The following is a 72089-nucleotide window of genomic DNA, read 5'->3' on the forward strand; positions in this document are numbered from 1 at the left end:
TGAGATTCGTGAGAATTCATGTTAATCTTGGAGTGCTCATCGTATGAATATAAGTGGAGTTTAAACTATTTTAAAACAAATAGAGTTCCCACCTTTGCATGAGAAACCATGAGTAAAGATTATAATGATTCGTGAGAATTCATGTTAATCTTGGATCTTTGAAGGAGGTGTTAGGTGTTTTGTGCCCAAGGATTAACCTGGAAGGCTCACACTATAATGTGCAAGGAGACAAAGTGAAAAACTTGATTTTGGAACAAAAGATACTTAAACATTTTGACATAACCCTCCTCATTTTTTTTCATGTAGCTAGACTTGCAATTTTATGAGCAAGAAAAAAAATATTATTAAGTCTCGGTGCATTTGTTCGAATTCTGAGTGAGAGAAAGAATTTCAGAGCAAATGCAAATTCCTCTGCCTAACCTTGATGGGAATATCTCTTCTCGAGGTACTGGTATTCAGTATATTTTACAGCATCCCAGGCAACAAATTCTGCAAATGTCTAGACCTGTAGATGCATGTGTTGGCTGCAGAAAAGTTGTTCGATTTATTAATATGAACTAAGATAATTTTTATTGCAATTATGATGTAATACAGGAACAAATGATCGAAAGCGGAAGAGCCTCGAGGATCAACCAACTGAGTAGGATGTTTCCACTTCTCGTGGTAAATTGTCTTCTATGCAAATTCCTTTGCCTAACCTTGATGGGAATATCTCTTCTCCAGGCACTGGTATTCAGTCTACTTTGCAGGCTAGGTAATTAAATAAATGCAGAGAAGGAGACGATGTGTTCTTACATTGCAAATCATTTCCTGGAAGTTTGGACATATATTAAATAAATGCCCGATAACTGCTTTTGGTCAGTTACAATGAGATGCATATCAAAGTTTCTTTGAGATAATGCATATCAAAGTTTCTTTGAGATATTTATAGTTTTATCTTTGAGTGTGGGTATGCTTGATTGCTGGCTGTCTAGGTGGTGAGTTGAATATCTGTAATTAGGGGTTTTATTTCACCGAAATGGATTATTTTGATGATTTGGGGTTATGTGTCATCTCCAGACATGTGGTTCTCTCTCCGGAAACTACCAAATTGCTTCCCAAGAACCGACTTCTCAATGAAGTAAGCACCGCATTTTTGTTCTTAAATGTTATGTTTAATGCAAATGCATCTGTTTTGCCAACTTCCCAATGTGGTAATCAGCAGCTAATTTGTTTTCAAATGCCATTTTTAATGCAAATTTATCTGTTTTGCCAACTTCCCAATGTGGTAATCAACACCTAATTTGTTTTCAAATGCCATTTTTAATGCAATAATCTGTTGGTTTGTTTTATTTTATATTTTTATTATTATTATAAACATATTAATAATTTTAACCAAATTGATATTATTTTTGGTCCAGAACAAATGGTGAGCCATTGGAGTTTAGCAGTCTCGTGGATGGGTGCACTATGCCGCCATTCATCGTCCTGAGCCACACATCATGGTATTCAAAAGACCTTTGAATTACCAGCAAAACGAGCAACAACACGCTAGGGCTCAATCTCAACTTATGGGTCTGAAAGCCTAGTGAGTTTATCAACACTATCAAACCGTGTTAGTGATGCTTGTCATGAATTGACATGTATTCTTAGTCGTAGAATAGGCCTCAAGCCAGGGGCAGACCCTGCATCCAATTTTGAGCTTTTCATTCTTTGTTGGGCAAGCCTTCGTTTTTAGACCTGCTTGAAGGGAGTTGCATTGGAAGATCCACAAAATTAATTCAAACACAAACAATGAAAAACAAATAACTCAAAACTCTCTTAAAATTTTCCAGAGGTGCAAATATCTTGATATATAAACAATGCCTAAGAGGCTGGAAGAATCGAGTTTGACTTATATATATAATTTTGTAGAGATAGAGCAAGAAATATAATTTTGCTCAGGTACATGTTTTGAATCTTTTTTATCTTAATAAAAAGTAAAAACATTGCCAAAATAAATGGGTATGTTATGCACACTATAAAAATCATGAGACATAAATAAAGAAAAGATATCTCAATGCATTTTTTAGAGATTAAAATGTTTGAAATTGCATTAATGTTTGTTCACACTAATTGTCCGCAAACGAAGAAAAAGAAAAAGAAAATATTCATACGAAAAAAGGTTACTGAAAGTATGAAAATGCATGATTGAATTTGCTAAGCAGCTTCTGCTCCTTTTAACGGAGACAGGGAGCACATACATCCTTGACAGAGGCCATGTATACTAATTGTTTATGTAATATGGACCTCATTGTAATGACATGGAGGAGCGTATTGCCCAAGGAAAGTATGGAAAAGAAGACCAATCCTTGCACATCGATGGTGTCACATGGTTTTTTTCCCAGGACAACGCAGTCTCAAAGGCTCCCATGGATGAGGGTTAGGTTAGATATTCACGATTTTAGGGTTTTACTAATAAAAATCATGTAACAAACCCTTCTTAATCTTAATTAAAATTTCAATGAATGAAAAACTGACTTCAAAATTAAGTAACCCCTCACTAAAAATTTGGCAAGGAAAAATACATATTTCTTTGACTAAAATATGATAGTGCTCATCGTATGAGCAAAAGTGGAGTTTAAACCATTTTAAAACAAATAGAGTTCCCACCTTTGCATGAGAAGCCATGATTAAAGATTATAATGATTCGTGAGAATGCATGTTAATCCTGGATCTTTGGAGGTGTTCGGTGTTCTGTGCCCAAGGATTAACCTGTAAGGCTCACACTATAATGTCCAAGGAGACAGTGAAAAACTTGATTCTGGGACAAAAGATACTTAAACATTTTGACATAACCCTCATTTTTAATGCGATAATCTGTTTGTTTGTTTTATTTTATATTTTTATTATTATAACATATTAATAATTTTAACCAAATTTATATTCTTTTTGGTCCAGAACGAATGGCAAGCCATTGGAGTTCAACAGTCTCGTGGATGGGTGCACTATGCCATTCATTGTCTTGAGCATCATGTTATTAAGAAGACCTTTGAATTACCAGCAACAACAGGCTGGCGCTCAATCTCAACTTATGGGTCTGATAGAAACCGTGTTAGTGATGCCTATCATGAATTAACATGTATTCTTAGTCGTAGAATAGGCCTTAAGCCAGTGGCAGACCCTGCATCCAATTTTGAGCTTTTCATTCTATGTTGGACATGCCTTTGTTTTTAGACCTGCTTGAAGGGAGTTGCATTGGAAGATCGACAAAATTAATTCAAACACAAACAATGAAAAACAAATAACTCAAAACTCTCTTAAAATTTTCCAGAGGTGAAAATATCTGGATATATAAAGAATGCCTTAGAGGCTGGAAGAAATATATAATTTTGCAGAGACAGCAATAAATAGAATTTTGCTCAGGTACATGTTTTGAATCTTTTCTATCTTAGAAAAAGTAAAAACATTGCCAAAATAAATGGGTATGTTATGCACACTATAAAAATCATGAGACATAAATGTTTGCCCTGGATGAAATGATATCTCAATGCATTTTTTAGAGATTAAAATATTTGAAATTGCAGTAATGTTTGTTCACACTAATTGTCCGCAAACGAAGAAAAAGGAAAAAAAAATTATTCATTCGAAAAAAGGTTACTGAAAGTATGAAAATGCATGATTGAATTGGCTAAGCAGCTTCTAGTCCTTTTCACAAAGACACGGAGCACATACATCCTTGACAGAGGCCACGTATACTAACTTTTTATGTAATATGGACCTCATTGTAATGACATGGAGGAGCGTATTTCCCAAGGCACATATGGCAAAGAAGACCAATCCTTGCACACTGATGGCGTCACATAGCTTTTTTCCTAGGACAATGCAATCTCAAAGGCTCCCATGGATGAGGGTTAGGTTAGATATTCACAATTTTAGGGTTTTACTAATAAAAATCATGTAACAAACCCTTATTAATATTAATTAAATTTTTAATGAATGAAAAACTGAATTCAAAATTAAGTAACCCCTCACTAAATATTTGGCAAGGAAAAATACATATTTCTTTGAATAAAATATGATAGTGCTCATTGTATCAATAAAAAGTGGAGTTTAAACCATTTTAAAACAAATAGAGTTCCCACCTTTGCATGAGAAACCATGAGTAAAGATTATAATGATTCGTGAGAATGCATGTTAATCTTGGATCTTTGAAGGAGGTGTTAGCTATTCTGTGCCCAACGATTAACATGGAAGGCTCACACTAGAATGTGCAAGGATACAATGTGAAAAACTTGGTTTTGGAACAAAAGATACTTAAACATTTTGACATAACCCTCATTTTTTTTCATGCAGCGAGACTTGGAATTTTATGAGCAAGAAAAAATATATTATTAAGTCTCGCTACGTTTGTTCGAATTCTGAGTCAGAGAAGGAATTTCAGACCAATGCAAATTCCTCTGCCTAACCTTGATGGGAATATCTCTTCTCCAGGTATTGATATTCAGTGTATTTTACGCCGTCCCATGCAACAAATTCTGCAAATGTCTAGACCTGTAGATTCATGTGTTGGTTGCAGAAAAGTTGTTCAATTTATTAATGTGGACTAAGATATTTTTTATTGCAATTATGATGCAATACAGGAACAAATGATCGAAAGCGGAAGAGCCCCAAGGATCAACCAACAGAGCAGGATGTTTCCACTTCTGGTGGTAAATTGTCTTCTATGCAAATTCCTTTGCCTAACCTTGATGGGAATATCTCATCTCCAGGTACTGTATTCTGTCTACTTTGCAGGCTAGGTAATTAAATAAATGCAGAGAAGGAGACGATGTGTCCACGTTGTTCTTACATTGCAAATCATTTCCTGGAAGTTTGGGCATATATTAAATAAATGCCCGATAACTGCTTTTGGTCAGTTACAATCAGATGCATATCAAAGTTTCTTTGAGATAATGCATATGAAAGTTTCTTTGAGATATTTATAGTTTTATCTTTGAGTATGGGTATGCTTGATTGCTGGCTGTCTAGGTGGTGAGTTGAATATCTGTAATTAGGGTTTTATTTCACCCAAATGGATTATTTTGATGATTGAGCATTATGTGTCATCTCCAGACGTGTGGTTCTCCCTCTGGAAACTGCCAAATTGCTTCCCAAGAACCGACTTCTCAATGAAGTAAGCACCGCATTTTTGTTCTCAAATGTTATTTTATGTGGTAATCAGCAGCTAATTTGTTTTCAAATGCCATTTTTAATGCAAATGCATCTGTTTTTCCAACTTCCCAATGTGGTAATCAGCACCTAATTTGTTTTCAAATGTCATTTTTAATGCGATAATCTATTTTTTTGTTTTGTTTTTTATTTTTATTATTAGAAACATATTAATAATTTTAACCAAATTGATATTGTTTTTGGTCCACAACGAATGGTGAGCCATTGTAGTTCAGCAGTCTCGAGGATGGGTGCACTATGCCATTCATCGTGCTGAGCCACACATCATGTTATTCAGAAGACCTTTGAATTACCAGCAAAACCAGCAGCAACAGGCTGGGGCTCAATCTCAACTTATGGGTCTGAAAGCCCAGTGAGTTTATCAACACTATCAAATAGTTTTAGTGATGCTAGTCATGAATTAACATGTATTCTTAGTTGTAGAATAGGCCTTAAGCTAGGGGCAGACCCTGCATCCAATTTTGAGCTTTTCATTCTTTGTTGGACAAGCCTTTGTTTTTAGACTTGCTTGAAGGGAGTTGCATTGGAAAATAGACAAAATTAATTGAAACACAAACAATGAAAAACAAATAACTCAAAACTTGCTTAAAATTTTCCAGAGGTGCAAATATCCAGATATATAAAGAATGCCTCAGAGGCTGGAAGAATTGAGTTTGACTGATATATATAATTTTGCAGAGATAGAGCAAGAAATAGAATTTTTCTCAGGTACATGTTTTGAATCTTTTGTATCTTAAAAAAGGTAAAAACATTGCCAAAATAAATGGGTATGTTATGCACACTATAAAAATCATGAGACATAAATGTTTGCCCTGGATAAAGAAATGATATCTCAATGCGTTTTTTAGAGATTAAAATGTTTGAAATTGCAGTAATGTTTGTTCACACTGATTGTCCGCAAATGAAGAAAAAGGAAAAAAAAATTATTCATTCAAAAAAAGGTGACTGAAAGTATGAAAATGCATGATTGAATTTGCTAAGTAGCTTCTACTCCTTTTCACAGAGACAGGGAGCACATACATCCTTGATAGAGGCCACGTATACTAATTGTTTATGTAATATGGACCTCATTGTAATGACATGGAGGAGCGTATTGCCCAAGGCACGTATGGCAAAGAAGACCAATCCTTGCACATCGATGGCGTCACATACGTGGTGAGTTGAATATCTGTAATTAGGGTTTTATTTCACCCAAATGGATTATTTTGATGATTTGGCGTGATGTATCATCCCCAGACATGTGGTTCTCCCTCCGGAAACTGCCAAATTTCTTTCCAAGAACCGACTTCTCAATGAGGTAAGCACTGCATTTTTGTTCTCAAATGCTATTTTTAATGCAAAAGCATCTGTTTTGCCAACTTTCCAATGTGGTGATCAACACTTAATTTGTTTTCAAATGCCATTTTTAATGCGATAATCTGTTTGTTTGTTTTATATTTTATTTTTTTTATTATAAACATATAATAATTTTAACCAAATTGATATTCTTTTTGGTCGAGAACGAATGGCGAGTCATTGGAGTTCAGCAGTCTCGTGGGTGGGTGCACTATGCCATTCATCGTCCTGAGCCACACATCATGTTATTCGAAGACCTTTGAATTACCAGCAAAACCAGAAGCAACAGGCTGGGGTGCAATCTCAACCTATGGGTGTGAAAGCCTACTGAGTTTTATTGTGGGCAAGGCGGGGGCTCAATCTCAACCTATGGGTCTGAAAGCCCAGTGAGTTTTATTGTGCGCAAAGCGGACTGGCCTGCCCCGATGTGCCCAATTTTGAATGATTGATTGGATTTTATTATATAAATAATTGAGAGAAATGAAGAATAATAATTTGTATAATTTTGATTGAGGATTTATTTTATTTTAGGCAATTTATTGACTAGGTTTAGTTTGAATGATGATTTGTATAATTTTGATTTAAGGATTTTTTTTTTTGGGCAATTTATTGACTAGGTTTAGTTTGAATGATTGAATTATTATAATATTTATTATTTTGAACCAAAATACAATTCTTTCAATTTAACATTTGTATCGGCCTCCCTTTGCACATTTTGGGCCAATTGCTAGTTATATTAGGTTACTTGAAAAATCGGTCTCCTACAATGTATTTTAGGTATTAGAAGAGGGAAATGGTTATTTCCCCATTGATTGAGGAATCATTTAGGCAATTTCAATCTTGTAGAAAAGATCTGTGTTGGTTCAGCTTGGGCCCGAAACTTTTTTGTTGTCATAATTAATGAATGCATTAGGTTGACCATAACAAAATATCCATTTTCAGAATACACATTATCATCCACCCTTGCGATCAACAATGTCCGTTCACATGTCGCTATTCTTCCCCACTCTATGCCTTACGGCGTTTCCTTTGCAACATAAGGTGCAAATGCTAGTATTAGCTTTCTTTTTCACTAATGAATCACACCAGGACAACACTACGACTGAGCCAAACCGTGAGTTAAATGTACCAATTTATGCCTAACTCATATTAACATGCCTAATCTTAGCTGATAGCTGAATTGTATTGTATTTCTAAGAGAGGTGGAATACATGTCCCTCTCTGTGCTATTTCGCGTTTCTATTTCATAGAATATACGGAATGGAAGGAGAAACCAGAGGGGACAGTACACGTAAAAGTGGAAGCAGTAGCAATAGCCATGACTATGGTGGTGGAGGAGGCAGGTCTCAATCTTTAATGTCCACCAATAATAACAATAGATGCTGTAGCGATGGAAGACCACCAATTTCTGCCTGCCCTAATCTCTTATCTCTTTCTGTGAATTCTGCTGCTTCTTCCATAATTGGACTGGCCTGGGATTCATCATCTCTCTTAATTCTGGAGAACATGATGATGATGAATTGCAGAGAAACAGAGGAAATAGTAGATCACCAACACCACTAAGACCAGGAAGAGAAGAAAAAAGTCACCAACGCCAACTTCATTGTTTCTTTGTGGGTATACATGGAGGAGAAGGAAAAGGAAACGATGAAGTTGGAGTTGAAGTTGGCGACTTGTTTCCTCTCTTCCTGGCCTTGGTAGTGTTGGTGACCTCATACAACGCCTATTACTCTGCTTCTCATCATCATCGTGTTCTCCGAAACTAACAGATGATAAATCTCAAGTCTGTGCCAATTTAGCAGAATTCACAAAAGGAGATGATGGGTGGGCAGTAATTGGTTGTCTTCCGTTGCCATTGCTTCCATTGTTTTATGGGTGGATAATAAATATTGAAACGTGTCTCATGCACGACGATAGCCATCTCTATTGCTAGTACTTCTTATTCTACCTGTACTCTCTCCTCTCGTTTCTCCTTTAATTCCATATATTTTATAAAAGTGAAACCCGAAATAACAGACAGAAGGTGTGTCTTCCACCTCTATAACTGAACTGTATCCACGCCAACCACGTTGGAGACTTTATTACAGAAACTCGAAATAACAGAGGGGCGCGCCTTCCACCTGTATAATTGAAGTGTATCCACGCTAAGAACGTGGAGTCTCGACGTGGAGACTTTATTGCGAAGGATCCTACCGGATAACGGAACATATAGTATAGGAAGAAGCGTAAACTATCGTGACTTTTTTGGCTGTAGGAGGTCACGACACCAATCATCGCGTCCTTGTTTGATCTGTTGTACTTCAAATTACTCTTCGCCCATTGGCCTGCAGACATGGGACAGCTCTCCAGCCGAAACTGCTCCTGCCACAATTCTCGCCCACCTCTGAGCATTCGCTACCGAATTCAACATTCTCTTTTCACTCCAACCATATTCAAGCAACCAGTTTGTAAAGCCAATTTTGTTCGACCTCCTACTGTTCCCACCTGCAACCAACCACGCAATTGCCAGTTATCTATAAACTCACAGCTTAGTTAAAACTAAGTGGATTGGAAGGAGGAGAGAAGGAGGAACTGTGTTTCCTTCCTTTCTCATCCATCTTCTTGACTACTTGAATGAAAGCCCAAATTGGAATAATGCTTCCCTTCATCTTCGCAGTGAGTGAAAAATTTCTTAGCTCAATACAAGGCATTGTGACTGCTACATGCAGATCCCTGCCACTCATGGATACCGATGCCTTCATCATTGTAATACAATGGGAGCTCTCAATATTCTGGGCAGGATCTTTGCCTGTTGCAATAAACACAGCAGAGACAATATTGGAGGCATGGTCATTGAACCCTCCCATGGCACCAGCCAGAGCAGATCCATTCAAGTTCTTAAGCATGTTCAATTCTAACAAAGCTGGAACGGTAGTTTTCAGGACCTTTTAAACAACCGCCTCAGTGATGACAGCTTCACAGAACTGATTTACCACGCCCTTCAATCCAGTTCACTGCCGTGGGCTTCTTGTCTGCGCAGAAATTGCCTGGTGACAAGCCCAGGAATTAAACAGATAGCCCAATATCAAAAAGAAAACCTATGAAAGAGTGCGCAGCAAACCAAGAGTCCACAAACCCTAGTGAAAGAGCGATCACCAAAAACCTAAATACCAATCAAAATAGGAAAAGCTAAACTGCATCAAAAAAACTCGCCAGAAACATCATAGCATCCATGTCAGTAAACTCAATTTGAAGGAATTCTAAAACATTCTGCACGCCCTTGGACACCATATTCATCCCCAGGGCATCTCCAGTGGAACAACAAAATCTCATGTACAGATTCCTCCCCGCAAGTGTGCACTTAATGCCTTGGAGCCTGGCAAATCTGCTGGTGCTGTTATTTTATGCACATCACATCATATCAACAATTATATCAACAATAAAGGGTCAATTTATATACCCCACACTATGGTAGGCAGTGGCAAAGCATCCCAGGACAGCTAGAAGATATTTCATCCTTTCACTTATTTGGTAGATAGAGTTAAGATGGATCTAGACTTTTTAAATTTTCCATTTAAATATACTACATTCCACATGAATACCATGGGTCAATACCATAGATTCTCAATACCATTGACCAATACCATAGGCTGTTTTTATTTTAATACCATTGGCCAATACCATATCTTGTTTTTATTTTTATTTTTATTTTTTTATAAGGTTATTTTTATTTTTATTTTATTTTGACCAAGTTAAAAGGTTTACATTACATTAATCTTTTTATTTTATTTATTTTAATTTGTTTTGTTTTATTTTTTATTTTTATGTAATTTGACTTAGTCAAAATGTTAAACATTACACTGCAATATCTCTATCATAGTGGGCTGGAGGTATATGTTTATTTTAATTTTAAAAAAATATCAAATTAAATTGTAATGAAATACAATTTAATTAAATATAATATTTTTTTAATAAATGTAAAATAAAAATAGTATGAATTTTTATGTGGATACTTAAAATTTAATTAATAATAATAATATTATTATTTAAGTAAAACTATTATTTATATCCATTTATTAGATATCTAAAATATTTTAAAAAAATATTGTTGAACTAGTGACCATGGCCAGAAAAAATATTTAGGAGCAACTATTAAAGGAAAAACAAGGGTGCTAGTGGCACACTTGACACGGTCACATCACCTTAGATGTGAGGCTAGTGGATGGAAGATCCCCAAGGAAGTTTGGGAAGAGAGAACTTGCATTTTCTGCTATAAGGGTATGGTGAAGATGGAATTGCACTTTGTCATGGAGTGTGCAACATATAAGGATATCCACATTCAATATGAAAACAATCTAAAGATTGACAACATGCACCATCTATTTGACAAAGATAAGATCTATCAGATTTCTAGCCCGCTTTCTAGTCAAGATTCATACCAGAAGATCGAAAGGAATATGAAAATGAGTAAGGTTGTTAATCTCTGGGTCCCTTAGGTTACGAGCCTCGTTGACGTCATTAAAATCATTCATTCATTCATTTAGAATCAATAACAATAATATTCATTAGTTTATATTTATGGAATTTGTGTTAAGTTAAAATATATGAAATGCTACGAGGGATCTTTAGTATTTTTCTATTTTTATTAACATATACTGATAAAAATTATATTCTTAAGAATCCATTATATTATATTGTGTTTTTATAATTTCCTAAGTTTTTATTGATTGTTTTCCTTATCTCTAGGGTTTATTCTAATACTTGTTTATTTTCACATTTTTGATGAATTATTATTTAACCTAGCATCAAGGAGATTCTTTGAATTTTTTTGAGTTTCTCACCCAACATTTCTCACCAATTTATTTAATGAGGCTAGATCAAATTTCTCATCAGTGTCTTCATATCATAATGAGCCACACTTGCTCGCTCAAAATGACCGTAACATTTCTCTCAAAAAAATAATGTGATGGATCGAGAAAAATCATATCAAAATTGCTCACACCAAGAAGCTGACCGTCCAAAAATATTATATTAGTAAAAAGGCTAGAGCTGAAGCTTGTAATAGAAGGTGACTATCCACAAAAAAAATAACATTCTTTTGGTCTATTCTTTGTTCTTAAAGCAATAAAAACTATGCAAACCAAGGTATGAAAACCATTATGTTATGCTCTTAACACACAAAATGATACCCAATACAGAATATGCGAAGGAAAGATACCCAGAACACAGAATAGCAATGATTTTATTATTCAGAGAGTAATGTTCACTTGCCTCTTCGAGGGGGCAACCTCCAATAGAGTAGAGCTCGACTACAAAATAAGACACGATGCTCCTCGCAGGGAGTCTCTATCCTTTATATATGACTCATACATGCAATACCACGGGCCAATACCGTGGGTTTTATTAATACCATCTATCTAATACTACGATCCATTTGCAACTAACTGTGGTTCCGTCATTAATTGTGGATTAACCGCTTACAATTATTAATATGGGCTTTATTGACTCTTGACTATGACATGATCCCATTACATAAATAAGGAGGTTAGGGTGGGACCCTAACATGCCCTCCCCCTTAAGACGAACCTTGTCCTCAAGGCTGAAGCTGCGGAAACTGCTGAAGAATAGTGGTTGGTTCCCAAGTTGCATCTTCCAGAGAGGTGTCTTTCCATTTGACGAGGACTTCGTTAATCATGCGGTCGCGTAGTTGCTTGTCGCGTGTGTCTAGGACCTGTTCAGGTTGAAGCCAGATGGGCCCTTCTTCGTCCAATTCAGGTAGACTGGTCTGAATTATACAATTGTTCCCAATCACTTTCTTGAGGCATGAGACATGGAAAATTGGATGGATTTTTGCAGTAGGTGGCAAGGCCAACTTATAGGCAACTTCTCCAATGCGCTGAAGTACTTGATATGGTCCGTAGAATTTGGGAGAGAGTTTCTGACACCCCTTGTCCTTGAGTGATGTTTGCTTATATGGTTGTAGCCGTAAAATGACTTGATCCCCTTCTTGAAATTGGCGCTCTGAGAGATGTTGGTCTACCTGTTGCTTCATACGGTTCTGAGCTTGATGAAGATTCTCTCGAAGATGGGAGAGCATGGTTGCGCGGTGTTGTAGGAGTTGATCCACTGCTTGTACTTTTGAGCATCCCTTGAGATACGAAGTAGGTGAAGGTGGGAGTTGACCATATACTGCTTCATAGGGAGTCATTTTGGTGGTGGCATGATAGTTGGTGTTATACCACCATTCAGCCAGAGGTAACCAATGTACCCAAAGGTGTTTCTTTTCTGAAGTGAAACACCTAAGGTAGGTTTCTAGACATTTGTTGACGGCTTCGGTTTGACCATCTGTTTGCGGATGATAGGAAGTACTGAGTTTGAGTTGAGTGCCTTGTATTTTGAACAGTTCTTGCCAAAAATTACTGGTGAAGATCGGGTCGCGGTCGGACACAATAGAAGTGGGCATGCCATGCAATTTGAAGATCTGATCCATGAAAGATTGAGAAACCAAAGTTGGTGTAAACGGGTGGGGTAGGGCGCAGAAATGAGCATACTTCGACAGTCGATCCACAACCACCATGATGACTGACTGGTTCCCTGACTTTGGAAGACCTGTAATGAAATCCATAGAAACCTCCGTCCAAATTGAGGCTGGAATGGGCAATGGTTGTAATGTGCCTGGTGTGTTGACGGTTTCCCCTTTGTGGTGTTGACATACATCACATTCTGCTAAGAAAGTAAGGATGTCCTTTTTCATGCCTGTCCAAAAAACTGATCTTCCGGTGCGAGTATACGTCTTCTGAAAGCCCGAATGTCCTGCAATGGGAGATGAGTGCAATTCTGCCAAAATGCGACTTTTGAGGGTGGATGTTGGTGATATTACGAATTTGTCCTTGTAGCGAAGAATATCATCCTGCCACGAGTAGCCCTTGGTGGAATTTGGATCTACCTGCAATTGAGAAATGAGTTGGGAGAGCCCGGGGTGTGAAAACCATTCCCTGCGAGCCTCTTCAATCCATTCCGGAATGGGGAGGGAAATTGCTAGCAGAGTACTTTCCTCCTCAAATTGGCAAGATAATGCATCTGCTACACTATTGTCTTTCCCTTTCTTGTAAATGATCTCATAATCATATCCCAGCATTTTGGCTAGCCATTTATTTTGATGTGGGGAGGATAGCCGTTGCTCCAAAAAATATTTAAGACTGTGATGATCTGTGCGGATTTGGAAACGTCGCCCCAATAAGTAAGGTCGCCAGGTCTCGACTGCATGTAAGATGGCCATCATTTCCTTCTCGTAGGTAGATTGGCCCAGATTCCTCCCACTGAGTTGTTGGCTTGTGAAGGCCAACGGTCGCCCTTCCTGCATTAAGACCGCCCCAATACCTGTACCCGAAGCATCACATTCAATGACAAAAGATTTGGTGAAGTCAGGGAGTGCTAAGACTGGAGTGGAACACATGGCATTTTTTAGAGCTGTAAAGGCCTGTTGTGCTTCCTCATTCCAGAAGAATGAATTTTTCTTTAGGAGTTGGGTGAGGGGCTTCGCTATGCGACCATAGTTGCGGAAAAATTTATGATAATAGCCTGTGAGACCCAAAAATCCTCTCAAGCTCTTCAAAGTCTTAGGTTGAGGCCATTCCTGCATTTCCTGGATCTTTTTGGGGTCCACCTTGACTCCTTCACGCCCCACAATGTGGCCCAAATACTCTACTTCTGCCATGCGAAACGAGCACTTGGACATCTTGACAAATAATTTATGCTTGCGGAGCAGTTGCAAGAGTAGATCTACATGCTAAAGATGTGCGGCCCAAGTGCAACTATAGATGAGGATGTCATCGAAGAAGATAAGGACAAATTTCCTGAGATATGGTTTGAGAATGTGGTTCATAAGGCTCTGAAAAGTAGAGGGGGCATTACAAAGACCAAATGGCATGACCAGGAATTCATAATGGCCTTCATGAGTTCTAAAAGCAGTCTTGGGGATGTCAACTTCCTTCATGCGAATTTGGTGGTAGCCTGAGCGAAGGTATAGCTTAGTGAATAATTGAGCCCCATTGAGTTCATCCATCAAATCATCAACCACCGGGATGGGAAATTTATCTTTGACTGTCAACTTATTGAGGGCCCTGAAGTCGAGACACATCCACCACTCCCCATCTTTCTTGAGCACCATGACCACTGGGGATGAATAAGGACTAATGATGGGACGAACGACACCTGCTTCCAAAAGTTCCTTGATGATTTTTTCTATTTCATTCTTTTGGGTGAACGAATATCTGTATGGGCGCACATTTGGGGATTGGGCCCCTGGAACCAAGGTGATGCTATGATCATGTTCCCCTCGCGAGGGTGGAAGCTCATGAGGCTTGTCAAAGACCGGCAGATGGTTATTTAAAATCTGTTGCATCTCAGGATGAATTGGTAGAGGCTTTGTTTCAACTGCCTGGATGGCATTAAATTGAGCTACAACTCCATGATTGCCCTTTTTTAACAATTTTTCCATCCTATGCGAGCTGATGATAGAGGGGGCTCCCACCTGGAGTCCACGGAGGGTATGTGTGTAGTTTTTCTGCTTAAAACTCATATATAATTCCTGGAATTCCATTGTGATTGGCCAAAGAGTGCGGAGCCATTCAGCGCCAAGGACAATGTCGCAACCCCCCATGTGTATGGCAAACATGTGGGTTTTCAACTGATAATCCCCTATTTGAAGTTTGACATTTTCACAACGGCCTTCACATTTGATTGTGCCTCCATCCGCAATTTGAACTTGGAAGTTAGAAACTGCGCGTACAAAACAATGCACTGCTTTTGCGACTTTTTGATGGATGAAATTATGTGTACTTCCACTATCAATCAGAACTACTACTAGGCGATGTTTAATAAAACCTCTGATTTTGAGAGTTTGAGGGGAAGAAATCCCTGCCAACGCATGCAGCGAAATAACTGGTTCGTCAGGGACATTGTCCTATTGGTTGTCTTCTTCTAGCGCCTCATGGTCCTCAAGTGGTGGATCTTCCTCTGTTGAGTTGTAGTCAGTGGCATCTATTTGAAAAAAATTGGGCTCCTTGCATTTATGACCTGGGGAGTATTTTTCATCACAGTAGTAACATAGTCCTTGCTTTCTTCTTTCGGCCATTTCTGCAGGTGACACCTTTTGGACCTTAAGTGTTTGAGTCGTGTTGTGAGCCTGTGGGGGACGACCTTTAGCGGAGAAATTTGGGCGACTGTATTGGGCTGCTAATGCACGTTCCACGTTACGAGCTACCTTGCAAGCCTCCATCCATGTGGGAGGGTGGTGCAGTAGGACTTGAGCTTTGATGGCTTCTTTAAGACCGCTGATAAAACATTCCGTGTAGAACGCATCTAAGAGACCCCAAGTGCGGAAGGCTAAGGCTTCAAAAGCTGTAATATATTCATCCACTGTACCAGTCTGTCGGAGCTTAGTAAGACGACCCAAAAAAGAGTCCTCATGTTCAAAGCGGCCTTGAAGAGCTTTTGTAAATTGGGTCCAAGTCCTAAAAGGTCCATTGAACCATTGATGCCATTCCCACCATTGCCACCTTCCATTGTCCAAGTACATGCTCCCCAACATAAGCTGAGTCGCATCATCTGAGATACGATTCAGTTTGAAATACTGGTCCATTTGTGCTATCCATGCTGACGGGTGAGAACCGTCAAATTTATGCATATCCAACTTGGGAGGTCGCTGACTGGGTGGTTGGTGGGTGTGCCAGACGTGAGGAGAGTGGCTAGACTCACCCTCATTATATCAACTACCATTATACGCCTCCTCGTGGGCTTGCTCCTTGTCCTTCGGGATGAGTTGCGTGACCTGGCTACTTAGTCCGTTAAGCTGAAGGGTGAGGGTGTGCATGGATTCTTCAAGTTTGTCGATCCTTTCATTGGCCATCGCTTGAGCTCTAGTTTCTACCATACACCAACCCGATCAAAATTTGGGACCGCCTAAAAATTTTCACTAATAATTGAATGGTACAACCGTGCTCAGCTCGTCGTCCTGATTCTGATGGGCTAGATCACCAATAAGCGCCCCGGAAGATCTCAGACTTTTTTTTTTTTACTGAAAACTCCTAACGGAGTTTTAATCCTTCCTTATCAATATTGCAGTGGCCAAATCCTCAAAATGTCAATGCGGCCAAAAGTCCTGCGAAAATTATACCCCAGTATAGGAACCCTTCACAACGACTCCGATCTGGTGGATCTGAGAGATCTAAATGGCGGATATGATGGCAAAATAGACTACTTCTGCAGATCTGATGGATCTGATGGATTTGATCGGAATGGCTGATCTGAGAACTGCGGGACTGATGTCTGCTGCTACTGCACCCTTTTGCACAAGTGGGTCTGGAAGAGATGCTGTGTGATCCCCTGATAGAAAAAGGGAACTATGGTCTTGAGGAGTGTCAAGTGCTACAGATCGCAATATACATAAGGGTCTGGCAGTAATACTCGGCCCAATGTTTCAGGGCTCTAACTAAGGAGGATCGACCGTACCCTTAGCCGTACAACCCGACTACCCTATCGTACGGGCGAGTAATCTCCCCGAGTGCTGTTCTCGGTGTACTGTAGCCGCAAGACGGCCGACGATTTATCTATGGCAAGGTTTCAAGGGAGCCTAGGGGGCTTCCAATATACCCAGAGGGTACATGGAAGATAATCCGTGCGCGGTTCTGTCTAATGCACTACTACTCGAAGGGGTACCCACAGGGGTTACAAGGGAGTCCAATAGATGTGACCACCTCTTGTATTTCCTACGTGCATGCCTCCCCAAATCCACAGGTTTATGCGCTCAACGACAGATCCCGTGGTTTAAAGACGCCGAAACACGTCTCTAGCCAAAAAAAAAAAAATTGCTAAGAAATGGAGATCCCACTGGCCCTAGAAAGTGCTCTGATACCACTTGTTATGCTCTTAACCTGCAAAATGATACCCAATACAAAATATGCAAAGGAAAGATACCCAGAACACAAAATAGCAATGGTTTTATAATTTAGAGAGTAATGTTCACTTGGCTCTTCAAGGGGGCAACCTCCAATAGAGCAGATCTCGACTACAAAATAAGACACGATGCTCCTCGCAGGGAGTCTCTATCCTTTATATATGACTCATACATGCAATACCACGGGCCAATACCGTGGGTTTTATTAATACCATCTATCGAATACTACAACCCATTTGCAACTAACTGTGGTTACGTCATTAATTGCGGATTAACCGCTTACAATTATTAATATGGGCTTTATTGACTCTGACTATGACGTGATCCCATTACATAAATAAGGGGTTTAGGGTGGGACCCTAACACATTCAAAGGTTGTGTTAAGAGCATTAAAAGGAATATTAAAAAAAATTGTCCAAATGTAATGAGGTGTGAATTTGTAACACAAGTTTAGAGTCTCAGAAGAGTGTTAGGTATTAGGTGTGACATTTCTATTATTTCTATTGTTCACCATTCCTTACTAATGTTATATTAAAGGTGTATCTATCAAATAAATTAAAATGTAAAACATTTTTAATTTAAAATATATTAAATGTTGAGAAACATCCTTCATTCAAAAGTTGGAGTTAGGATGAATTTATATAACTTCTTTTAGTTGGTAAGTTGTTTATCTATTTTGTTATAGAAAAATCAAACATTTTTATACAACAAATAGGAACCATCAAATCATTGTTTCTCTGTAATTGATGAGTCTAAGCTCTAGGTTGAGTAGAGCATTAGCCAAAAATCTAAGTAAACTATAGGCCCACCTTGAGGGAAACTAGCCTAAGAAAAGTATAGCATTGAAAAGCATTAATTTATTCGAACTTTGAAAGCATTACTGTCAAAATGGGAAATTGAGCCTTCATGGACTAATATAAATACTATACTACAGAACTTGGAGTAATAAAATAAAATCTAATTGTTTAATTCTAAAAGAAGAGTTGAAATAATGAAACTAAGAACCTAAAGGAGCCAACTTGGTTGAATCATAAATTAAGAGTACAGCGGGGTGTTTATTTTTGCCAACTATTGTTGTTAAAGATAGAACACCACCATGTTTATTTTTTAACCATGAACAATGTTACGAGAATTTTACCTTGATATTCTAGTCTTTCTAAACAAGTTTGGAGCTCCATATGTCTGAATTCCTAAACAAAGAGTGCATTAGCTACAAAAAAAATTGTATGCTAGTATAATTCCATCATTTGGAAAAAAATCATGTCACGAGTATGACTCGAGCCCACATCTAGGATGAATTTCTCTATTTGAGCTTTGATGTCCTTTGGTTGAAGCGATGAACCTCTCGACTTGGCTCTAAACTTCCAGTATTCTTATGTGTTTGTGAAATTCTATAGGACCTTCCTTAGTGATAAGAACATGATACATCTAATGTAGCACTTTTGGCATAGGTGCAATGCAATGATGGTAAACGTTTACCATCAAAGTGAGGAGCCATTAAAGTGCAAATGGTTTTATAGTAGAAAACATAGTGATGAGAAGAAAGGGAATAAAATGACAAAGTGAGGAGCAGGAGGAGAAAAATAATAAGCATAGAATTAAATAAGGGATTAGATTTTCATGGAAAGAAACATGTACACCATAATGCCTTCATGCTTCAATGATGGATTTCGTGCTTCCATGATGGCTTTCGCTAGCTATACGTATCAATTCCAATTGTATTGGTGTTATATGGAATTTGCATCTATGGATAAACACATTTCCCCTAGGTGGGTAGCTACACCTAGAACAACAAAAAGAAAGTAGTTTAACCTTTTCCTATAGTAGATAGATGAGATGAAGGAACTTACTTGTAGTCTTTCGCTTCCTTGATCCCCTTTGAATTGCCTCCGTCGCTCCCACTTGAACTAAATCTGCTCAAAAGGTACCTGTATCAAGAGAAACAAGAACAAGAAACAATCAAAGCATACATGATCTATCTACTGTAAATCAATGAAATCGAATACATTGAAAGACATAATCATTGTAGATTTGAACAATAATATGAGAAAATGAATAAACTCTTTATTAATGTAGAAGGAAGAGTATCACCCAATACAGTTCGACCCTGTGCCACTCCTCCAGCTTCTGTCCAACCCTCACGACATCAAAAGCACACCAATCCAAGAGCATAACATTGCTTAACATGAACTCAATTCTCAAACCAACAGAATTTCCTTACAAGCTTCAGATTCTAGCCCCCTGATCACTATGATGAGTGCTCAATTTATAGGGAATGGAGGTGGTTTTGTCATAAATGAGGGTATTGAATGGCCTTCCAAACTTGGAGTTAGTTTCCATGGAGCAAGGGATGAGAGGATAGGAGGTTAATTGATCCTTAGCCTATCCAATTTCGAGCTCATGGGAGGAGATAAGAGATGGGATCCTTCTAGAATCAAGGAATATTCCCAGAACCCTATGCAAATTTCGCTCAATCTTGCCGAGTGTAGGTCAAAGAGGGCCTAAGTGCACTGCAGTGCAGGCCTGAATGGACCTGCATGCTCTGCAGCACAGGCCTGAATGGGCCTGCATGCTCTGCAGCACAGTTACCCATAAGAAAGGTTGTGCTTGTGTCCCAAGGAGGCATTTCAACAAGGCTTTAGGCTAGGAAACTTTCATGGATGGAAGCATTTAATGTGATGACTTTTCTAAGGCATGTAACAACTAAATCAGGGTTTGATGAGCCCTAATTTTTATAACCTGAATGTCGGGAGTGATGTGCCAAAATAGACCTGTAATAATTGCCCCCTAAAGCATGAAGTCCAAACTCATAATGTTGAGTGATATGCTTTATGATGTGACAGGGAGGATATGAAGTGGACGATGACCTGCATCGATTACAATACATAACATCATGATATTTTGAACTTTTCATGAATTTTTGAGGGATGACATACCCATGCTCAATATATCAACTTTTAATTACATGTACATAAATTAGATAGTCATCTACAGATATAGACCCATGATACGATGACCATCTGTGTAAAGCCATCATATAGATAATTTAGTACTCTCCTAAAATCGTAGACCGGATGGATGAAACTAGATCCAAGGTCTTCTATCTCGTTCAATCATTCACTCATGTATAAGTCTAACCATGTCAAACATGGGAAGACACTGTCAAATTACCAGAGAATGATGTAAGCCGTTAATAGACGCGAGAGAGATCACCAATAATGATAATGATTCTCAAGGTACTACAATACATTTTGCATGGTGTGAATAGATGTTTTGATGTCGAACACCATACAAAGTCTTTCGGTCAAAGGCCAGTGATGTCAACCTGTCACTAGAAGTAAGAAACTTTCCATTGATGTATGCAAGCCTCAAGGTACTGGAAGGGTGTTTCTAAGTCAACTTCCTGGATAATGTGCTGATGTTGACAAGAAGCGACTCATCGCAAGAGGGCCTTGATATATCCCCCATCAATGACACAAAATGAGTGTAATGATTTTGAAGAAAGAATGTGACTCACGACACAATGTTCAAGCATGGAGGTCATGAAAATGAAGGTTTATGAGTACTGCAAAGGATTAAGTTTAGTGAGTGACTTCTCTTGAACATGTCGGCGAAATTGAATGAATTAGCAGCATTGACCCAAAACCAAAGTGATGGATGGTGTGATAGACCATAGGTATGATAACCATCAAGTAGATAAACCAATCCAAATAGTCACGGAGATGAAGTGAAAGTGTCATGTTCAAGAGTGACTTGCTATCATAAAGTGATTTACCCCTTTTCTCATTTTCCCTAGTCATTACTAACTAGTACCTCTTTATTTTTTAACAAGCTTTAGGAGGATAACATATACTTGTAGTATAATTCCACCCTTTGGGCGAACCCATCGCTATGTGATGTTTTAATGAGCCTAATGAAGGTGAAACTTGGTCTTGTCATGATGGACAAGTTTGTCGCTATTTTGATGTTTTAACGAGTTTAATGACAATGAGAACTCGATCCTTTTCATGTTTAGGGAGTTTGGAAAGGGACGGGAAAAAAAATCCAACAGTTATTTTTCGTAACTTTGTCTCTCAAGTCTGAAAAAGTGTAAAATAATACAAGAGAGTACCTATTGACCATGTTCAATCAACGTATTTCTTTTTTGTAAGTAATATATCTCAGTCTGAAAAATGGTTAAACTTACACTGAGTAAATGTTGTTTCCAATCTGTTTATAAGCTGAAAAGGACAAGTACTCAGCAATATTTTCATATTTCAAGAGCTTGAAGAGAGCTTAAAGAGGACTCCACTTAGAGGAACGAGTGGTGTCTAGGATAAAAATTAGTTCAGGTGATGTTGGAACTTCTCAAAACATTTTGATTTATGTGAAGAGGCTAGCTAATAATACCACTCATTACAATTGTTCCTCAAAAAGAGTAAAACAACCAAGTAAAAGCATATGATCGGCCAAGTAGATAGTGACGATGGAAGGAGAAAAAACAAGGCTCATCTGATGGAAGAGTCTGATAGAATGGCAATCATGAGGGTTAAAATGGAAATGGGTTCATTTTTGGACAAGCTTGAACCATAGGGAACTATGCTTGGATTCAGTTTCATGTTTACACAATCTTGAAACAAAAAACTATGCTTGGATTTAGTTTCATGTTTACACAAGATTGAAATGAAAAACTATGCTTGCATTCAGTTTCATTTTTACAAAAGCTTGAAACAAGAAAAAACTATGCTTGAGATTGGTTTACATGCCCCCAGGATGATGACTCGATTCTAGGTGCATGCCCCCCAAGTTTCATTACATTCACCTATGTAGACCACTTGTGTCTGTCAAGTAGACGGAATGAAGGTTCATTTATGAGATCAAGTGAAAGACTCAACTGGGATTTTACGAGATCTAATCAAAGACTTGAATTGGAACTTTTCTCCGAGGGACCTTGTTTCATTTTTAATGAGCTTGACACAAGACAAGGAACTCTACTCAGATTCCTTGTTTCATTTCTTAACGAGTTTGACACAAGACAAGGAAATATGCTCTTAGTCCTATTTCATTTTTTAATGACGTTGACACAGTAAAAGAACTATCCTCACATTCCTTCTTTTATTTTTTAATGAGCTTAACACAATACAAGGAACTATCCTCATACCCTTTGCTTCATTTTTTAACGAGGTTGACACAAGACCAGGAACTATCCTCATACGCTTTGTTTCATTTTTTAATGAGGTTGACTCAAGACTAGGAACTATCCTCATGATTCCTTGATCACGACCCATAAGAGATCATGACTTCCAAGAGGTTCTCATCAGATGGGAGAACAATTCTCTGGAAGGGATATGTAGCAAGGAATCCATTAGAGGGATCTGGTTACAATGCCCCTAGTACATAATGCACAACATCACATAATTGATCGTTAGTTGATGTAGGCATGGAATGGGTTGCCACATAATTGACCCATGGTGGGGAAGATACCATTGGGACAAAAGGACCATTTAGGGAAGATGGTTGACTGGAAGCCATATTTGGGTCGGGAAATGAAAGTTGGTCAACGGTCACAATTCTGCCTTCATGCAGGAAACACATCACTCGAAAGAGTGTTGAAACAATAGCTTTCATGTCGTAAACATAGTCATGTCCAAGAAGTAAATTGTAATCTAAAGGGCTTGGGACTACCATCACATTCAGATAGACAATTTTTTCTCCCAAAGTAATAGGCAATTGAGGAGGGATACCTAATGGTTGACTGGTTCCTCTGTTAAAAGCCAATAGATTTTGGGTAATAGCTACAAGTGGCAGTGAATCGAGTGCTTGCCAAGCAGTGGAGGAAAGGATACTCATATATGCACCTTCATCTATAATAGCACCATATACAATCATATTATAAACCTGTACTATGATTTGGAAAGGCACATAAGAAGGAAGACGACATCCTGCCAGTCAATTCCAATCAAAGGAAGTGACCAGACTACCTGGAGGGGGTACCATAAGAATGGGAGAATTACCCCCTTGAGTTACGAGAACGGGAGGATTTTCATCATGTCTTGATGAAACAGGAGGGTTGCCTCCAAGCTCATTGGAATTTGAAGAAACGAAAAGAACCTGAGTGGTATCATACTCACTCTCTATGGGAAAGGTACGATTAATTGAAGGTGAAATCGGGTCAACTGTTTCCTCGACTTGTGATTGGTTAGGTATAGACTCATGGGATTCACATTCAGAGAGAGTGGGTTTGACTGACGGTTGATTTGGGTTAGTCACTTCATCAACTAGTGAAGGATTAAGGGAGAGTCTCTTGTAACCAGATGGAAGTTACTGCGGAGAAGCGGGACGGTTATCCAACACTTTTTGGGCTTCATCCAGATAGGGACAAAGGTGAATGGGGTGATTCCCTTCGCATAAAGTACAGGGAAACTTAACTTTACCCTTCTTTCCATGAACTTTACTACCACTAGTTGATGGTGTGTCACCCGCATGATCTCCAGAAGTTGATGACACATGATGATGTGAAAGAGAAGACCATTCTTCTAAGATCTGAGGAATACCAGAACAATTTCAAAGAGGATGATCTCCTATACAAATTTTGCAAGGATATCAAAGTTTGTGAGGCTTATCAGATGGTTTATCATAAGAAGTTGCATTCGAAGCAATGGTTGCTTGGTTGCCCCCTGCTAGCTTTTCTTCTTCTTCTTATCGACTTGGTCACTAGTGTCAATACTTTCACCAGGTGAAGAGGAAGAAGGGCAGGAAGAAACAACCAACAAAGAAGGTAAAGGGTCAACTTTAGGATCAACTGGAGGTTGATTTTGTCCAGTTTTAGGAATATTCAGTTGCAGGGCAAAGGAGGTTGAGGAAAACCATACTGGCAAGCCGATGGTAAATCCCAGAAGGGACAATGTAGCCATATAAGGAGCAGTAATATTTCCGAAAGGAGGAAAAGGGCTAGGATTCCCATCAAAAGGAATTCCTTGATCGGTGGACTCTGGAGTTGTTGCCATAGGTCTCAACCTAAGATCAACTAAGGAGTGACGTGGAGGATGTTATCCACGGTCAATTAATTTTATTTTAATCAAAACAACGTAACAGAACAAAAGAGGGATACTCTAGGCAAAAGGATTACCAAGTAATTATGAACTACAATATACTGCCTCAGTAAACCAAGGACTTAACATACATGTATGCAATCTCCCCGAATGTTGTTTTTGGTGTGTCACAGTATACAAGGTGGCTGACTCGGTTACCTATGTATGGATAGCAACGTAATGTAGTCCTCCCATATATACCTAAAAGTACGTGGAGGCCCAATCTGTGCTAGTGTTGTTTAATGTGAAACAACACAGTGAGGGCATTCTTTTACACTTTTCGTACTATAACACTGCCCTATATACTCGAAAGTATGTGGACGAGCTACGATATACTTACGTACATGGAATGGGGTACCACACTTAGAATGTATCATAGACAATTAGCGATAGTTGTTATGTTTAACGACGTAGGAACACGTTTCTATCCTAGACCTCTAAATGTTATGCATTAAGTTACAATGCTCCATTAGGTTAATTGAGATAAATTTTAGTTCATCTTGTTTAAAAGTTTGTCTTTCAGGTTCACTGCGTGATGTCTTTGAAATTCCTAGAATGCGACTATGATGAGAAACATTCTTTTCATTTTATTTGAACAATGAAAACCTTAACTACAAGGGATAGAGCAATCAAAATGTTTAACCAAGGAGCATAGAGCACATCTAATGCAATTTACCTATACTATTCCTACAAGCACACACAAACCTCTAGATGCATAATGCAAGCTTTTCTTTTCATTTCCCTTAATGTTTATGTTGAAAATAGCAACAAGAAATGCTAAATATAGAAGTGCTAAAAATAACATTTCCGTAAATAGCATTTTGGGATACATTCCAATTTTAGTTAGTCCCTAAACTAAAATTGAGAATTAAAATTCGAATTTGATCTTAGCGGCTGTTTGAAAAATAATTATTTAATTCATCTTGAGTTAATTAGTTGGAGAAAATCAAACATGAAGTCTATGTGAAGACATGCAACAGTTTTCCCTTTAATTGGGGAAGTTATCCCTTGATTAAGGAGATCATGATGAGTTGTACTTTGAGTTGTAATTAGTTAGCTCAGTTAACTGAGTTAAGTCCAGTTAGAATAGTTCCAACAGTTTGTTGAACTAATTGTGAGTTTAGTTAGTTAATGCATGCATGCATGTAACTACTGCACTTCAGATAACTGAATATTCTATCATAAATAACTCATGCATGTCAGTTCAGTCAGAGACCCAGTTGAGATTAGATGATGGGATAGTGTACTATCATTTGTAGGAATATTCCATTGAGGATATCACTTGCATGCAGAAGGAACTCATTCCTTGGAGATTGCGTATTTACTTCTGAGTTTTAGTGAGTTTTGTGAGAGGTCAATTCACACAGGTGGCAGCCAAAGGACCCAGGAGAAACTACACAAGGAAATAGGAGGCTTGGAGGATTGAAGGAAGGCATATGTTGTGTCTATTCAGTCTATGAGCAACATTAATGGATTGTACTGAGAGTTGGATAGCTTGTGAGCTAAAGCTTTGTGTAATCCGGAAATATTTCCACTTGTATGATAACACAGAGATTGGGGTTTTTTCGTTGAGGCTTTCCCCAGAGTATTCTTCTGTGTTCATGTGTGATTGATTTCTCATTCTCTGTTATATGTGTTCTATTTGATCTTGCTCAAGATCGATTAAGCTTCCGCAAGTTTGTTTGTAGAAGTAGATCAAATATTTTTCTTTAGTATATTGCATTATCAAGTGATCTACAATGGGAAATTCTATAGTTTAGATTAAAAAAAGGAAACTAAATGCACATACAATCAATCAATACTTTTCACAAGAAACGAAGAGTTTACGATAGTTCCTTTTTGAAAGAAATGAAGACTTTACGGCACTTCCTTTTTAGAAAAGATTAATAAAATATAAGCTAACTTTGACAATGGATTGATAATGATAAATAAATCATTTAGGAAACACTAAACAATCAAGGCCAAAGTAGAGCTAGGAGGAGAAATACAACTTTATTTCAGAACCACAAGAAACATTGATCTTTCAACAAGCAAAAATAGCAGAAACTTTGGAAAAATCAAGCCCAAGGTGGGTTTTTAACCTAAGAGAAATCAACACAGGCCAGAGTGCAAGACAATATGTTGCAGTGCACTGTCTCTAATCTAGGGCTGCTCTGCAGCACACTGTGTCAAGACCAACACTGTGCTAGTGCTAGAGAGTCAAATCAAGAGACATTCAAGAACAATTTTTAACTAAAAACACTTCAAAAGACTGAAATAAGATAAATAAAGCCAAGCAAAGTCTACTAGGGTGTAATATGATTAGGGTAAGCCACCAAGAACGACAGTCGTTCCCCAGTATGGTCGCCAATTTTTTATATGGAATTTGCATCTACGGATAAACACATTTTTGCTACATGGGTAGCTACACCTAGAACAACATAAAGAAAGTAATTTAACCTTTTCCTATAGTAGATAGATGAGATGAAGGAACTTACTTGTAGTATTTCACTTCCTTGATCCGCTTTGAATTTCCTCCGTCGCTCCCACTTGAAATAAATCCACTCAAAAGGCACTTGTATCAAGAGAAACATAAACAAGAAACGATCAAAGCATACATGATCTATCTACTATAAACCAATGGAATCGAAGACATTGAAACACATAATCATCATAGATATGAACAATAATATGAGAAAATGAATAAACTCTTTATTAATGTAGAAGGAAGAATATCACCGAATACAGTTCGATCATGTGCCACTCCTCCAGCTTCAGTCCAACCCTCGCCACATCAAAATCACACCAATCCAGCAGCATAACATTTCTTAACATGAACTCAATTCTCAAACCAACAGAATTTCCTTACAAACTTCATATTCTATCCCCTTGATCACTATGATGAGTGCTCAATTTATAGGGAAATGGAGGTGGTTTGTCATAAATGAGGGTATTGAATGGCCTTCCAAACTTGGATTTAGTTTCCATGTAGCAAGGGATGAGAGGATAGGAGGTTAATTGATCCTTAGCCTATCCAATTTCGAGCTCATAGGAGGAGATTGAGATGGGATCCTTCTAGAATGATCTAGAGTCAAGGAATATTCCCACAACCCTATGCAAATTTCACTCAATCTCGCCAAACACAGGTCGAAGAGGGCCTAAGTGCACTGTAGTGCAAGCCTGAATTGGTATGCATGCTCTTCAGCGTAGTTACCCCTGATCAAGTCTGCGTTGGTGTCCCAAGGAGGCATTTCAGCAAGGCTTCAGGCTAGGAAACTTTCATGTATGGAAGAATTCAATGTAATGACTTGTCTAGGGAATGTAACAACTGAATTAGGGTTTGATGAGCCCTAATTGTATTGATCTGAATGTCGGGAGTGATGTGCCCAAATAGACCTGTAACAATAGGAGCCATTATGTAGATTATAGGGTGCCATCAATGAGGGGAGGAAACATAATTGTAAGTCCCATTTAGACTCACTTAATTGGGACCTGTGATCAGGTTTCCTCCCCTCATTGATGACATTCTAACGATAGTCATATTTTAGTCGTCAATAGATTCCAATATATAATACTCAATTAATTAGAAAACTAGTTTCCCTAGTTGGAAATTGATCAAAGTTAGACTAAGAGACACAAAATTAGCAAAATATCCAATAATGGAGTGAACTAGAAGTAAGAGGAATTAGAAAATAATTAGTGTTCTTGTGGAGCTTGATTACCTTCCCAACTCATAGATTGATAAGACTTATATAAAACCCATGTTAGCTCTAAAATCTATTATTATGCTATTTATTATTACATTTGTATTTTTATATATTGATAATGGACTAAACTAGAAGTAAGCGGAATTAGAAAATAAGTTAGTGTTGTTGTGGAGCTTGATTTGTAGAAATTTTGAATAATATGACACAATTCATAGAGATTATCCTGATTATACACTTATAAGCGGAACATGTATAATACATAACCTCCTCTACGTTGATCATCAATTTACAGAAGCAGAAACATTCACAGGCGCACATAGAAGCATCAATCACACATATCAACACAGTATTTTCCCGGGGAAAGCATCTCGCTAAAAACCCCAACTATCTGTATATTATATTGATTGAATCATGTAACAATACATAGTACAATACTCATCCCAAGTACTCAGTACTATCTCCTCATGCTACACACAATACAGCTCAGATCTGATCTCCAAATCTCCCCCGCTGCTTGCCTGCCTCCACAGCTCAATACCTGCTCAAGAATGAATGAGAATGGTTTACCAAACTCGTATTTAACCTCCAAAGAATCACTCACACTGGGAAAGACGTGAGCAAAGGCTATAATACTTGGTATTGGCCAATTCATTAGCATACTCAATCCCTTTGATTGTGCAAATCCTCATGCACAACTATAGTCACAACTGATAGCAATATGATCCTCTAACACCTGTCCCTGCTGAACTGAAAATGCACTGACATGCCACTGAGTTAACTGATGTATTCTACAGTTGTATTATGAGTTAATAATTAGTTTAACAGCTCATCATTAGTCTATTTGCAGTTAGACTAATTACAACTATTTTAACCAAGTAAAACTAAACACAACTCCATCAACTCTACAATCAACTCCACCAAACTCAACTGATTGAGTTCTAACTGAAATCATGCATGCAACAACTCAACTGACCCACAAAGAAAGCATACTTCCTTCTGACAGCTGCATGTGCCACATCTGTAGCTCAAAATGAAGTGCTCCAAGAGAATAAGATCAAGTTTATAGTCCAAATATTATTATGAGACAATAATATTTGACTTTTCTATTTTTGACAGCCAGTCTAAAAATAGACTTTGATCACTCCTGCTATGATCACTCGTGCTGTGGTCACTCCTGCTGTGATCATCCTTTCTGTGGTCACTCCTACTGTGATCATCCCTGCTGGGATCCAAAAATAGAACTTGCGCCATAATTTGCTTGTGGGCCCACTTAGTGAAGGCGACTCCTTTCCACTAAGCTCCATCATCTTGTTGCATTCTCAACAAGCATTTCTTGTTGCACACTTTTCAACATGATTACCTTCCCAACTCATATATTGTTAAGCCTTATATAAAACCCATGTTAACTCTAAAATCTATTATTATGCTATTGATTATTACATTTGTATTTTATATATTGTTATGTTGTCCAGAAGCCCACATGGTCCCATTTTATTATAATTTGTACTCTATCTCATATATATACACTAATTATTAAGGGAATCTCAATGTCAGAAATAGGCCTAAAAACAAAAAATGTATTAGCAAAATTAACATTTTTTTGTTTGTTTGTCAAGTTGTCTGTGTTCTCAAGAGATTACAATAGACTTGACCTTTGGCTTGAGAAATTGCGACCAAAGGGGATCTAAGCTGTCAAAATCACCCGGGGATCGCACCCGACCTGGGCCACACCAACCCTTAACAGGACTGGATTTTTGTCCATGTAGTTTCAAACAGGTGATCTTCACATCACAATTGACTTTAAAATATAGCCTATCATTGTCTTTTCTACCCCTCCTCAGCTTAACAAAATTAACTTTAAAAAAACCAATACGATTGAATATGATGATGTTCTAACATCCCTCATTAAAAATCCATGTAAAAATATATAAGACCATGGTTATGGGACACACATTTCAAGGTGAATGTGGGAAAAACATCATAGTGGGTGTTCATTCGGTTTATTATGGCTAAGGAATTGCGCAAAGGCAATGACAAAGAATTTCGAAAGGTTGTAGAAATTCTCATTGTAGATCACCTGATAATGCAATGTAACTAAAGAAAAATACTTGATCTACGTCTACAAACAAACTTGCAGAAGCTTAATCGATTTTGAGCAAGATCAAATAGAACACATATAACAGAGAAGAAGATTTAATCACACATGAAAAACAGAAGAATACTCTGGAGAAATCCTCAGCTATAAACCCTACTATCTGTATTATCATACAAGTGGAAATATCTCAAGATTACTCAAAGCTTTAGCTCACAAGCTATCCAGCTCTCAGTAGAATCTCTCACTATTGCTCATAGACAGTCAAAGGCTTCTCACAAACCTTCTCCTCTGCCCTCCAAGCCTCCTATTTCCTTGTGAAGTTTCTCCTGGGTCCTCAAGCTACCACCTGTGTGTAATTATCTCACACACTGCTCACTAACCTCTGAAATAATTGCGCAATCCTGAAGGAGATAATTCCTTCTGCATGGATGAGTTTCCTATATAGGAAAATTCCTCCAACTGATAGTGCACTGTCCCTTCCTTTGATCTCAACTACATCTTTGTCTAAGCTGACATGCATGAGTTATTTATGAGAGAATATTCAGTTATCTGGAGAACACTAGTTGCATGCATGCATGCATTGACTAACTGAACTCACAATCAGTTCCACAAACTGTTGGAACTAATCTAACTGGACTTAACTCAGTTAACTGAGCTAACTAATTACAACTCAAATACAACTCATCCTTATCTCCTTAATTAAGGGATAACATCCTCAATCAAAAGGATAACTGTTGCATGTCTTCATATAGACTTCAAGTTTGATTTTCTCCAACTAATTAACTCAAGATGAATTAGTTAATTATTTTTCAAACAGTTAGTGAGACTAAATTCGAATTTTAATTCTCAATTTTAATTGAGGGACTAATTAAAATTGGAATCTATCCCGAAATGCTATTTATAGCATTTCTTGTTGCCATTTTCAACAAAGGAAAAACGACATCTTTGGCACATTTATTTACAAAAATAATGGAAATCAGGGGAAAAGGAAGGTGAAAGGTCACAAGATTCATGTGCGGAGGAAAATGAAGGAAAATAGTGGAAATTAAAGAAAATAGATCCCCCTTGATAAAAAGGCTTTATGAGGATCAATTGGAAAGCTTTTGCTTAGGTTTGGTCAGCGTAATATTTTGTTAGTTCATTTTTGGTGCTCTCTCATTATTCCCTCTCTCCCTCACTCTTTGAAACTTAGAGTTTCCTTGGCACACTTTGTCATTCGATGAGGAAAGGAAAATAAGGAAAGAGGAAGGAAGGAGCAAGCAATGAAGAGCACGATCGAGCAACTACAATAGGATTCTCTGCAGGTATCAATTTGCATGTGTGATTTCCTTACTATATTTGGCATGCATGGTATTGCATGTGGTTCTTTGTTGTCGTGGCATGGGCTTTTCCACGTGTGACAATGTTTTTAGCCTATCCTTGCCATTTCTGGATAGCCATGGTCTGATGGAGTTCTCATGTTTTCATTGAGTTGGTTTGCCAAATGGATTCAAAGCTGAGTGAGGTGGATCTCCAAAAGAAATAACACATGGCCTAGTGATCCCTGAACCGGATTGTGGATTGCGGTAAAGCCACTAGCTTGGTGAACCGAACTGGACTGTGGGTTGTAGTAAAGCCAGGTATTGTGTGCCTTGGTGGGCATAGGAATCCTCGATCAGTTAATGGTGGGATATACAGTAAAGCCTAAAGGTGGTTTCCCTTGATTAGGCATAGGAATCCTTGCCGATGAATGGTAGGATATACAGTAAAGCATAGAGGGTGGAGTCTCAGTTAGGGCCTAGTGATCTAGTGTGGATTACGATAAAACCTAGAGACTAGGAGATAGGGAAATTTCTCACGATGTAGGTGGTCAAATTCGGTAGCATCCTTGCTTGTTTTATGGCCTAGTGATCTGATATAGTTTGTGGTAAAGCCTTGTTCTATTGATGAGGGTGACGTGGTGTAGCCTCGGGAAGATCTGGTTGAGTTTGGTTTTAAGTCCCACATTCATGCTTGGAATATAACACATGGGTTCATTGGCTGAAAGAAAGATTTAGTTCAGCCAATCCATGGTCGGGTGATTCGTGGAAGTCCCAAACCTAATTGGTCATTGCCTTTATTAAAATGAGGTTAAATCTCCTTCTTATTTCGTGATTATTATATTGGTTCATATGTGGAGTTCTTTCCTTGGTATTTTTGTTGTTATTGTGCTGGTTATGGATATGTATTATGATAGTGGTGATGCATGGCTCTCATCATGTTTTTACTTGTAAATGAATGAACAATGTATATATGGCTTAATAGATGATAATGTAGCTAATGTAAAAGGAAACAACACCTCATAGTGAATCTTAGACAAGTATGAGACCCCTATGCTCAGCTTTGTTGTTAAGACCTATAGATTTCATATTTGTGATATGTCTGACGAAATGTGTGTCATGGCTAGTAGGAGTCCAAGCTAGTCCTTGTTGATGTTTTTGCAAAGGTATCTTTGTTCCACTGTGAAATTTCATTTATGAAGGCATTGTTGATTTCTGGGTAGTGATATCGACTCTGGGCTAGAAAAAGTGGCACAAATCGTGGAGTCACAGGCACAACACTAGGGAAAAAAGTACCCAAAAGCTTCCTTTTCCTTTTTGTAGGAGCTTCTAAAACCTCCCAGATGCACCGTTGTCCATACAATAAAGTGTATAGGGGTTTGATGCACTAAAACTTCAGTTTGCCTCAAGGACTGGTTACCTGAGTGGTTGGGATGGTTCCTCGGAGTTCTATTGCTGATGTGGAAGGACTATGTGGTGTGCTTCCATCAATTCCACTTCCTTAAGTTGACTTAGGAGGTTGAATCCCATTATAGTGGCCTATTGTTGCATATTTACCCCGGTTGGCAAGTTACATGGGTAGATGTTAGATGAGGGTGCTATGGAGTGGTATCAGAGCATGGTTCACTCGTTGGACTAGATGGGTTGTGTGTTCATCAGGCATTCATGTTGGTTGTATATGCACTTATTGTGTATGCATGGCGGTGGTCATTGTTGTCGTTGTGTCACCATGTGGAAGCTAATGATGTTGTTTTTGGGATGTGTTAGTCATGAATGCATGTCAATTGTATATGAATTTGTTATGAATGTCAGTGTTTATATGCTGTTATGCATGTATTATTATGGGCATGGTTGTTGTGCATGAGGTCGTTTTATGCATTTCAAGTCATCATGATGTTGTTGTTATGTTATGATGTTGATATGTTGACTGAGGTGAAAAAGGACATTCAAATCATTAGATTGAGATTGCGACACTAGACTTTGCAGTAAGAGAAGATCGTCATATAGGTTGTACATTTGGTATGAAGGTATGTGGTTAATGGTTGTTATACGCATTAGAGTTTCTTATATGCTTCCCATTCTATTAATATTTACATGTATGATAGATGTTAGTTAATTAGTTTGATCATATGTACATGTGTTAGTTAGTCATGAAGGATAGTAACCTCTTGTTATATGCATTGTGGTCGTATGCCTAATGATTATGGTCCTTGCGGCTGAGGTCTTGATGTTATTATGTTTGGTGCTAATTTGAATTGACATTTGCAAATTATCATGGTTATGACATTCTAGTATGAGTTATATTATGTCATACTAATATAGACTAACGATGCATATGTGATTGTTACGCATGAATGAAAATTGTTTATGAGTTTATGATGTGAACATGTTAGCTAGTTACTATTATGGATATCATCACCTTATTTATGTTTAAGTTTATATGTTGTGAATTTATATCATGCTAATCTAGCTTGATTGTGTAGACAAGATAGCCTCCCCTGAGATACATTAAGGTATGAGTTTGCTTATGTCGTATATTTGGTGCTTGACTCTTTGATTATGTCGTCAGTTTGGCGTTTGAGTGTTTGGTGTCTATTATGATGTCTAGTTGATTTATCTAACATGGTACATTTATAATTTGTTTGAATGTTTGATTAAATTACATCATATGAGTATGTGTCTGTAAGATTGCATGAAGAAATTATCTTTTTTTAAGATGGTCTTACTAACACAAATGTGTTGATAGAGTTGATATGTACTTGAGTGTAACATTATGTATTATGACTGATGAATGTGAGTTGATTTTGATTATGGCATGGTTGTTAGACTTGGTGAAGGTTGATTTCAAAATAATAAATATGTTTCCTTGAGCTTTGGAACATTTGATCAACATGTGTGAACAGTGGCAGGAAGCATGCTTGGTATTAGCATGGCAAAGTAATAGTTGATTTATTTAGATAACTATCCATTGGGTGATGTGATAGTACATAGTAAGACTCAGTTGCAGCAAGGTAAAGGTAAAAGAAAGGAATTGGGTGAGAATTCCTTTGGCTATGTTTTGAAACTGCAATTCCAAATGAAAGAGTGTTTTGCATACATGAAATATTATTAACCCTATTTTGTCTGAAATTATGTGGATATGTGCTATATTAAGGGACATCTATTTGACATGTATAATAGTTGGTGTCTAGTTATATCTAGATTTGTCAAGGGAATTAGAGTCCCTCGAGACATGGCACATATGTGTTCAGCTACAAGGAAATGTGCTTGGCATAACAAGGTAAGCTAAATGATATATTATATTTATTTATACATTGAGAATTATGTGTTTGTGGCAGTATGATGTAGGGGATTGCATGGCAAGAGATTAACATGAAATCTTAAACAAGGCTCTGGTTGAGATTTCACTTGGAAGAATTGGAAAGTTGCAGGGATGGAGTCATGGTATCTGTTGCCAATCTTGTGCTTTTGGTCTTTTGTGATTTGTTGAGATTCATTTGCGGTTTTGTTTTCCTTTCAACTTTTGAGTCTTGGGAATTGATTGGGAAAGAGGAAAGTTAATGGAGCTTGAGAGAAGATGAATGAAACCCATCAGGTAATATAAGACTCAGATGAAGCTCAATGCATGTATAAGGGTAGCTAAAGGTAAGAGTATGATATCTAGTTGGATTGGTTGGGTCCATTGGTGTAAATGGACAATGACAAGACAATCATGAGAAAAGTAATCAGGAATGGTAAAGTAAATGGATTCGAGGCGTCAGATGCCTTGGGTATGTTGGGAATCGTTGTTCTCAATGGTGTGGATGTTGTGAACAGATAAAGGGAGTTTTCTTAATCTTGACCTTATGGTATCTAGTGATTATGTTGCAATCATGGTTCTGATGATGTCTACATATGTATACACGTATGTATGTCATGTCTGACAGGGTCATCATGGACCATGATTGTTTTTATGATAGTGTTTATATGCTTATATGTATGTATGTACGTTGTTGTCTAATAGGATCATGATTGTTTAATGCTAATATTTATATGTATATATAAGTATGTACGTATGTTGCTATCTGAAAGGATCATTAGGAATCATTTTTGTGGAGGAATGATTGCTTACGCAGGTGAATGACATGAAGAGGTTCCTGGTTTATGGGGAATCAAGTGGGAAGAGTAGCCCTGACAAATCTATGAGGTCAATATCATATGGTTATGAGTTGATATTATGTGATTATATTATGTCTATTTTTTGGACATGCTATACTAAGGGATACTCAGCGGAATGAAAGCAATATAATCTGCAACATGTTAGGATAAGCATGGATGAAGGAGGGACAATGGAAGCAAGGTTGGTTAGTGGAGACAATATGGTTGTGGATGTGCAGTGCTACTGTTGTGTATATGTTATGCATATTGCATAAGCACTGTTGGTTATAGATGGTGTTATGTACATGTTGTATATGTGGTGGTACATATCGTATTGTGCGCATGTTGGATATGCGGTGTTGTGCACAAGTTTGATATGTAGCGATGTGTACATATGATGCTATGTACATGTTGTATATGTAGTGCTATCTACATATGATCTTGTGTATGTTGTACAAGTGGTACTGTTATCACCCCAAGAAACTCTCCTAGGTTGTATACCAGAGATGCTCGGGAACATTACAAACTCAACAAAATGTTGGATAAATGGTGGATGAATGAAAGAAATGCTGCATATTCAAGCCAGATAACCACTTCTACTATGCTTGATCCCAAACATCGGTGAACACCCCTAGACTACAAGGCTTTAGGCCACCAATTACTCACAGTTTAAAGAAAATGTGATGATGGAGAAGACTGACCACACCAACAGATGCACAGGACCCTGTGATGGCCGGTTGCAACCAGTTAAAAGGTCTATAAATTCTATTTCCTAATGCCCAATAGGATGACATATCTTTGGCATTAAAACAACAGAAACCTGCATACAAATTCAATGATACATGCTAGATTCAAACACAAAGGTGGGATGACAGCCCCTCTAATGCTAAACATCTACAACACATGAATAAATGCATAACAGGCACAGCCTGGAACAAAGAAGAAGAAGTGGAAAGTGAGCAATTAACAACAAAAGAAGCTTGCATTAGCTGGAAATGAAGACCAGATGCTGCAGGTATCATAATAGTTACAGTCTCCAGAAGTTGAAGCTTACAACAAACTAACATTCATCAACCAATTACATTCTGTTTCTGGGTATACATAGAGGTTATTTACAAAATTGCTCTGCTAGGCTATGCATGGAGGTGTCTTAATGGACCACCAACCGCATTTACAATCAGAAATGTGCCTCTGAGGTAATTCTGAATGTTTTAATGGACAAAATCGGCCTTTCTGGATATTCTGTTGTACTTCCTGAGAAGGTGAAGTACTGACTAATACAAGCTAATAACTATGTCAATTGCTCGAGGTTGTCCTGTTTGTCCTTCGACCATTTTCTTCTTTAAATTTAGTTGGTGAGGAGTAATGGCGCAAAGTGCTGGATCTAGCCTTCTTCCTCCTTCGGGAGCACAAAACAGGTTAAAGGCATAAAGACAGTATGGCGGAGGCATGCACAGGGCGAGAAGCAAGACAAAGATAGATAACAACCATTGGATCACAGAGATCAACGGCGGAGATCGCTGGCGGGAGGAATCGAGAAGAAACAAGCAGAGTGAATATGAGCCATTGGATCGCAGAGATCAATGACGGAGATTTGATCAAAGGAACTATCAGGAGGTGGACAACAAAGACAATCGTCAGCCGTCGGATTACTGTCAGGAAGATCAAACGGCGATCAGGCGTGAAAGGTGTGCGCGCGTTAAATGGCGGGGAGGCGATTTTCGCGGCTGGGCAGTATTCCCCGCACCACTTTCGGTGCGACGGTGGTATCCGTATAACAATATGCAATCCTCTAATATGGTGACACGTGGCCGGCAGGAAACCGCTTCCCCGCGGGCTAACAGTCGTGCAAGTTACAAGAGTGGGGGCTACGACTATCGTTGGATTAATCAAAGGACGGTCAAGTGGTAAGGAAATTGATCGTGATTTATCATGCAGGGAAAAGACTTAAAAAGGCTAGCGAAAGGGTTATAACAGGTTATCAGGTTTTCATAGTTTTTAAAAAAAAACGCGCGAGAGCCAGTGGAAAAGGAGTTATGGAGAAATTTAAGTGGAAAATGGAGGAATGGGGAGTTTAAGAGTGTAAGCGGGGGTTTAAGTAAATATGGGTTTACACAGAGTTTAGGAAGAAAACAGAGATTAAGGGGTTACGAGGGAGAATAAGGAGAATGAAGGGGAAGAAGAAATCCACTGCTGCGAACCTCTTGAAAGCACAACCAACACTGCCAAACCTGCTTTTTGCCCATCAAATGCTGCAAACTGTAGCAGAGCTAACAGGTACTATGTACGGATGGTGTTGTGTGCATGATTGTACATGTGGTGTTGTGTGGATGTGGTGTTGTGTACATGTTGTACATGTGGTTCTATGTGCAGGGGGTGTTGTGTACATGTCGTGCATGTGATTCTTTGTACATGTGGTGTTGTGTACATGTGATGTTGTGCACATATTGTGTAGGTTGTGTGGTGTACATGTGGTAATGTGGACATGTTATACATATGGTATTGGTGTACATGTGGTATTGTGTGCATGTCGTACATGTTGTGTTACAAGCATGTGATACTATGTATGTGCATTGTGTATTCTTGCTAATGTGACATATATATTCATTTTGTTGTACTTTGTGTACATATATGTATTGTGTTGTACATTGGGTGTAGGTGTATGCATTGTGTGATGTGGTATCTTGTGTGTGGATGTATGTGTTGTGATGCACATTGTGTATGTGTACATGATTAAAGAGAAGCAAAGGCACTAGGTGCTTGCCAGGCATGGCAACCGATCGGGTGCGTGTACAGAAAGAACAAAGGCAGAAGTAAGAGCCAATGAAGGATAAGTGTTAGTATTTTATTTCAGTTTTATTATACATATGACCTATGATTTTTATTTATGATGGTTATATATGATTTATGATTATGGTTTATGATGATTGCATGTGATTCATGATTTTGATTTATGATGGTTGTGTTTTAAGCTAGCCTGATGTGATATGTTTATATAGAATGATTTGATCAAAGATACTAGTTTTACTTGTTGTGATAGGAAGTAAATAGGATTGGAAGTGTACCTTATTGATGAGCTACAAATGAGATATGATGTGAATTTATTTCAATTTATTTTGAATCTAATGGAAATTATGTTCTTGGTATAGGAAAGCATGAAATGCCCGGTTGGATGGACAAAATTATGACAAGCATTAGAAACATCAACAAAAGGAATTGGAATAGGAAACTATATGCTAGTAAATCACTTCAGGAGCAGGGACATTGTGGGACACTAATACCCGATAATTTTTATTGATTTTCATGAGCATGTTATGACCACTATGATGCTTTTGAGGTAGGTATATGCCTTGGATGTTTGACCTTTCGATGCGAGGAACCCTTTCCAAGGGATGTATCGCTCGAGATAGGGGATGTCAGGGAAATTGGAAGGTGAGTGACTGCATGAAAGAGGTGACTAGATTTCCTAAGGGTTTATATGGCAAAGAAGGGAAGGTTGGGGATGGATTTTTTTGGTCATTAACATTGCCAGATGAAATCAGATGCACATTGGGAGTGCGCTCTGGAATCATGAGCTGGTAACTATTCGTTGAGAGGAAAAGTGGCATAGGATTGTAGTGCTGGACATTGGATGCAAATTTGAATTTGGTAGTGGATTCTAGACTTCCTGGGAAGGAGGTGAATCCTAACATTAATTTTGAGGGTGGAGGTGTAAGCCTGTAGATTCCTTTGTTGCTGATGCAAGCATCACATCCTTTTATTTGTTGTTTTAGCAAATGTGTGTATGTGTATATTTGGTTATTGTAAATACCATAATGATCTATGTTATAAAGCTACAGTAAATGATATATTTTTCATGTCTTAGTGGTGGTCATTGTAAATGATGCAACAAGCTAAGGTATAAAGCTCCATGGGTAGTATGTTTACTTGTAGCGGTATTGTTGGTTTTAGGTGTCATTGAACACCGAGGGCAGTGTCCCCCCAAGGGGGAGGGTTCTATAATAAACCTGGTTAAAAATCCATGTAAAAATATATAAGACCATGTTCATGTGAAACATATTCCAAGCTGAATAGTTGGAAAAAAATTCTAGTGGGTGTTCATTCGATTTATTATGACCAAGGAATTTGGAAAAGGCTTTGGAAAGAAAAAATAGCATTTTTGGCACATTTATTTATGAAAATAATGGAAATTAGGAGAAAATGAAGGTGAAAAGTCACATGTTTCATGTGAGGAGGTAAATGAAGGAAAATAATGGAAATTGAAGAAAATAGAAGCCTTATTAATAAAAAAGCTTATGAGGATCAATTAGAAAGATTTTTCTCAAGATTTGTGAGTGTAACCTTTTGTCAGTTCAGTTTTGGAGCTCTCTTATTATTCTCGCTCTCACTCACTCTTAGACACTTAGAGTTTTCTTAGAACACTTTTCTGTTGGATCAAGAAAGGCAAAGAAGGAAAGAAGAAGGATGGAGAAAGCAAGGAAGAGTAGGATCAAGAAGCTACAATAGGATTCTCTGTAGGTATCAATTTTCATGTGTGATTTCCTTGATAGAATTGGCATGCATGGATGTTCATGTGGTTCTTTTTCATCATGGCATGGGTTTTTCCAGGTGTGACAGTCTTTTTAGTAGTGCCTTGCCTTGCCGTTTCTAGATAACTGTGGTTTGATGGGGTTTTTTTTTACGGTGCTAGACCTGCCAACATGTCAGGCGATCTCCTCAGAAATAAATCCCAATTAGACCTTAGACCATTTGGTGTAGGAGTCCCGGCAGTGGGTTGTGTAGTATCGCCTTGCCCGTGATTGTGCATAGAGGCAAATAAGATGTCCCTGTTGGTAGCAAGGGCATGACATACGCATCAAGTCAAACAAGGTGCATGAGTGGTTCTAACACACGGAGGGTGAGGTCAGTATGCCACTTGGAAACCTGTGAAATCATGGAGTTAAGAAGGGAACACATGAGAAAAGATGCATCACAACATGGAAGGAAAGTAAGTTAGAAATCCAAAGCGATGGTTAAACCAACAACACATTTCAGTAAGATTCATACACACATATATAGAAAATAGCTACACATGCATGCATAAGAAAATAGATACATATATCATTTAGAGTAAACAAGATAGTTGAAATATAATACAACATATGCATGAAACGTGCTGGCTCTTTTGTATTAAGAAGTGAAAGTTCCAGTCATACAATACAACCATGACCAACCACTAGCTCTGATAGCGGAACGTTACAGTCACTGTTCGCCTGCTCCTCCAAAGAGATATACTAGCTCTGCACGATGGAGAAGCCAAGGATCATTACGATATTGTCCAAGATTTCTCTAAGATACTCCTATTGGAAGCTTGGCTGACCAAAAGCCTTTACAATGTGTTATGAGGGACTATTTATAGCAAAGGGTGGGGTAACCCTTGACATTCCCCTTTGTGACTGTTCATCTACCCTCATGACTCTTCAACTACTCTATGACTGTTACATTCAACTATCGACACTTAAACTTCCACTTGACAAGACGTAACATATAATTTGCACATGTATCCATGTGAGCCAAAATGGCTTGAGAAAGCCATGCAAGACATCACTAACACTCGGAACGTTGTGGTGATACCAACTCTTTGACATCCTTGTGATGGTCGATGGTGGCGAACTAATGCCAAGCTTGGTCGTCCGTGATGGTGTCTGTGCACTCAATGGTGACATCCTCCTGAAAGTGAACTCTTGCCTCCATTGCATCTGGTTACATTGATATGGCTCCTCCGTCCAACTTGTCTGATAGCATGTGCATGGTCGGACTGGCAACATACTGATATGTAGTGTCTCATTGATATCCAGGCACGTGTTAGTGGATGTGCACATCAACTTTCCAGATTACATGTTCAACTCCAATCGAACTTGCTGCTTGTCTTCACCTTGGTGAGTGTGCAAAAAGGGTGGGATCTCATGCATGCGCACAATGACATGCATGTTGTTGAATTCCCTTGCATGTGATCAACAACACTGCTCACCTTGTCTGCTTCATGCCAACTGCTGGGATGGATCTATAACTTGTACAAGTGTAGTTTCATCTGTCTGTGCGTGTAGTGCCCCCTATGGTACCTGTTCAAACTGTGACTCATTCTCTCATCTGTGAAGCTCACCTTCTTCCTTGAGTTGTTGCTTCAGCACATGAAACTCATTCTTCATTTCTCTCTCTGGCTTCACACAATCTACGTGTCGTGCCGTCATCTCATAGCCTCAATCTCCAAATATGATTTCGTCATTAGTGGATCTGCTTTAAACTTGTAGCTTTGCTCTGCCTCTATGTTGTCAACGACCTTCCTCTTGCATTCGTCACGTGTGGGTGTGTCACCTTTTGCTGTTGCTGATGATGTTGATCACTATGATGTCATTGCCATTCATCTTGATAACTTTCTCCATGAACAACTTGATTTCTTCTTGGAAAGGCATGTTCATAGAAACTTGAATGTCTGCGTCCCAAATTGCGCTCTTAACAATGTCTTTGACTCTAATCTCCTAGAAACCATTGCACCTATGTTGTTGGGAGGCAAACAACACCTGTGATACCTAGAGACATAACAACACTCATGGAAAGAAATATGTCAGTTGAAAACCAAAACAAATTGGAGGACTGACATGCAACATACCTATGTGATTATCCTTGAAGATTGCGCAATTTTCACTGGGAGGCCGGGAGATTGACTGCCAAGACTTCGAACAAAAAAAATTGGGCTGCCAAGAGGCTGAGTGATTGCTAGAACTGCGTAATGGATAGTCCATCCTAGCTTGCTGAGGACTGAAACTGTGCAATGCGCAATTAGTGACATGCAACCAGCAAACTGCATTGCACATTTTCTGGAGCCAACGAGACACTACCTCCAAGAATCACACAATGCAAGCCTTGAGCTTAGTGCTGGGCTAGACTTACACAATTTCTAGAGTGAAGGTAGAGCCTTCAATTTCGGAAATGTGAAGTGCTAGTCAGGCAAGACACAGTCAAGGCCAAGGCAGCCCAGACCGACCGACAGGCGACTGAAAACATGAGAAGTATGAATGCACGATGAGATGAGTGCAAACAAGAGTGAATGATCATACATGCAAACAACAATTGCAGGATTTAGAAAATGGGAAAACATGCATGTGTGTGAAGTGTGTCGCCGCAATGACAACTGTCCGCGCAAAAGCAGTGTCATGCATGTGACAAGAGTGAGATGCAAACGAAAACTGAAATGACACTTGTACAAGCTAACATACATCAAAACGATAGCAAGCACTCACTGAATCAAGTAGACAACACTCACACAAAGAGAAACGCAAAAAAACGACAGAAACGTAGCATAAGACATGAAAACTGGGCTACCCCAATATAGGTGAGCTGAATGTGCCAATGACTCCTAGATGCAACATGGGATGTTAGAGGTGCAAGGTTGATGTGAGGAATGAGGTTTGTAGTGTCCGGTTGATGAGTTTTGATAATATCGAGTTTTGATGCGCTTCCACCAATCTAGGAAAAGCGACACTTGGTGGGAGGTTTCCGAAATGATCCTTGCATGTAACCTCCAGTTGCTAAAAATAGATCCCTAAATCAAGGGATGTCTTTCCATGTTGCCTTGGGAAAAGTAGCCCAAGCATGCAAATCAATTTTGCTCGGTCCCGGAGGGAATTGGTCAAATTGAAGGCACATGCATTGGTTTGTGAGCCGGGGATGAAAGTCTGTGCAGTTTCTAGGCTAAGAAGAGATGGATGTCCTAGAGGGATTGCATAATTTCTAAGAGGATTGGGTGACTGTCTCCAAATATTGCGTAATTTCTGGGCTGAGTAGTTGTCCTGGGTCAGATTGCGCAATTTTCTCATGGAAGCCTGTCTAGCTGTATTGCGCAATTTCTGAGCCCAACAGGCTGCTTAGATGGATTTGTGTAATTTCTGCTAGCTGTTGGGCTAGTTGTCCCAAAGGGATTGTGCAATTTCTAGGAGAAGGAGGTGACTGCTACCCATAATTTCATAATTTCTAGGAGAAGGAGGTGATTGCTGCCCAGAATTAAGCAATTTTTGGGTTTAGTAACTATCCTAGGATGAATTGCGTGATTTTTGAGAGGAAGACTGATAGGAAAAATGATGTAATTCTCAAGCCCATTTGGGTGTCCAACTGGGTTTGCACAATTCCTAGAGGGAACGCTGGTTCCCATCCAGAATTGTGTAATTCCTAGAGGGAGCTGCTAAAAAAACAACTGACACTAAGTTTGAAAAGTAGCCTGTGAAGGAGGTGGAACAAACTTGCATGCACAGCCTGACAAGACTCTATGAAACAACTAAAGTTGATGTGCTTGATAGTACAAGACATGCTGTTGAGGATGGTCAATAGGGAGGCTCTGAAATGAAGCTAAGGAAAAATTTTGGAGGGTGCTTGTAGCCGCTACAACATTTGGCGACACAATGGTAGAAATCCAGCTCTATGAATGGACCTTGTTCGTGAAAAGAAAGTCTAACACCTCCCAAAATATTGTTCAGTACTCTGTTTTCCTTGGTTTCCACGCTTGCCTGATTGTAAGATGTAGCATCAGTCAAGCCCTTGGTCGGTCGACTCACATTCCAAGCCATGCCAATAGAGTTGTTTCGATTGGGAATGAGGGGTATATTGGTGCACAAGTCATATGATTGTAAGAGTTTTAGTTTCATCTTTGGTGTCACTCCACTGCCAGCAGGCCTGGACAGTACCCTGACAAAGTCACGCAGGAAAACAAGCATTGTTTCATTGCTAGAATGCCTGATCAGTACCCTGAGGGAGTTACTTGCACCACGTCTCTATGCAAAGCCTTTCTCTTCTTTCACCTTGTTCATTTTTCATTTTTTCAATTTTTTTTCACATTTTCACTTTTTCATTTTTTCATTTTTCATAACTGTGCATAACACTTATTCATTTCAGAGGTGGAAGAGGGATCCTAACTTATTAAGAGCCAAAAAGGTTTTTCCTTCATAGAATTAGTTTGTATATACCTCTTACGTGCTTGTTAAGGTTTCCCCCCTCACCTTACTCTACTTGAATGAGGCGACAAGGATTAACCCAAAAACAACCGACTAGAGTAGGTGATACTAGTTCGCGCGCAAGTATTGTGTTTTCACCAAGCTTCACTCCAAAGAGAACATATTTTCCATTGATGTATCATGGAATGAAGACAAGAAGTTCTTACATAAAAGGCAGCATGACAGATAACCAAGTATTGATAGCTTTAAAAGTCCTCTTAATCAGAAGCGAAACCAACCTCAGAACAACGAGGGTCTGACATAACCACCAGCTTGGGTTGAAGTGCCTCGACAGTTTGTGAGGTTTCGACTTCGTTGACAGATATATCATCATAGACCAGTGCCTTAAACACATTAACAAAAATTGAATCAACATCATGATCAAATGAACAAGTATAGAGATCATGACAACCATGATAAAAAAAGTCAGGAAGTTTGTGCGAATCCTCATGATTTGATGAATTGTGTAGAGGGGTAAATGAGAAGCAAGGATGTTAACCCTCTATGTTTTCAGAAATGACAGATGATAGATTGGACAGATTTTCATAGGAAGATGTGTCCTCTATGCAATGTAATGGAAAACTGACATCTGAAGTGTCCTATGAACAATCGGAAGTAGAAACATCCAGAAATGAATTTTCACATGGGGAATCAACAGAGGAAAAATCACAAGGGATGTCAGGATAGAGTGGGTGAGGTGCGGCTAGAAGGGAGTCATCCTTCACCACAAGTTCTTCTTTAGATTCACGCACATAATCATCTTGAATGATCGCATAGGTTGGTTGCGTAACACCAACTCTATCAATAGCTTGATCCTCATTCACAAGAGGTGAGGAGTCTGGAATGGAAGAACATAAGATAGTACAATATGGAGGATCAACATAATGTGGGGACAGAGGTTGAGGGGACGAATCCACGTGACAACCAGCAGGAATGCAATCCAAATTTTCACAAATATGAAGAGTAGGTGCAGTGGGAGGATATGAAAGTTCAATAGATGTGTGTGCATAATCTCCCACATCACTCTACGATGGTGGAGCTGTTTGATGATGTGAAGGCAGACAATCGCTTGTGACAGCAACTATGGCTGCTTGTGATTGCACAACTCCATCACTAAAATGTGCTGAGTGGGATTCAAATGATTTCAATAATTGCAGATTTTTGGATATGTGGAGAAGATACTCAAATCTTCCATCGAGAAATTCCCAATCAATTTCATCTTCGAGAAATCAGTATGCAAGATTAAAAAGTGTGTGTGAAACTATTCAATGGATTCATCGGGTGCTTTTCATAATTCCATTATTTCTTTGTTGAGTGCTTTATGGTTAAAGTGATTGAAAACATGGCCTATCTCTGGGACCAAATTAGAAAGAGAATGAATAGATTTTTCAGGCAGCGTGGCACACCAATGCATTGGGTGCCCTCGAAGCGTGTAGACGAACAATGCGCAGGTCATGTATTCTTCAAAGATTCTATGTCTTTCGAATGGGCCTACAATGAAAACCGTGTGCCTAACCAAGGCTACGTAGCCTCCACCATCATATGTTTTATGTGACAAGTTATCCGAGAGATTTTCCAAGATAATGAAGTCATTTCCATAAGGCATACACTCTTAAAGAGAATATCTATAGTTAGTCATGATAGATATGTAGATATTCAAAACAGATGTGATGACTCATCTTGTCATCTCGCTCTCCTTCTAGTGCCAAAATGTTGATGGTGTTGGACCCGCCAACATGTCAGGAGATCTCCTTGGTAAGAAGTCCCAACTAGACCTCAGACCATTTGGTGTAGGAGTCCCAACAATGGGTCGTGCAGTATCGCCTTGACCACGATAACACACAGAGGTAAGTAAGATGTCCCTGATGGTAGCAAGGGTGTTACATAGGCAGCAAATCAAGGAAGGCGCATGAGCAGTTCCAACACACGGAGGGTGAGGTGAGTGCACCCCTTGGAAACCTGTGAAAGCATGGAGTTAAGAAGGAAACACACGAGCAAAGGTGCATCACAACATCGAAGGTAAGTAAGCTAGCAATCCAAAGTGATGGTTAAACCAACAATAAATTTTAGTAAGATTCATACACACATATAAAACAAATAGATACACATCCATGCGTAAGAAAACATATACATATATCATTTAGAGTAAACAAGATAGTTGAAATACAATACGACATATGCATGAAACGTGTTGGCTCTGTTATATTAATAAATAAAAGTTCCAGTCATACAATACAACCATGAACAACCACGAGTTCCGACAACGGAACGTTACATTGACTGCTACCTACTCCTCCAAATAGATATTATAGCTCTGTACAGTAGAGAAGCCAAGGCTAGTTACAATATTATCCAAGCTTTCTATAAGATACTCCTATTGGAAGCTTTGTTGACCAAAAGCCTTTACAATGAGTTATAAGGGACTATTTATAGCAAAGGGTTGGGTGACCCTTGACATTCCCCTTTATGACCATTCATCTACCCTCACGACTCTTCAACTACTCTATGACTGTTACATTCAACTATTGACACTTGAACTTCCACTTGACAAGACGTAACATACAATCTGCACATGTACCCATGTGAGAAAAAATGGCTTCAGCAAGCCATGCAAGATATCATTAACACTCGGACCATTGTGGTGAGACCAACTCTTTGACATCCTCGTGATGGTCGATGGTTGCGAACTAGTTCCAAGCTTGGTCATCTGTGATGGTGTTTGTGCGCTCAATGGTGACAACCTCCTGAAAGTGAACTCTTGCCTAAGTTGCATCTCGTTACATTGATATGGATCCTCCATCCAACTCGCCTGATTGCATGAACATGGTCATCCTGGGTGTGGCCAGACCGAAAACATACTGATGTGTAGTGTCTACACTAATCTCCAAACATGTGCTCGTGGCCATGCACATCAACTTGTCGGAATACATGTTAATCTCCAGCCGAACTTGCTTCTTGTCTTCACTTCAGTGAGTGTGCCAAAAGGGTGGGATCATATGCATGCACACAATGACATGAATGTTGTTGAATTACCTTGCATGCGATCAACATCACTTCTCACCATGTCTGCTCCATGCTAGCTAGTGGGATGGATCAATAACTTGTACGGGCGTAGTTTCATCTATATGTGCATGTTGCGCCCTGTGCTGTACCTGTTCCTGCTGTGACTCATTCTCTTGTCTGTGCAGATAATGTTCTTCCTTGAGTTGTTGTGTCATCACATGCAACTCCTTCTCTGTTTGTCTCTCTTCCTTCACGCGATCTACGTGTTGCGTTGTCACCTCATAGCCTCAATCTCCAAATCTTTTTTCATCGTGAGTGGATTTGCTTTGAACTTGCATCTTTGCTCTGCCTCTATGTTGTCAACAACCTTCCTCTTGCATTCATCGCGTGCAGGTGTGCTACCTTCCTCTACTACTGATGGTGCTGCTCAATGTGATGCCATTTCCATTCATATTGATATATTTTTCCATGAACAACTTGATGTCTTCATGGAAAGGCAAGTTCATAGACACTTGATCGCCTGCATCCCCAGTTGTGCTCTTAATGGTGTCTTTGACTCTTCTCTCCTAAAAACCATTGTACCTATGCTGCTGGGAGGCAGACACTACCTGTGATACCTGGAGACATAGCAACACTCATGGCAAGAAATCTGTCAGTTGAAAACCAAAACAAACTAGAGCACTGACATACAACATACCTGTGTGACTGTCCATGAAGATTGTGCAATTTTCACCGAGAGATTGGGAGATTGATTTCCAATGCTGCAGATGGCATAGTTTGGGATGCCAAGATTCTAATTGGTTTATGGAACTACGGAATGGACAATGTAGCCTGGCCTGATGAGGACTAAAACTACACAATGTGCAATTTCAGTCAGCAGTGACATGCAACCAACAAACTGCATTATGCAGTTTCTGGGGCCAGCAGGACACTGCCTCCAAGAATTGCACAATGCAAGCCTGGAGGTTAGTGCTGGGCTAGACTTGCACAATTTCTGGAGGGAAGGCAGAGCCTTTGCTTCCAAAAATGTGCAGTGCTAGTCAGGAAAGACACGGTCCGGGCCAAGGCAGCCGAGACTGGCCGACGGGTGACTAAAAACATGAGAAGTTTGAATGCATGAGGAGATGAGTGCAAACAAGAGTGAATGATCATACATGAAAACAATAAGTGTAGGATTCATATAATGGGAAAGAATGCATGTGTGTGAAGTGAGTCACCGCAACGACGACCATCCACGCAAAAACAATGTCATCCATGCGACAACAATGAGATGCAAATGAAAACTGAAATGACACTTGTACATGCTACATACATCAAAATGACAGAAAGCGCTCATTGAAATCAAGCAAACAACACTCACACAAAGAGAAACACAAAAAGTGACAGAAACGCAATGAAAGACATGAAAAGTGAGCTTACCATGAAACAACTGAGCTAAATGTGCCGATGACTCGTAGATGCAATGTGGGATGTCATAGCTAGAAGGTCAATGTGAGGAATGAGATCTACAATGTTCGGATGATGAGTTTTGATAAGATCGAGTTTGTAATGTGCATGCCACCAATCTAGGAAAAGCGACACTTGGCGGGATGTTCCTGAAATGATCCTTGTGTGTAACCTCCAGCTGCTAAAAATAGAACCCTAATAGATCCTTGATTTCTATAATATAGAAAATAACCCGCTATTTCCCAAATTGATTTTTCCCAGATACATTCATCCTCTAGGTTCTACCTGGTCTGGGCCCTATCACGACTAGGCCATAATGTCATCCAACCTGAAAGGTGTTTTAAACCACACAACACCTACAATGTCTATTGACACACAAGAATATACATAGGAAAATCCATAAGAATAATCACATACCCTTAAGCTACCCTTCTTCTTTCCAAATCATTGACATCAGCAAGGCGACATTCATGCATAATGAAATTAGCCTTGTTTCCTTTAGGTGCTTTTCTGACATAGAAAACTAGAGCCTTCTTGATGCCAAGACGTATGTTGTTGCCCTTAGCAGTGATGGGTTTATCTGCACCTATGGCTTTCCAGTATCTTGAGCCAACAATCTTGTTGGGGCTAGAACCATTTGGATACTTTGTGTCCCTAGGAGTGAAAAAACACCACTCATTTTCTCTAAACAATGCCTTTTCTGCAAGAATTGGAAATGTGTATTGGACCAAAAAAATAACAATTTCTAATAACTGAAAGAAAATAAAAATGAGAAACAAGCATTTTGCATTGCTGGAACATGACATGGGCATAAATATGAAAGAAAACTATAAATGAATTCAGTTTAAAATAGAAGAACACCCATGTCCATATAACAATCCATACACATATAAAAATGAGATGATTCATTTTGAGATTGAAGGTTTCCATATCAACCAAAGAGACATATCCAAGTAATAGTTCTAAGACATGGAAGGGCATTCATTTCCATATTTGGGCAATTAAAGAATTCATTTTTGAGATATATAAAAAAAAACTCTCATACTTCTTAAGTAATGCCCTTCTTACACTGACAAAACCCCAAATTTAACAGTTTAGCCTTTACAGACATTGTAACATAAAAAAGGCTTGTTCAACAAGAAATGAACTCAACCAAAGTTGTTTGTTTAAAAAGGGAACACCATCAAGATCACAGTTCAAATAACCTCAATGACAAACTATAATCTCAATGGAAAGCAGTGAAGTTGTAGTGAAAAATCCTATTGCTCTGGAATTGGTAGTGGATTGAAACAAAAGGTTCCATCTGCCCAAGTAAATGAACTGTCATAAAGAATGAAGAAACAAATCTATTTAGAATAAGTGGTATAAAATAAACCAAATTTGATACCCTCAATGTTTTATAGGCTACTACCGATTCCTCAACTTTTAAAGGATCAAGACAATATCTAAGTCGATCTTTAGGACTATAAGACTAGCGTGTACCTTTTAAAACAGGGTTTACCTTTTAAAATAGTAAACGTAGACCCTGCCCCTTAGGAATTTCAGACTTGATCAAAACCGGTAACACCAAGGCTTAGCTTGAGATGACTAGCCACATCCAAACCTCAATGGAAGTGTGATCAGTGAAACTAATGGCTTCGTCACCTCTGTCACTATGGTGGCGACGGCTTTAATTTATTGAAACCGGTAAAAATAATTGGCACTGCCAACTGGAGCATGTAATAGTAGTAGGTATTAGTACCATGGCAACAGTGTGTGCTAGTATGACCATAGGAGTTTGATTCGTAGCCTGTGTGTCTGCACCACTTGCATGATGAAAGGGACTGACCCCCGGGGCACTCACATTAGTGGCTCGAATTCTACTAGATGTGGAAATGGAAATTTATCAATCCATCCACCTGTATTCCATGATATTATTCCAAGCAACCCGTTATAGAAATTAGCTTTATCTTTGTGTTTAGTGAAATCATGGAACTCACATTTCATGAAATTACTAGAATTTAGGCCTGTCAGGATGTGAAAATGCGCTAAAGGAGTGAAGTCGTTTGAAGATATCCACTGGAAAGTTCCCTAACCTTGGCATTTTAGGTAGAATTGTGCATTTTTTTGGATTTAGATGTTAACAAATCCCCGATGTTAACAATAAGAGCTCTAGGAACAGGGGACACAGTAAACCATTGCTCATATTTTCAGACCTAGAGACCATCCACCTTGTCGTCAAGCAAAATAATCAGTATATCTCCATTTGAGGAAAGGAAAGTAATAATTGTTTCTGAGTTGGTGCAGGGGTTCTTTGATTTGGGTTTCGATATAATTTGGGTCCAGTCCTAAACCCTCTTACAGAAGACTCGACAACTTCTCTATAAGCCTCATGAGATCTTCCTCATATTTTTCATGTGTTTCCCTTCATAGTGTGTACAGTAGTGTATCGGAATTGGTGTAATCTCATATCAAGGTTTCAATTATCACATAGCGTATATGTGTATTGAGTTGTACCTATATGTGGAGGGTGTTTTGGGCCATTTCTCAATGACTTTGGCTCGTATATGTGTATAGAGTTGTACTTGTATGTGGAGGGCATTTTTGGCCATTGCTCAATGACTTTGGCACATATATGTGCCCTAAACCCTTTGAAAAAAGACTCGACAACTTCTCTATAAGCCTCATGAGCTCTTCCTCATATTTTTCATGTGTTCCCCTTCATAGTGTGTACAATAGTGTATCAGAATTGATGTAATCTCATATCAAGGTTTCAATTATCACATAGCGTATATGTGTATTGAGTTGTACCTGTATGTGGAGGGTGTTTTGGGCCATTGCTCAATGACTTTGGCTCGTATATGTGTATAGAGTTGTACTTGTATGTGGAGGGTGTTTTGGGCCATTGCTCAATGACTTTGGCACGTATATGTGCCCTAAACTCTCCGACACAGGACTCGACAACTTCTCTATAAGCCTCATGCGCTCTTCATCATATTTTTCATGTGTTTCCCTTCAACTTCTCTATAAGCCTCATGCGCTCTTCATCATATTTTTCATGTGTTTCCCTTCATAGTGTGTACAGTAGTGTATGAGAATTGATGTAATCTCATATCAAGGTTTCAATTATCACATAGCGTATATGTGTATTGAGTTGTACCTATATGTGGAGGGTGTTTTGGGCCATTTCTCAATGACTTTGGCTCGTATATGTGTATAGAGTTGTACTTGTATGTGGAGGGTGTTTTGGGCCATTGCTCAATGAATTTGTCACATATATGTGTATAGAGTTGTACCTGTATGTGGACAGTGTTTTGGGCCATTGCTCAATGACTTTGGCCCACTCTGGAGAAATATAATGAATAAGGGCATGAACCCAATCCAGGACTGTGTCATCAGAAATGTCAAAGAACCTGCCATAGACTTCAAGCATATGAGTTCCGGGCCTCACAGGACATTGTTCCCATTTCTCTTTAGGGGAAAGATCAAAAAGGTCCTGTGAATAGTCTCTATCAAAACAAAGGTATGCCATGATTTATCATCTTCAAAATAATTGAAAACCAATGAAATTAAAAGTCTAAACAATAATGAAATTGGTTGGATGATCGAGAGAGAAAAGGGAAAAGAGAAAATGCCAAAACTGTGATCCCATACAAACGTGAAAGAAACCCCATTCCTGGGATGCCCGAGCTAATTGGCTCATAATCTTGAAGTGTTGGTTGATGTCTTTTAGGCCTACTAGGTTGATGACAGGAAGAGAGTGCTAGACTTGAAGAGGACGAATTGGTCGGAGATCAGATGGAAGGATGTACCATGCATGGACTTCATTCATTTTCCTTTCATGGAGTGTCTACACAAGATCAATGGGTCTCATGTCTTTGAGACTGCCTTAGAAGAACCTCCATGGCAACAGAAGAATCCATATTCGTAACAAGCGGTGGAATTGAAGTGACTTGAAACCTAGAATTGGATTTGAAACCTCGAAGACATGATTGTAGGACCTGGGGCCCTCCGCCGCGCAAGAATTCATTCTTGTGAGCATTCTAGTGTCCTCCATGTTCAGTGCCATAAACTCCACAAAAAATTCAAATGCATTCTCTTGAAATTCTGGCGTAAAAGACTCCAACGTGCATAGATGTGAAACAAAGAGCAAAAAGATGACTTAAAAATATGTGCACAGATGTCAAAAAAAACATGAAAACTATAGAGGGTTGACTGATTCAAAAGAAAAGCCTATGGGCCTAACAATCATGCTTGTGAGATTCCTCGTGATCTTCATGCTTGTGAGATCCCTCGTGGTCTTTTTATGAGTCTATGCTAACAAATGAAAGCTGTTTTAATCGGGTTCCCTCTTAATGAGAATGGATGAAACACTCCAACATCATTACCTTAAGTAATTGACTTCACATGAACTTGTCACGTTCGATATAAAATAAAAGTGTTATTAATATCAGCTTTCTTTTTCACTAATGAATCACACCAGGACAACGCTACGACTGAGCCAAACTTTGAGTTAAATGTACCAATTTATGCCTAACTCATATTAACATGCCTAATCTTAGCTGATAGCTGAATTGTATTGTATTTCTAAGAGAGGTGGAAGACATGTCCCTCTCTATGTTATTTCGCGTTTCTATTTCATAAAATGTACGAAATGGAAGGAGAAACCAGAGGGGAGAGTACACGTAGAAGTGGAAGCAATAGCAATAGCCATGACGATGGTGGTGTAGGAGGCAGGTCTCAATCTTCAATGTCCACCAATAATAACAATAGTTGCTGTGGCGATGAAAGACCACCAATTTCTGCCTGCCCTAATCTCTTATCTCTTTCTGTGAATTCTGCTGTTTCTTCCATAATTGGAATGGCCTAGGATTCATCATCTCTCTTAATTCTGGAGAACATGATGATGATGAATATCAGAGTAATAGAGGAAATAGGACATACCAACACCACTAAGACCAGGAAGAGAAGAAAAAAGTCACCAATGCCAACTTCATTGTTTCTTTGTGGGTATACATGAAGGAGGAGCAGGAAAAGGAAACGATGAAGTTGGAGTTGGAGTTGGTGACTTGTTTCCTCTCTTCTTGGTCTTGGTAGTGTCGGTGATCTCATACAACACCTATTACTCTACTCCTCATCATCATCATGCTCTCCGAAACTAACAGATGATAAATCTCAAGTCTGTGCTAATATGGAAAAGGTAGCAGAATTCACAAAAGGAGATGATGGGTGGGCAGTAATTGGTTGTCTTCCGTTGCCATAGCTTCCATTGTTATTATGCATGGATAATAAATATTGAAACATGTCTCATGCACCACGATAGCCATCTTTATTGTTACTACTTCTTATTCTACCTCTACTCTTTCCTCTGGTTTTTCCTTTAATTGCATTTATTTTATAAAATTGAAACTCGAAATAACAGACAGAAGGCGTGTCTTCCACCTCTATAATTGAACTGTATCCACGCCAACCACGTTTGACACTTTATTATGAAGGAATAGAAACTCGAAATAACCGAAGGGTGTGCCTTCCGCTTGCATAACTGAGGTGTATACACGCTAAGCACGTGGAGTCTTGACCTGGAGACTTTATTGCGAAGGATCCTAGCGGATAATGGAACATATAGTATAGGAAGAAGAGTAAACTATTGTTACTTTTTTGGCTGTAGGAGGTCACGACAGCAATCATCACGTCCTTGTTTGATTTGTTGTACTTCAAATTACTCTTCGCCCATTGGCCTGCAGACATGGGACAACTCTCCACCCAAAACGGCTCCTGCCACAATTCTCGCCAACCTCTGAGCATTCGCTACCGAATTCAACATTCTCTTTTCACTCCAACCATATTCAAGAAACCAGTTTTTGAAGCCAATTTTGTTCGACCTCCTACTATTCGCACCTACAACCAGCCACATGTTGGGAATTTTTAAATGGAGAAATACCAAAACCAGCAAAATAAGCACCACAGAGACAATGCTCTGTTTCCTCTGTCCATAATCTTTACAAAGGGAACCTTTTAAAACAATTTGACTCAGAAGACAACACAGTCACAAAGCATTTCTATTAAAAAAAAACTAATACATATTTCATCCTCTGTGCAGAGAGGAATTTACAAAACAAACTCTGTTGCAGACACAAATTTTCCACTGCTGTGGAAATTACATACACAGCTCTCTGTTCTTCACAAACTCGATCAAAACATTACATTTCAAATCCTATATAACACTGCTGTGCATTTTACAAAAGATAAACGCACACACTCGTGCGTAGCCACTCCACTCACCAAAAAAAAAAACTCTACAGCACGTAGCCATGTTTTTAACATATATCAACGTATACAAAAAAATATATAAAAAATACAAATCGTATGGCATATGGGACAATGCCCATAACCAAAATTAACTATATGCCCATAACGTATTAAAGGCATGGGACGTATGCCCATTACCATAATAAAAGCTGCCACCAAATTCTACGTAAATGCATTAAAACTACAATGTTTCCTTCACGGTGGTCAACGAAACAAAACTTCACTCCACGTAAAAAATTGATTTGACGTGGGCAGAGCACCTTCGGGAAGTCAACTGCTGTGATTGAGCGCCCAGATGATCCGACGTGGTTCGCACACCCTCCTCCGGCAAACCAAACGACTTTTACCGTCCGGGGAAAGTGGTTTTGGGGCGTTCGTACATGGGACGCGTGGCGGAGAGTTAAGGTGTTCGGAGCCTCCCCTTCGGATACCGCCTTCTGCGAATGGTGGTGCGGGGAGACCGGGCTGGTTTTCGAAAACCTCCACCGTGCTGTTCAAATTAACATTTTAACACTCCCCTTTAATTTTAACAGCCGCACGTTCAGTCATTCCCAAGCATTTTCTCAAAAATTCGAAACTCTTCTGAACCAGTGGCTTTGTCAAGATGTCTGCAACCTGTTCCTGGGTCCTGCAATGTTCGAGGACAATTTCTCCATTGTTCACTAATTCTCTGATGTAGTGAAACCTTGTATCAATGTGTTTCGTTCTCTTATGAAACACAGAATTCTTTGACAAAGCAATAGCTGAGCTATTGTCACAAAAGACCACTGTCGCTTTTGCCTGCTCTTGGCCTAAGCTTCTCAACATCCTTCTCATCCAAACTGCCTGACATGCTGCTGCTGTCGCTGCCACATATTCAGCCTCTGCTGTAGACAATGCTACAATGGACTGCTTCTTGGAAGCCCATGAAATGGCTCCTGAACCCATATTAAAAACATAACCGGAAGTGCTCTTCCGATCATCTACACTTCCAGCCCAATCACTATCTGTGTACCCGACCAAATCTGAATGTTCTGAGGCATGATATAAAATTCCAAACATTTTAGTTCCTTTCACATACCTCAAAATTCTCTTTGCTGCCTGCCAATGTGCCTCCTTTGGCCTCTCCATAAATCTGGAAATTAAGCTAACAGCATACATTAAATCAGGCCTAGTTGCTGTTAAATACATAAGGCTGCCAACAATACTTTTAGACAAGCTAGGATCAAAATCCTTGCTGCTGTCCTCTCTGCTGAGTTTTAATCCCATCACTGTGGGAGTAATTGCTGCCTTGCATTCTTCCATCTTAAATCTGCCCAAAACTTGATTTACATATCTTGCTTGACATATAAAAATTCCTTTTTCATTTTGATCTACTTCTATGCCTAAGAAGTATCTCAACAAACCCATGTCAGTCATTTCAAATTCATTCTTCATGACTGATTTAAAATTCTCAATAAGATAAATATCATTTCCAGTGAAAATAACATCATCTACATACAAGACAACAATTAAAATTTTACCATCCTTTTCCTTGATGTAGACTGTGGGTTCTCCTTCACATTTGTCAAATTCATTCTCCAATAGATATGAATCTATCCTGCTGTACCATGCTCTTGGCGCTTGCTTCAGCCCATAAAGAGCTTTCTTCAATTTGCACACTTTGTGCTCTTCTCCTTTCTTCTCATATCCGAGAGGCTGTTCCACATAAACCTCTTCCATTAACACTCCATTTAGGAATGCTGATTTCACATCCATTTGGTAGACTTTCCATTTGTTTTGTGCTGCTATGGACAGCACTGCTCTCACGGTTTCCATTCTTGCAACCGGGGCGAAAGTCTCCTCATAATCTCTCCCATACTGCTGCTTGTACCCTTTGACAACCAGCCTTGCTTTATGCCTTTCAATCTTACCTTCAGCATTGCTCTTGGTCTTGTAGACCCATTTCACACCAATGACTTCTTTGCCTTTTGGTAGCTCAACCAAATCCCATGTTTTGTTCCTCTCTATGGCATTCATCTCCTCATCCATAGCTTCTATCCATTTTCTATCTTTAATAGCTTCTTCAAAATGAATAGGATCATCAACATGACAATACAAGGCAAATAAGGAATTCATTCCTTCATCATAAATGTCACTTAGATTTCTAAACTTCTTACCTCTTTCACTTGGTGTGCAAGTGCTTGAAGATGCACTTGAATTTCCTCCTTGTGGCGTGCTTGGAGAAGCACTCTCATTTATCCTCAATGGTGTACCTTGCTGTCCTTGTGTTGGTGCTGCTGTTTGGGGATTCATTTCAGCCACCTCCTCTTCATCTTCATCATGAGACAAACAGTTTTTAATGTTCACTGTTTTCTCTATGCTTCCATCCCAAGCTTCCTCCTCAATGAATTGAACATCCCTGCTGACAAAGAACTTCTTGGTAGATGGAATGTACAGCCTGTAGGCTTTGGATTCATCACTGTATCCAATGAAGATGCATTTCTCCCCTTTGCTGTCCAACTTCCTCCTTAGCTGATCTGGAATGTGTGCATAGGCCACACACCCAAAAACTCTCATGTGGGTGACTCCTTGCTTTCTCCCACTCCATGCCTCTTCTGGCACCTTGTTCATCACTGCTTTTGTAGGACACCTGTTTAGTATGTAAACTGCACAATGTACAGCTTCAGCCCAATACTCATTTGGCAAGTGCTTTGCCTTCAACATGCTCCTTGCCATCTCCATGATGGTTCTGTTCTTCCTTTCAGCAACTCCATTTTGCTGTGGGGTGTACCGAGTTGTGAACTGTTTATGTATTCCATTTTCTCTACAGAACTTTAGGAATTCATTGGAGATATACTCACCTCCTCTATCAGTTCTCAATACTTTTATGTGCAGCCCGCTTTGGTTCTCCACAAGTGCTTTGAAGTTTTGGAATTTCTCAAAGACTTCACTTTTGTTCTTGAGGAAATATATCCAAGTCCTTCTTGTAAAATCATCAATGAATGTCAAGAAATATAGGCTGCCAGCTAATGATGGAGCTTGCATTGGTCCACACAAATCTGAGTGGATAATCTCTAAGGGTGCCTTTGCCCTTATACTTTTCCCTGATGGAAAACTCTCTCTATGTTGTTTGCCCAATATACAACCTTCACAAAGGCTGTCTGGCTTTTCTATCAACGGTAATCCCTTTACCATTCCTTTTCTGCTCAATAAGTTTAGACCTCCAAAATTTAGATGCCCGAATCTCAAGTGCCATAACCAGTTCTCATCCTTTGGCACGCTTTGGAAGGCCTCTTGGGTGACTGCTGCCATTTCCTTCTTGTTCTTCAAGTCTGCCCGGATCCGGAGAGGGAACATCCTGTTCCTTGTCATTTTTACCTCAGCAATGCATCTTTTGCTGGGTGGTATATCCATGATGGTGCACACATCATTTACAAAATAATCATTGTAACCCTTTTGGATAAGCTGTCCAACACTCAAGAGGTTACATCTCATTCCGGGGACATAGTATACATCTGCTATGGTTTTCCTTTCTCCTTGTTTTGAAAATATTTTTACCTCCCCTTTTCCCATAACAGACACTTTACTATCAGTTTCTAGTGTGACCTCTGATTTCAAATTCTGATTTAACGCTGAGAAGAAGGCTATATTCCCTGTCATATGGTTGCTGCAACCTGAGTCTAAAAACCATATGTCCTCACTATGTGTTTCAGCCATGTTATAAGCTAACAGGACATTTTCTTGACTGTTGTTTTCTCTTGTAACATTTGCACTTTGTCTGCTGTTCATATCATGTTGTTTCTTTCTACAATCACTAGCATAATGTCCATACTTTTTGCAGTAATAGCATTGAACATTAGATTTATCATACCTTTGTCCTTGAGCCTGATACTGATCTCTTTGTTGGCTGCTGCCTTGACCTTGGTTCTGATTTGTATTGCTGCCTCTTCCTTGTGCATTTGATGAGCTGTTCCTTCCTCCTCTATTCTGGCTTCTGCCTCTTCCTCTTCGGTTTCCTCTTCCTTGACCTCTTCCTCTTCCAAAGGACATCTGGGTCTTGAAGGCTTGCTCAAGAGATGAGTTTTCATTCCTACTCAACCTCTGCTCATGAGTCATCAGTGATGCATGTAGCTCATCAACTGAATATCTTGAGAGATCCTTTGTCTCTTCAATGGTGGTGACTATGGCATCAAACTTTGAGGGTAAGACCCTCAATATTTTCTCCACTATTCTTCTATCTTCAATTGTTTCTCCATGAGTTCTCATTTGTGTGATTACACCAATCACATGAGTGAAGAATGATTCAATGTTGTCTGACTCCTTCATGTTCAAGTTTTCAAAATCCTTTCTCAGCATTTGCAATTTTGCTGTCTTCACTCTCTCCATGCCTTGATAGGCTGTCTTGAGGGTTTGCCATGCATTGTGTGATGTTGTAGCTGCTGCTATCCTTGGGAATATACTCTGGTCCACTGCTTGATACAACAAGACAATGGCCTTTGCATCCTTCTTCCTATTGAGTTTCAGTTGATCCTTCTCTCCCTGAGTTAATGCATTGAACTCAGTTTCATCTGCTGGTTCCTCAAACCCATATTCTACTAGTTCCCATATATCTTGAGAGATGAACAAAGCTCTCATGGTTATAGACCAGTAGTCATAGTTCTTCCCATTAAAGTGTGGGAGCTGGGTGTTGAACATACCCATGCTTGTGCTTGCCATTCCTTGCATCTTGAACTATGGTTTTAAATCCTTGACTGTGGTTTTTTTTTAAAAAAAAACTGACAGTCTTCAGCAATAACAAGAGAAATGCTTTTGGGGAATACCTGAATCCTTCGCTGTCTGTGTCTTCTGTCTGCCTGAGAGATCTTGCTGCAGCAACAACCTTCTCCCTTCAGCTTCTTTAACTTCTTTAAAGAGCCTAAGCCTTGCTCTGATACCACTGTTGGGAATTTTTAAATGGAGAAATACCAAAACCAGCAAAATAAGCACCACAGAGACAATGCTCTGTTTCCTCTGTCCAGAATCTTTACACAGGGAACCTTTTAAAACAATTTGACTCAGAAGACAACACAGTCACAAAGAATTTCTATTAAAAAAAAACTAATACATATTTCATCCTCTGTGCAGAGAGGAATTTACAAAACAAACTCTGTTGCAGACACAAATTTTCCACTGCTGTGGAAATTACATACACAGCTCTCTGTTCTTCACAAACTCGATCAAAACATTACATTTCAAATCCTATATAACACTGCTGTGCATTTTACAAAAGATAAACGCACACACTCGTGCGTAGCCACTCCACTCACCAAAAAAAAAAACTCTACAGCACGTAGCCATGTTTTTAACATATATCAACGTATACAAAAAAATATATAAAAAATACAAATCGTATGGCATATGGGACAATGCCCATAACCAAAATTAACTATATGCCCATAACGTATTAAAGGCATGGGACGTATGCCCATTACCATAATAAAAGCTGCCACCAAATTCTACGTAAATGCATTAAAACTACAATGTTTCCTTCACGGTGGTCAACGAAACAAAACTTCACTCCACGTAAAAAATTGATTTGACGCGGGCAGAGCACCTTCGGGAAGTCAACGGCTGTGATTGAGCGCCCAGATGATCCGACGTGGTTCGCACACCCTCCTCCGGCAAACCAAACGACTTTTACCGTCCGGGGAAAGTGGTTTTGGGGCGTTCGTACATGGGACGCGTGGCGGAGAGTTAAGGTGTTCGGAGCCTCCCCTTCGGATACCGCCTTCTGCGAATGGTGGTGCGGGGAGACCGGGCTGGTTTTCGAAAACCTCCACCGCGCTGTTCAAATTAACATTTTAACACCACACAATTGCCTGTTATCCATAAATTCACAGCTTAGTTAAAACTAAGTGGACGGGAAGGAGGAGAGGAGGAACTGTGTTTCCTTCCTTTCTCATCCATCTTATTGACTACTTGAATGAAAGCCCAAATTGAAATAATGATTCCATTCATCTTTGCAGTGAGTGAAAAAATTATTGCCTCAATACAGGGCATTGTTTCGGGAATTTCTGATAATTCCAGAACAAAAACGAACAGAAATAATGCTCTGTTTCTTAACACAGAGAAACTAAAATTGTTTCTTGAAGATAGAGTTTCACACACACACAAAAAACTTGTATTTATTAACAATATTGACTGTTACAAAAAAAGGTCTTCCTCCAACAGAGGGATTAAGACAAGAACTCTTCAGACGCAGTTCCAAAAAAAATTTCACTCTATCTCTGCTTGAAAAATTAACACTACTGTGTGTAATTTTTCTTTTTTTACTTCTTACATACGTGCTACTGCATATTACATTACATTCCAGAACAAAAAAACATTACGTTTTACTTGTGCCGTAAAAAAAACGACTCCATGAAAAAAAAAACAATAAAAATAAATTCTTCAACTACATTTACCAACCGCAGTAAATTCTCATTAATTACTTCACTGATAAATGGTGGCTCGTTGATAAGGTATGCAGCCAATTGGTCCTACGTTTGCCACCAATATCTTCTGAGCATCAAGATTGTACAGTCTAGTCAACTGAGGTCTGTACGAATGGATGGGACTCTGTACGAATTCTTCACGAGTAACTTGTTTCCTCCCTTCCGTTCCAAGCATGGAGATCATTGCATCCATTGAAAGCCTACCAATCCAATCAGACGGTTGTCGGCAAAATCACACGACCCTTTATTACCGAAATTTACACGTCGGGGAAAGGTTTTTTTGCAAAACCGCTCAGGCACGTGTCGGTTGATGAATGTGCTTGCTGCCTTCGGAGTAATACCACTATTTCGTGAAAAGAGGTGCGGGGAATCCTCAGACAGTTTTCCAAAAAAAACGCCGCAGTTGAAAATAATGTTTCATCACTCCCCTTTAATTTCAACTGCTGGGTTATGAGTTATACCCAGACATTTCCTCAAAAACTCAAAACTTTTCTTTCCCAATGGTTTGGTCAGAATATCTACAACCTGCTCCTGAGTTTTGCAGTGTTCTAAAACAATTTCTCCATTGTTTACCAATTCGCTGATGTAATGAAACTTTGTGTCAATTTGTTTTGTTCTCTTATGAAACACAGAATTATTGGATAATGCAATAACCGAGCTATTGTCACGAAAAATCACAGTTCCTTTTGCGTGCTCTTGGCATAAACGCCTTAACATCCTTCTCATCCAAATTGCTTGACACGCTGCTGCTGTAGCTGCCACATATTCTGCCTTTACTGTAGACAATGCTACAATAGGCTATTTTTTAGAAGCCCATGAAATGGCTCCTGAACCCATGTGAAAAACATAACCAGATGTGCTTTTCCGATCATCTACACTTCTAGCCCAATCACTATCAGTGTATCCAATTAAATCTGAACATTGTGAAGTAGTATATAAAATGCCAAACCTTTTAGTACCTTTAACATACCTCAGCATCCTTTTTACTGCCTGCCAATGTGCTTCTTTTGGCCTCTCCATGAATCTGAAAATCAAACTAATAGCATGCATTATATCCGACCTAGTTGCAGTCAAATACATGAGGCTGCCAACTATGCTCTTGTACAAACTAGGTCAAAATCCTTGTTGTTGTCCTTTTTGCTGAGTTTTAATCCCATCACTATGGGAGTGATTGCTGCTTTTCTCTCCTGCTTATTAAATCTTTCCAACACTTCATTAACATATTTCGCTTGTGAGATAAAAATCTCATTTCCATTTTGTTCTACTTCTATTCTTAAGAAGTACCTCAACAAACCCATGTCAGTCATTTCAAATTATTCTTTCATGACTGTTTTGAAATTTTCAATAAGGTAATCATCATTACCTGTGAAAATAACATCATCAACATATAACACAACAATTAGTATTTTACCATCATTTTCTTTGATGTAGAGGGTGGGTTCTCCCTCACACTTTTCAAATCCATTTCCCATTAGATAGGAATCTATCCTACTGTACCACGTTCTTGGTGCTTGCTTCAGCCCATAAAGAGCTTTCTTCAATCTGCACACTTTGTGCTCTTGGCCTTTCTTTTCATAGCCTAGAGGTTGTTCAATGTAAACCTCTTCCATTAACACTCCATTTAGGAATGCTGACTTTACGTCCATTTGGTAAACTTTCCACTTGTTTTGTGCTACTATGGACAACACTGCTCTCACGGTTTCCATTCTAGCAACCGGTACGAAAGTTTCCTCATAGTCTCTCCCATGTTGCTGCTTATGTCCTTTGACAACAAGTCTTGCCTTGTTTCTTTGTATTTTTCCTTCAACATTACTCTTGGTCTTGTAGACCCATTTAACTCCAATGACTTCTTTTCCTTTTGGTAGTTCAACTAAGTCCCATGTCTTATTTCTTTCTATGGAATTGATCTCCTCATCCATAGCTTTTATCCATTTCCTATCCTTAATTGCTTCTTCGAAATGAACAGGATCATCAACATGACAATATAAAGCAAACAAAGAGTTCATACCTTCATTTGTTGCCTCTTGTTCATAAATGTCACTTAAATTTCTGAACTTCTTACCTCTTTCATTTGGTGTACAAGTGCTTGAAGAAGCACTTGAATTTCCTCCTTGTGGTGTGCTTGGAGAAGCACTTTCATTTCTCCTCAAGGGTGTCTCTTGCTGCCCTTGTGTTGGTGCTGTTGTTTGGGGATGTATTTCAGCCATCTCCTCATCATCTTCATCATGTGACAAAGAGTTTTTAACATTTACTATTTTCTCTATACTCCCAAGCTTCCTCCTCAATGAACTGAACATATCTACTCACAATAAGCTTCTTGGTAGATGGGTTATACAACCTATAAGCTTTGGATTCCTCACTGTATGCAATGAAAATACATTTTTCCCCTTTGCTGTCCAACCTCTTCCTTAGTTGATCTGGAATGTGCGCATAAGCCACACATCCAAAAACTTTCATGTGGCTGACTCCTTGCTTTGTCCCACTCCATGCTTCTTCCGACACTCTGTTCATGACTGCTTTTGTAGGGCATCTATTCAAAATGTATGTTTCACAGCGTACAACTTTAGCCCAATAATCATTTCACAAATGTTTTTCCTTTAACATACTCCTCGCCATATCCATGATTGTCCTATTCTTCCTTTCGACAACTCCATTTTACTGCAGAGTGTACCTAGTGGTAAACTGCTTATGAATTCCATTTTCTCTACAAAAACGTAGAAATTCCTTGGAGATATACTCACCTCCTCTATTAGTTCTTAGAACTTTGATATGCAGCCCACTTTGGTTTTCTACAAGTGCTTTGAAATTGCAAAATCCTTCAAACACTTCACTTTTGTTCTTTAGGAAATAAACCCAAGTTTTTCTAGTAAAATCATCAATGAATGTTAGCATATAGTGGTTGCTTGCAAGTGATGGAGTTTGCATCGGTCCACATAAATCTGAGTGGACAATCTCTAAGGGTGATTTTTCCCTTATGCTTTTCCTAGATGGAAAACTTTCTCTGTGTTATTTCCCCAAGATACAACCTTCACAAAGGCTGTCTGGTTTCTCTATCAATGGTAATCCTATTACCATTCCTTTTCTATTCAACAAGTTAAGACCTCCAAAGTTGTGATGTCTAAATCTCAAGTGCCACAACCAATTTTCATCTTTTGGTTTGCTTTGGAAAGCCTCTTGTATCACTGCTACTATTTCTTCTCCATTTTTTAAATCTGCTTTCATTCTAAGAGGGAACATCATGTTCATTTTCATATTCACTTCAGCAATACATTGTTTGTTGAGTGTTTTATCCATGATTGTGCATACATCATTCACAAAGAAAACATTGTACCCTTTTTGAATAAGTTGTCCAATACTTATAAGGTTACATTTCATTCCAAGAACATAATGAATATCTGATATGGTTTTATTTTCACCTTTCTTTGTTAAGACATTTACTTCTCCTTTTACCATAACGGAAACTTTACTATCAGTCCCTAGTGTGACTTCTGACTTCACACTCGGATCTAACATAGAAAACAGGGTTATTTTTCTTATCATATGGTTACTGTAACCGGAGTCTAGAAACCATACATCTTCACTCTTTGCTTCAGTCATATTATAGGCTAAAAACAAATTATCTTGGCTGATATTTTCTCTAGTGAAATTTGCACTAGTTCTATTACTCATATCATGATGTTTATTCCTACATTCATTTGTATAATGCCCATATTTTTTACAATAGTGACATTGGACATTGGATTTATCATACCTTTGTCCTTGAGCATGATGTTGTCCACTTTGTTGGCTGCTCCTTTGGCCTTGGTTCTGATTTGGATTGCTGCCTCTTCCTTGAGCATTTGCTGGACTGTTTCTTCCACCTCTGTTTTGGCTTCTACCTCTTCCTCGCTTGTTTCCTCTGCCTTGACCTCTTCCTCTTCCAAATAACATCTGGGTATTAAAGGCATGTTCTAGAGATGATTTTTCATTTTTATTCAATCTTTGCTCACGTGTCATCAGTGACGCATGTAGTTCATCTACTGAGAAGTTTGTGAGATCCTTTGTCTCTTCTATGGTGGTGACAATCACATCAAACCTTGAGGGTAGGATTCTCAATAGTTTCTCCAAAATCCTCCTTTCTTCAAGAATCTCTCCATGAGACCTTATCTGTGTGACCAGACCAATCATATGTGTGAAGAATGAGTCAATATTGTCTGACTCCTTCATGCAGAGATTCTCAAAGTCTCTCCTCAACAACTTTAGTTTTTCTTCAACTACATTTACCAACCGCAGTAAATTCTCATTAATTACTTCACTGATAAATGGTGGCTTGTTCATAAGGTATGCAGCCATTTGGTCCTACATTTGCCACCAATATCTTTTGAGCATCAAGATTGTACAGTCTAGTCAACTGAGGTCTGTACGAATGGATGGGACTCTGTACGAATTCTTCACGAGTAACTTGTTTCCTCGCTTCCGTTCCAAGCATGGAGATCATTGCATCCATTGAAAGCCTACCAATCCAATCAGACGGTTGTCGGCAAAATCGCACGACCCTTTATTACCAAAATTTACACGTCGGGGAAAGGTTTTTTTGCAAAACCGCTCAGGCACGTGTCGGTTGATGAATGTGCTTGCTGCCTTCGGAGTAATACCACTATTTCGTGAAAAGCGGTGCGGGGAATCCTCAGACGGTTTTCCAAAAAAGACGCCGCAGTTGAAAATAATGTTTCATCACTCCCCTTTAATTTCAACTGCTGGGTTATGAGTTATACCCAGACATTTCCTCAAAAACTCAAAACTTTTCTTTCCCAATGGTTTGGTCAGAATATCTACAACCTGCTCCTGAGTTTTGCAGCGCTCTAAAACAATTTCTCCATTGTTTACCAATTCCCTGATGTAATGAAACTTTGTGTCAATGTGTTTTGTTCTCTTATGAAACACAGAATTATTGGATAATGCAATAACCGAGCTATTGTCACGAAAAATCACAGTTCCTTTTGCGTGCTCTTGGCATAAACTCCTTAACATCCTTCTCATCCAAATTGCTTGACACGCTGCTGCTGTAGCTGCCACATATTCTGCCTTTACTGTAGACAATGCTACAATAGGCTATTTTTTAGAAGCCCATGAAATGGCTCCTGAACCCATGTGAAAAACATAACCAGATGTGCTTTTCCGATCATCTACACTTCTAGCCCAATCACTATCAGTGTATCCAATTAAATCTGAACATTGTGAAGTAGTATATAAAATGCCAAACCTTTTAGTACCTTTAACATACCTCAGCATCCTTTTTACTGCCTGCCAATGTGCTTCTTTTGGCCTCTCCATGAATCTGGAAATCAAACTAATAGCATGCATTATATCCGACCTAGTTGCAGTCAAATACATGAGGCTGCCAACTATGCTCTTGTACAAACTAGGTCAAAATCCTTGTTGTTGTCCTTTTTGCTGAGTTTTAATCCCATCACTATGGGATTGATTGCTGCTTTTCTCTCCTGCTTATTAAATCTTTCTAACACTTCATTAACATATTTCGCTTGTGAGATAAAAATCCCATTTCCATTTTGTTCTACTTCTATTCTTAAGAAGTACCTCAACAAACCCATGTCAGTCATTTCAAATTATTCTTTCATGACTGTTTTGAAATTTTCAATAAGGTAATCATCATTACCTGTGAAAATAACATCATCAACATATAACACAACAATTAGTATTTTACCATCATTTTCTTTGATGTAGAGGGTGGGTTCTCCCTCACACTTTTCAAATCCATTTTCCAGTAGATAGGAATCTATCCTACTGTACCACGTTCTTGGTGCTTGCTTCAGCCCATAAAGAGCTTTCTTCAATCTGCACACTTTGTGCTCTTGGCCTTTCTTTTCATAGCCTAGAGGTTGTTCAATGTAAACCTCTTCCATTAACACTCCATTTAGGAATGCTGACTTCACGTCCATTTGGTAAACTTTCCACTTGTTTTGTGCTACTATGGACAACACTGCTCTCACGGTTTCCATTCTAGCAACCGGTGCGAAAGTTTCCTCATAGTCTCTCCCATGTTGCTGCTTATATCCTTTGACAACAAGTCTTGCCTTGTTTCTTTGTATTTTGCCTTCAACATTACTCTTGGTCTTGTAGACCCATTTAACTCCAATGACTTCTTTTCCTTTTGGTAGTTCAACTAAGTCCCATGTCTTATTTCTTTCTATGGAATTGATCTCCTCATCCATAGCTTTTATCCATTTCCTATCCTTAATTGCTTCTTCGAAATGAACAGGATCATCAACATGACAATATAAAGCAAACAAAGAGTTCATACCTTCATTTGTTGCCTCTTGTTCATAAATGTCACTTAAATTTCTGAACTTCTTACCTCTTTCATTTGGTGTACAAGTGCTTGAAGAAGCACTTGAATTTCCTCCTTGTGGTGTGCTTGGAGAAGCACTTTCATTTCTCCTCAAGGGTGTCTCTTGCTGCCCTTGTGTTGGTGCTGTTGTTTGGGGATGTATTTCAGCCATCTCCTCATCATCTTCATCATGTGACAAAGAGTTTTTAACATTTACTATTTTCTCTATACTCCCAAGCTTCCTCCTCAATGAACTGAACATATCTACTCACAATAAGCTTCTTGGTAGATGGGTTATACAACCTATAAGCTTTGGATTCCTCACTGTATGCAATGAAAATACATTTTTCCCCTTTGTTGTCCAACCTCTTCCTTAGTTGATCTGGAATGTGCGCATAAGCCACACATCCAAAAACTTTCATGTGGCTGACTCCTTGCTTTGTCCCACTCCATGCTTCTTCCGACACTCTGTTCATGACTGCTTTTGTAGGGCATCTATTCAAAATGTATGTTTCACAGCGTACAACTTTAGCCCAATAATCATTTCACAAATGTTTTTCCTTTAACATACTCCTCGCCATATCCATGATTGTCCTATTCTTCCTTTCGACAACTCCATTTTACTGCGGAGTGTACCTAGTGGTAAACTGCTTATGAATTCCATTTTCTCTACAAAAACGTAGAAATTCCTTGGAGATATACTCACCTCCTCTATTAGTTCTTAGAACTTTGATATGCAGCCCACTTTGGTTTTCTACAAGTGCTTTGAAATTGCAAAATCCTTCAAACACTTCACTTTTGTTCTTTAGGAAATAAACCCAAGTTTTTCTAGTAAAATCATCAATGAATGTTAGCATATAGTGGTTGCTTGCAAGTGATGGAGTTTGCATCGGTCCACATAAATCTGAGTGGATAATCTCTAAGGGTGATTTTTCCCTTATGCTTTTCCTAGATGGAAAACTTTTTCTGTGTTATTTCCCCAAGATACAACCTTCACAAAGGCTGTCTGGTTTCTCTATCAATGGTAATCCTATTACCATTCCTTTTCTATTCAACAAGTTAAGACCTCCAAAGTTGTGATGTCTAAATCTCAAGTGCCACAACCAATTTTCATCTTTTGGTTTGCTTTGGAAAGCCTCTTGTATCACTGCTACTATTTCTTCTCCATTTTTTAAATCTGCTTTCATTCTAAGAGGGAACATCATGTTCATTTTAATCTTCACTTCAACAATACATTGTTTGTTGAGTGTTTTATCCATGATTGTGCATACATCATTCACAAAGAAAACATTGTACCCTTTTTGAATAAGTTGTCCAATACTTATAAGGTTACATTTCATTCCAAGAACATAATGAATATCTGATATGGTTTTATTTTCACCTTTCTTTGTTAAGACATTTACTTCTCCTTTTACCATAACGGAAACTTTACTATCAGTCCCTAGTGTGACTTCTGACTTCACACTCGGATCTAACATAGAAAACAGGGTTATTTTTCTTATCATATGGTTACTGTAACCGGAGTCTAGAAACCATACATCTTCACTCTTTGCTTCAGTCATATTATAGGCTAAAAACAAATTATCTTGGCTGATATTTTCTCTAGTGAAATTTGCACTAGTTCTATTACTCATATCATGATGTTTATTCCTACATTCATTTGTATAATGCCCATATTTTTTACAATAGTGACATTGGACATTGGATTTATCATACCTTTGTCCTTGAGCATGATGTTGTCCACTTTGTTGGCTGCTCCTTTGGCCTTGGTTCTGATTTGGATTGCTGCCTCTTCCTTGAGCATTTGCTGGACTGTTTCTTCCACCTCTGTTTTGGCTTCTACCTCTTCCTCGCTTGTTTCCTCTGCCTTGACCTCTTCCTCTTCCAAATAACATCTGGGTCTTAAAGGCATGTTCTAGAGATGATTTTTCATTTCTATTCAATCTTTGCTCACGTGTCATCAGTGACGCATGTAGTTCATCAACTGAGAAGTTTGTGAGATCCTTTGTCTCTTCTATGGTGGTGACAATCACATCAAACCTTGAGGGTAGGATTCTCAATAGTTTCTCCAAAATCCTCCTTTCTTCAAGAATCTCTCCATGAGACCTTATCTGTGTGACCAGACCAATCATATGTGTGAAGAATGAGTCAATATTGTCTGACTCCTTCATGCAGAGATTCTCAAAGTCTCTCCTCAACAACTTTAGTTTTTCTGTCTTCACTTTCTCCATGCCTTGATAGGCTATCTTGAGAGTTTGCCACGCTTCTTTGGATCTCTTGGCTGCTGCTATCCTTAGAAACACACTCTCATGCACTGCTTGATGCAAAAAGTAGAGGGCCTTAGAATCCTTCTTCTTATTGCTCTTCAACAGATCTTTCTTTGCCTGAGTCAAATTATTAAACTCATCTTCATCTGTTGGTTCTTCAAAACCATCCTCAACAAATTCCCATAAGTCTTGGGAAGCAAGTAAAGCTCTCATAGTTATTGTCCAATAGTCATAGTTTTTTCCATTAAATTGTGGGAGCTGAGTATTACAGATACCCATGCTAGTGCTGATTCCAGCCATCCTTGCACTCTTAACTATGCTTCAAAATACTTGACTGTGTATTTAAAATAACCGACTTTCCTCAACAGTAACACAAAAACTAACTTGAGAAATACCTTGGATTCTTTCTTGACTGAGTCTTCACTCTGCTGGAGAAGCTGCTGCAGTAAAAAACCCTTCCTTCAGCTTCTTTGACACCTTCAAAGACCCTGGACAAGCTCTGATACAATGTTGGGAATTTCTGATAATTCTAGAACAAAAACGAACAGAGAATAATGCTCTGTTTCTTAACACAGAGAAACTAAAATTGTTTCCTGAAGACAAAGTTTCACACACACACAAAAAACTTGTATTCATTAACAATACTGACTGTTACAAAAAAGGTCTTCCTCTAACAGAGGGATTAACACAAGAACTCTTCAGATGCAGTTCCAAAAAAAAACATTCACTCTGTCTTTGCTTGAAAAATTAACGCTACTGTGTGTAATTTTTCTTTTTTTACTTCTTACATACGCGCTACTGCATATTACATTACATTCTAGAACAAAAAACATTACGTTTTACTTGTGCCATAAAAAAAACGACTCCCGTGAATAAAAAGAACAATAAAATTAAATTCTTCAGCTACATTTACCAACCACAGTAAATTCTCATTAATTACTTCACTGATAAACGGTGACTTGTTGATAAGGTATGTAGCCAATTGGTCCTACGTTTTCCACCAATATCTTCAAAGCATCAAGATTGTACAGTCTAGTCAACTAAGGTCTATACGAATGGGTAGGACTCTGTACGAATTCTTCAGGAGTAACCTGTTTCCTCCCTTTCGTTCCAAGCATGGAGATCAGTGCATACATTGAAAGCCTACCAATCCAATCAGACAGTTGTCGACAAAATCGCACGACCCTTTCTTACTGAACTTTACGCGCCAGGGAAAGGTTGTTTTGCAAAACCGCTCAGGCACGTGTCGACTGATGAATGTGCTTGCTGCCCTCGGAGAAATACCATTGTTTCTTGGAAAGCAGTGCGGGGAATCCTCAGACGGTTTTCCAAAAAAAAACGCTGCAGTTGAAAATATTGTTTCAACAATTGTGACTACTACATGCAGATCCCTACCACCCATGGATATCGATGCCTTCATCATTGTAATACAATGGGAGCTCTCAATATTCTGGGCAGGATCTTTGCCTGTTGCAATAAACACAACAGAGAAAATATTGGATTCATGGTCATTGAACCCTCCCATGGCATAGCCAGAGCAGATCCAGTGAAGT

General features: G+C 38.9%; 1 protein-coding gene across 1 annotated transcript; it reads right to left on the reverse strand.

Annotated features, from left to right (window-relative positions):
- Positions 1–8830: 8830 nt before the first annotated feature.
- Positions 8831–52730, reverse strand: LOC149154899 (3-hydroxy-3-methylglutaryl coenzyme A reductase 1-like). The gene is made up of 4 exons (XM_089444246.1): positions 52495–52730; positions 9718–9898; positions 9209–9449; positions 8831–9009 (listed from the first exon to the last, which is right to left on the reverse strand). The coding sequence occupies exons 1-4, from the start codon at positions 52728–52730 to the stop codon at positions 8831–8833; spliced, it is 837 nt and encodes a 278-aa protein (XP_089300372.1).
- Between the last annotated feature and the right edge of the window lie 19359 nt (positions 52731–72089).

The sequence above is a fragment of the Pinus tabuliformis genome, chromosome 9, assembly GCF_031772625.1.
Source record: "Pinus tabuliformis cultivar Carrire ecotype Pingquan chromosome 9, CPIR1, whole genome shotgun sequence".
Classification (NCBI taxonomy): domain Eukaryota; kingdom Viridiplantae; phylum Streptophyta; class Pinopsida; order Pinales; family Pinaceae; genus Pinus; species Pinus tabuliformis.

Excerpts from the sequence above, each read along its gene's own strand:
- LOC149154899 (XM_089444246.1), bottom strand. The coding sequence starts at position 52,730 with ATGGCATACCTTTGTTTTGATAGAGACTATTCACAGGACCTTTTTGAT. Across the intron at positions 9,450-9,717 it reads TGGATGCTATGATGTTTCTG|GTCCTGAAAACTACCGTTCC; the intron begins GCGAGTTTTTTT and ends GTTGTTTAAAAG. Across the intron at positions 9,010-9,208 it reads TGTAGCAGTCACAATGCCTT|GTGGGAACAGTAGGAGGTCG; the intron begins GTATTGAGCTAA and ends GGTTGGTTGCAG.